The following is a 71745-nucleotide window of genomic DNA, read 5'->3' as shown; positions in this document are numbered from 1 at the left end:
TTTGATTTTACTAACTCATAGCCGTTGCTTATGTTTACTTGCTTAAACCTGTTGTAGACAAGAAACTACTAAGGGGAAGGGCGACTACATGGGCATGCATTAGCGGCAGAAGATTTCGTGAATTATTGAATAAACCGGAAGCTTTATGAACTCCTTTAAGTTTTTTTCCTGTAATGTATGTTTTTAGACTTGGCATACAAGTTTGTTCTTAAACACATTCCGCAAACAAAGTTTCCTGTGCTATGCACGCCTTAAATTTTGTGTGGCTGGCTTATGGTACAAGCTCTTATGACGTTTTGTATGGCTTCTCTTACATTGTCTTTTGGCTAATCACCTTTTATCCATGCATAAACATTTTTCCCGAACGCACCACAAAATGAAGGACACTAACTGTTGGTCATGCCGTGCATCGCACGGGCCTACCCTCTAGTTAATTAAATAAATAAATGAATAATGAACTAATTTTAAATTTCATCCTACTTTAAATTTTGAATACCATTTTTCTATTTTTCTAATGAAAATATAATTCTAAAATCTAAATTGTTAATTTAAGATATTTTTAAATAAAACAAATTAATTACCACGAAAACCAAACTTTGTATTAATATATGAAATATTTTTATTTTCATTACTAAAAAAATTATTATATCAATTTTATTACATAATTTATAAATCGACTTTTCAGAATTGGTAACAACATTTTATCACTAAAATAGATATTGATTTGCTTCTTGAATAATGTATCTTCTTTTCAAGAACCATCTTCACAATCACCATATCCATCGCGTATCGAGTATTATCCATTAATATATTGAAAGATATGACTTTTTTATTATTGGTATATAAAATTAGATTTATTAAACCTGTGTAATACACGTGGTTTTTTATAGATATACCTTTTTTATTATTTACTATACAAAATTACATCTATTCGACCCGTGTAATAGATGAGGTTTTTTAATATATAACTTTTTATTATTAGATATATAAAATTAGATTTATTCAATTCGTACAATACACGAGGTTTTTTAAAGAAATATATTTTTTATTATTTAGTAACGGAAATTAAATTTATTCAACCCGTGTAATACCCATATTTTTAAAGATGTAATTTTTTATTATTTGGTATATAAAATTACATTTATTTAACCCGTGTAATAATAAATGAGGTTTCGTAAAGATCTATTATTTTATTATTTGGTAAACAATATTACATTTATTAAACTCGTGTAAAACAAACGGTTTTAAAGATATAACTTTTTTATTTGTTATATAAAATTATATGTATTCAACCCGTGCAATAAAAGAGGTTTTTAAAGATATATTGTTTTATTATTTAGTATATAAAATTCATTTATTTAACCCGTGTAATACACGGGGTTATAACCTAGTAAGCTAGTAAAACATATGGTGTAAAACTCGTTAATACATCTCATATAAAATATAATCAAGAAAAAGAAAATATCAAAAACAAAAAACTAAACTTTTTAGTGGTGGCGTCCACCAACATTTGCATTTACCCACGTGCGCCAAGAAGATATTTCTTTCTCTCCAGCAAAGCGTGAGACCTACAATGTCAGAGCTCATCAAATGCACACCATTAATATTTGATCTTATAGTATTCCTACCACAATAATTCACAATATTCAACTCTTTAACCGACAAGTTTGCCCTTTTTCAAGCCTGCAAAATCTAATTGAAATATGAAAAAATATTGTTATGGAATATGTCTCTTGATTTCTATAACAATCAATATATTACTTAGTATATATATCTATGCAGGTGGAGAGAATAATCAGGAGATTAGTCACCAGTTGTCGTTGACTTGGAGTGAGAAAGCAGCGGCGGAGGCGGAGGCTGTTGCGGCGATCTCTTGCTCAGGCCATGGTAGAGCTTTCCTAGAAGGTTTGATATATGACGGTCAACCTGTGTGTGAGTGCTATGATTGTTATGGAGGCCCTGATTGCTCTGAATTATCTCCTGAATGTGTTGCAGATGCTGACAGGTGATTTCTTTCTTTCTCTTGACTTTGTTGTTAAGAGTTAGGGTGCAATGGTCCAGAAAGAGTTAAGGGTTGTTTCGCAACTTCTGAAAGGGGCCGGTAACTGTTGAACCAGTAATGTTAACCATTCAGAAGCAAATGTCTTAACCATTCACACATCTGCTTGCGAAACAAACAGTCCGAACCATTAAGTACTGAACCAACAAGAGGTCTAGAGCTGAAACAAACTTCCCCTTAGTAGGTTTAGGGTCTTGACAGTTCATGTTAGTTTGTTCGAAAGGCTAAGTTGGATCGATTTGTTTGGTCCTATTTGTTATGACAAATGAATTATTCTAGAACTGTTCAAACCTATGAGTCATGATGCTTGGTTCAAGAGTCATGATGGTTCAAATGGTGGTTACTTGCGACATGTTGTGATTATCATGAACCATCACCTAATCCCTAGTATATATAAGCGACCATGGCAACAAATAACATACAATCGCAGTTAGTGACAAGTGGCCGGTGATTGAGTCGATCTGCATCAACAATTTAGTTACTTGTTGTAACGTCACGAAAACGAAACCATTTGTTCAAAACTTCCTTTCTCGTATATATCAGAATTCTAAACAATCATATATATTAGAATCCGAACATGAATTTTAGGGTGTAAATACGCAATATACATATAACATTATTTTTATTCTTAAAAATGTGACTTATATGCATTTTGCAGTGGGGATCCTCTATTCCTTGAGCCATTTTGGATGCAAAATGTAGCCGATAGTTCAATCCTCATACCAGGGTGGCATCGTATGAGTTATCGATACGATGACTACACTATGATGTCAACAGAGCTCGAATATTACATTCGCAAACTACATTCTATTGTCGGGAATGCAATCACTGAAGGACGATACATGGTCTTTGGTGTCGGGTCATCCCAACTTCTAACCGCAGCACTTTATGCTCTTTCCTCTGAAAACTCTTCTTCACCATCCAACGTCCTCGCTACCATACCGTATTATCCGGTAACAAGTCTTAAAATCTACAGAAATATTTACTCTCATTTGATTTTTTTTTTTAACTAGATTTGTTGTTTTTGTTGGGGATCTATAGATGTATAAAGGCCAAACCGTGTTATTTAACTCCGAGAATTTTGAGTTTGGAGGAGACACAAACTCATGGCGATCAAATAATTCAACAAATAACATGGATGTGGTTGAATTTGTAACCTCACCAAACAATCCAGATGGGGAGTTGAAGAAATCGGTTCTCGGAGGGAAGACGATACATGATCATGCCTACTTTTGGCCACATTTTACACCGATCCCGGGCCCTTCAGACCATGATCTCATGATCTTCACTCTTTCGAAGCTCAGTGGTCACGCCGGTGTACGTTTTGGGTATGTATTCAAGTGTTTACAAAGTTCTTGCATATTTTTACTTAAAAATAAGTGAACATATTTATATGTTAATTATAGGTGGGCGATTATAAAAGATAAAGATGTATATGAGAAGGTTCTAAATTATATCTCAGTGGCTGATATGGGGATCTCAAAGGACACTCAACTAAGAGTTTTAAAGCTTCTAAAAGTAGTAACTGAAAAAGATGGAAAACCGTTATTTGAATTTGCTTACAACAAAATGAAGGATCGTTGGGATAGGTTGACTTCTATCTTTTCAAAGTCAACAAGATTTTCAATCCAGAAAAGGCATCCACTACATTGCAATTTCTATAATGAAACTAGACTACCATCTCCAGGTAAAATATAATTTCATGTTTCAAAATTGTTAGATAGTTATTTTTAAACATCAAACACTCCCTTTTTATACTAGTGCTATACGCCATAGTTTACTATACAATAATTGCAGCTTATGCATGGGTAAAATGTGAAAGAGAAGAAGACGATGATTGTGGTGCAGTGCTAGAAGCATCAAAAATCGTAGGTCGTAGTGGAAGCTCGTTTAGCGCCAAAAATCGTTATACGCGACTTAGTCTCATAAAGAGCCAAGATGACTTTGAAATGCTTATGCAACGACTCACCGAGCTAGTGTCTCTTGAAAATGGTAGCGTTGAAACAATGTGAAAAGCCCAAATGAATCCTTGTTTCAAAAATAAATAAATAAATAAATGGTTATATCTATTATCCTATTATATAAGCTTGTTGGAATTGTTTAGGTAATCATGATCTAGTTGCCTACTTGTGTGTAAATGTAATTGAAAAAGAAATAGATTTTGATTCATTCGGATGTGCAAAGCTTAACATTTGTGTAAAATATTTGTTTTTATAGTTTCGATCAATATAAAACACGTGAAGATATCCTTTTGGGTGTATCTCTTTTGGTTGCTATAAGAACCGAGCCGATACGGTGTTGATTCTTTAACGAATCGAGTTGATGCCAACCGTAAGCCCGCCGCAAAACACGGGAATCCTACTATTTACATATAAAACATCAAGAATATACAATGCACACAAAACACACATCATATGTAAAAATCAAAAATCTAACTTGAATCATACAATCCCATGATTTCACATACTGAAGCACACAACCCCACTATTTATATTTATGAACAAGTTCTTTCACTGCGATTATGATGATCAAGAGTAAAATGTGTGAGTTTATGATATTTTTGTCACTTTAGTAAAAAAATGAATTTTTTTTATATTTGGGTATCTGAGTTTTTATTTTTGTTGGCATTTTCATTCAATTGACAAGCTGAGTTAGAATTTTCTGTTAACTTCACTCATTTTTATCATTTTTCTCATTTAATTAAAATATATTATGGCATAAAATGACTATCATACCCTTCGTTTAAACAAGGAAAACGTCAAAAAGGGGATAAGTTAACAGAAAATTCTAACCCAACTTGCCAATTGGATGAAAATGACAACAAAAATAAAACCTCAGGTACCCCAGATACAAAAATTTTCATTTTTAGACTGAAGCGAGAAAAGTAGCATAAACTCAGGGACCATTTTATCATTTTACTCCATAATCAATTTTAAACTTCCTTATATGTCATTAACCTATCTTTAAAATACTCATAATAGAGAAGAAACACATTACCACCCAACCAACCATTGGGTGCCAGCCCAATGGCCACCAGCCCGCATTCTAACCCGGAGGTGGCGGGTTCGAGTCTTGCTCGTTCTCAATGCCCCTACGGTAGCGGATTTACTCCCAGACTCAGGCTTGCTGGGTGGCGGTCTGCGAGGTAGGATCACCTCGGCGGTTGGGAGGACCGTGGAATATCCCCCCCCCCCCATTACCACCCAACCATGTTCTTCAGAATACAACACATCTATATCGGCATTTAAACATCCCTTTAGATATTTTAGAAAAAAAAAGTTAGATTGCTATATTCTGAACCCACCCCCATAAACCTAAACACCCCTCCTCCCCCCCCCCCCCCCCACACACACACACTCAAAAATCTAATCCTAATCCTAAACCTCTAAAAAAAACTAACCCTAAAAACTAAACTAAACTCAAAAAGCTAATTTTAAGCATGTAATGCACATGTGTAGTACACATATAATGCACATGTGTAGTACAAGTTTTTTTTTTTTTAAATTTATATGTAAAAAATAGCGATTTTTAATAAAAAATTGTAAAAAAATTGGTATGTTTTTTTAGCTTTTTTTAGGCTTTTTAGTTAGTTTTCTAGTTTTCTTATCTAGTTGTAGTTTTCCCATGATTGAATAAGAGAATGAAATGAACAGTAAACTATAATAATAAAATATTATATACAGTTTTTTTTTATAGTTTTACTATCTTAATATTATAATAATTGTTATCTCCTGTACTTTTTAACTCTGATAAGCTTGGTGTTAACCGGTACTTGTATCGAAAATACCGGTTCGTCATCGGTACATGAAGGTAAAAACCAGCATCAGCCTGGTACATATAACGCCAAAAGTCGGTACCGGATTGAGTTTGATAATCTTTTAGTTCGAGAAATTTGGTACTGCTACCCAGTACCATTTGCTCATCCCTGTTCACGGGTTCCGTACGAACACCAACGGTATCGTACAACTTTTTTTTAGTTTCAGAGGTAGGGATGAGCTCGGTGCGAACTGATACCGAATCGGTTTTGGTACCGAAAATATCGGTTACGATATCGGTATATGAAGGTAAAAACTTATAGCGAACCGGTACCAGGAACGCCAAATGTCAGTACCAAACTGGTACTTAGGATCTTTCAGTTCAGGAAATTCGGTACTGGTACCCATTACTATTTGCACATCTCTGACTACGGGCTTCTACCGAACAACATCATTACCATACAACTTTTTTAGTTGATTTTTTTTCAGTTATTTTTTAGTGTTTTTTTCTACATTTTCTTTTTATTCTTGTTAGCGATTCCGTGTAAAACCCGCTCGTAGTGATTTCAAGCATATATAAACACAGAGTAAATAACAAAAGAAGTTGACGGTTTTTACAACCCTATCAGAGGAACGGAGTAGCTCGACCAGCGAGAGAGGAACGGAGTAGCTCGACCAGCGAGAGAGGAACAAAGTAGCTTGTCTAGAGGGAGAGGGTAACTTATTCTGGCCTATCAACGCGTTTACAACAACGTATCCACCTATTTAACCTTTTTAGATAGGCAGATTATACATGAGTTAAACTTATCCAAATTAAGATTAATTTTTTTTGAAACGATTACTTGAATTATGGACTAAACATGAAAAAACATATTTACAAAAATGTGACACTCTGAAAGTGCGACTATGTGACCAACCTTTGCTTTCGTTTTGGGCCACCACAAGACCTAATTAGTGTCAAGCTCAAAACAAGAGCCATCCATCCAGAAAGCCCAAGTTAAATATTTTATCAAAAGGCTGAAGCCCGAAAGGGCGTGACAACCCGAATTTCCGAGGACCCAAGATCCTTCGACTGGAGATCTTTCGACTGGAGTGCCAGTCTTTCGAATATCCTTCGACCTTAGGATATATGACCTTTCGAGATAAGACCTTTCGACCGAGTTCTAGTCTTTCGACCTGAGGCTTAATCCTTCGGCCCACTTGTTGTAAACTGAATCCTGGCCCAACTATTACACTTAAACATGATCACCGGCCCACTAATTGTTTGTTCGGCATTATAACTGGAAAGTGACATCCCTATATCACACAATATACTACATAGCAAACCCTACTTCTCATCTTCTACGTACGGCTGCAGACCCCCCCCCCCCATCTGCAATATCATCTTAATCGATCAAGACATCCAGTTAGTAAGTTCAATTCATGTTTGTTTAATGCTCAAACTGCTTGATTGTGATATGATGCATATGTAAATAATTATTAATCTTGTGAGATAAATTGTTATGCTAGTAATTCTTTGTTGATGTTTATGACTAGTGATGCATGATCGATGATGGATATACTTTGTTATGATCTGATTGGAACATGAACATGTGAGTTAATTCTAGGAAAGATAAGGTTGATCTCTAGGTAGTGATTAGGGTTATATGTGTACATGATAAACCGGTGATGCGAAACTAGACAGTTGCTCACGGTATCAAATTGATAATGTAGGATTCATGCTGAAGTGGTAATTATCATGTGCTGATTGACTGTTATTGTTGATTGATGGAACGATTATACGAAGTATTGAATGATTACGTATTACTGTTTTGGTAAACACATCGATGATTTGATGCAAGAGTCTTTGTGATGCTTGATCATGTAACTGTAAGCGATGATTAGGGCTGTGATAGGGTGTAACTGTTGATCGAATGATAATTGCTGAATCGTATGTTTAGGGTTCTTGGAACCGAAAGATAACTGTGTTTGTCGAAAACTAACTGTGTTTGTCGAGAGATGACTGTTGTTGTCGAAAGATAACTTGTGGTCGAAAGATAAGTGTAACTGAAAGATAAGGATTGTATCGAAAGATAACTGTGGTGAACCGAAAGATAACACTTTGCCGAAAGATACCTGTTGACCGAAAGATACTAAGGAGTTATGAACATACTTTGAATAATGGAATTTGTGCTTGGTTAATTGGTATGCCATGCTTAGTGATGGATGTTAACACTTGTATTCGTGTACACTAGCTGATGACTAAATGTGAAATGATACGTGTTGTGCTTGTATGCAACTGATTGTTATGTGTAACTGTCATAGGGCTTGGTAAATCACTGTTGTGAAACGAGTAAATAATTCTACCGAGCAAACCAAGGTGAGTTCACTACATTCGAGCATGCGTCCCAGTGGTTGGGGACAGTCAGTGGGTATCCCATGGGGGGGACGAGTCTTTGGGTAAAAACGAGTATATTGGTTAATATTCTCACCTATCATCTTTTGTAAGTCCCTCATCGGGTATTAGTTAGTAGCGCTACTTAGGTTTGGCACCCTCACACCGCTCCTGTAGAGGACGGATGTGAACTAATGACCCAGTCTGGCCCAGTACTAGATAGGAGTACGTGGGAAGGGTAGTCGTGTATTTCAGGAGCCGTCATTGTTCGGAATCGAGATATTAACAATATTACTTGCATTGGTTATTGAACTGTTTTACATACAACGGGTAACAAACGTTTTCTAAAACTGTGAACTCGCCAGCTTTGTCTGATACACGTGTTACATGCTCGCAGGACGTTAGGCATCTTGGTATTGGGAAGCTTGCTATCTGGGAGTGCTGGAGTGGTCACGGATCGAGGCTCTTGGATTAAATTACATTTGATACATTGGTTTTAAGCGTTACTATGAAACAATTGCTAAACAACTTATTACATGCTTCCGCTACCCAACTTTTGAGAATTAATATTATGTTGATAACTTATTCTGGTAAAATAATGTCATGACTTATTTAAATATTTATCATTGGTTCAATGTGATTGGTGGCTCGAACTCTGATGCGTAACACGTCTCGCGGGGTTTCCGCAGGTGAAATTTTTGGGGGTGTTACAGTTGGTATCAGAGCCACTGGTTATAGTGAACTAGGTTTTAAAACGTTTTATAAAACCAGACTATAACCGAACAACTTCGAAAATCGATCATGACACTCAGCTCCAGATTGCAAGGTTCGTTTCTCTCTCACTTTATACATTACTTGTTTAACAGCCACACACTCACAACGTATATGAACTGAAACAATTAGCACCATAGTGACTTGATAGCGTGACCCCACACATCGACTCATGCGAGCCATAGACCTGTGATATCATCTGTTGTGTTGTTTGAACGGGGGAAACTTTGAGCGCGAGCTAAGAAGCACTGAGATAAGCGTGCAAATTGCCTTATTATTATGGGTGCACACTTAATAATAACGCGGGGTGCATGCAAGTCCCAGTGAGACTTATCGAGCGTGAGGAGGGTTCTGCCCTACTATGTGTGAACTTGGTAGTACGTAAATATCAGTATAATACTTGACTCTCATCTCGTTTCGACCTCTAAATCGGTTTATTCCCAACTATAGAAACATGAGTGGACGAGGACACGGACGTGGCAACATCACCATGACTCAGGCTGAGTTGACGGACCTAATCAACACCCGCGTGTCTGAGGCTTTAGCAGCCTATCAAGCTGGTACGGAATGTACCAAGCATCCTTACCCCCATATTGTGTACACGGCTTTTCACTTCCATAATGCGAGTCCCAGCGAGGCTATTCACTTATAATGTGTACACGGCTTTTCACTTCTGTTATTTGATTAATGTGACACACAACAGCCTATAGGAGGCATAGCAGTGAGTGACTCTTACATGAACACAAACTTTTTGAAACACGAACTTTTCACTTCTCATCAAACATTTACGAACCTCGATGTTAACAAACATTGCCTGAACACCCATCAGAACGCCTAGCAAACTGTGTAGAATGCTAGGTGCTTGTGCGAACGTCCCTGAGTTGGATGTGGTAGCGTCGAATGAATGGTTATTACCTTCCTCACTTATCTTCATTTGTTTGGACCCAACACACTAACGCTCTAAACCTCGAAGTGCGATCACTTTTGCAACACTCTTGAAACACACTGGGAATAATTCGAATCACTTGCTGGAATGATGGACAAAAGGATGAGTGTAGTATCCTACCGACTTCAGTATTTGGACGACCCCGATTACCAGCAACGAACACCAGCGAACTGACTTCAATCTAAGTTTTTAACACTGGACAGCGACTCGTGGGGGTCAACTGTTACAAACCAATCTGGACTTTAGCAATGACAACAGATCTTAGTGTGGGATGTGTAAATTCCAACACAACGAGTAGTACCTTGGAACTCGGCACGAAGTGTGAAGAGAGGGACATTGTGGTGAAAGAACGTGGCGTTCGGCTTCAAGCACCAACATTAGAGCAACAGTATTCGTGACACCCAGGTACTTGTAATAGTAGCCTACTGTAAGGGAAATGAAGGTGCCTTCGGCATGCATTGGACGTTGGTAATTCAAAACGACCACAACCAAGGGAGCGATGACGGTACGGGAGGAATCCGCGTGATTGTAACAATTACACCGGTAGTGGTGCTCACGGAAGGGAAGTTAGGATTGATGTGAGCAACGATAGGACAATAACAACATGGTGGTTTGGATGGGTAGAAAATCGTTTCGCCCTAATTCTGTTTAACCCTGATGATTCGCAAAACCAAACATGTTATGGAACCGGCTGATGGCAAGTCACTGCGACCTCACATGTTAGTTGGGACACAAACTCGACCCTACGGGAGACAGGCACGCGACACCGGTCTCACTCCTACTATCCTGGGTGGTTACGAGATAGTAGTCAGTAATGGTTCATTAACTAGACAAATCACTCGGACGCACCCTGTGTGAAGAAATTTAGCGTCACTTTATACATTGAAGTACCAGAGTGGTGAGAAGATTTGCATCGTGTCGGTAATGACAGCCCAGAAATCGTCTATGAAGGGATGACCTCACTGTAGTAGCAACTAACTCTAATAATCAGACAAAGGGCGATAAAAACGAGGATCTATCAATTGTCGTGACTAATCTCAATGTACAACTCGAAGAACTTTTAGACATATCACCACAATTATTTGTAACACCCCAAAACGGGTTTGGTAATCAAACCACGTTAATGGTAAAGACGGGTAAAATACTGTTAGTAGTCAAAATTAACCCGGTAAATATTAGGATTTAAATAAATAAACTTGATGTTAATAAAAAAGAGGATAAATACTTTGAGAAAACAAAGTATATAGAACGCTCGAGTTAACGGGACTTAAAAATAAAACGGGTTATGACATCCCGAACCCACTAAGTGACTAGGAATATTAACCTAGTTAATTATGTGTAGTTAGAACAATAAAGGAAACTAGAAATAGTTAAACCTTTTATAAAAACAAAACATGAGGGGCTAATAGTGCCAAATGGAGGAAACTTATTTACTAAAACTAAAAATAAAACACAACACACACTTGGTAAGTGTGTGTGTGTGCGCAGGAACGATCAGAAGAACAGGGGGTTCTTTCAAAACCCTAAAGCACATGAAATCCAGCAAAATCAAGGAGAAATCGAGCAAAGAAATTAGGGCTTTAACTAAAATCGTGATCACCAAGCTAAGGGGATCGGAAGGTATGTCGAATTTTTGATATTTATGAAGTTGAGAATTCTTGATGTGCATAAGAAATTCGAAATTTATGTTGCATGATTGTGGTACGGATGATATTGAAGTGAAATAGTGTTTAGGAGTAAACCCTAGACAAGAATTTATTGAAATCATGCCTAGATCAAGTAAATTTAGATTTTTGTTGATTCTAAATTCATGTATGAGATGTTTTTAGGGTTTTGATTCCTAAAAATTAGTGTTATGATATCAAGAACATGCTTAATATGAAAGCTGAATTCAAACGGTTCTTGATCAGAATTTACAGCCAACTTGTATTGGCTGTAACCTGGATAAAACGTGGTAAAAACATGTGTTTCTTGAGCCTAAAATGTAATTCCAGGAAATATCTTTAAAACCCCACTGGAATCGCATTTTTTCGACAAAAATTGAGCGTTTTATGAATTTTTCCGTATCAAAGGTTCAAGCTGCGTTTTCTGGCAGAATCTGCAGCCCATTACGAATGTCATAACTCAATTTAGGAATTGAGTTATGATCTCAAATTCTTACTGTAGAAAGTATTAAGTGATTAGAAGAATTGCCAATTGGAATTTCGTCAATCGGATAAACGAGGAATTTTTAATGAATTTTTCCGTAAGCTGCAGTCAGAAGTGACGAATCTGATTGCAGCTTAGTAAATGAATTTTTACGAATTCTTGGTAAAGAGTTAGATCTTTAAATTTTAACACAAGTTCGTACCCTCCGAGGGGTACGCCACACAAAAAAATCATAATTTTTGAAGACTTGTAAACATGTTAAACAGGTCACCAAAAACAGCCTATTTTCAGTGATATGAAACTTGATTTTTTGATGTTATAAATTATGCCCACAAAGTTCATGTGTTGAAACTATGGGTGAAACACGTAATTTCCTAATTTATTTAATTAGGGGTGATACGTGATAATACGGAATCTAATCATAATGTAGATTTTAGTTAATTACACGTATCATATGATTGGAGGTAGTTAACTAGTAGAAAGTTAAAATTTACTAATGACGAAGTCGAATAATGATTTCGACATAGAAAATACGTAAGGTGGAATAGTCGTATTTGTTAATGACTAATCTAACCACCTTGTGAATGATGATAGTTTGACGCCTAACAAGCTAGGTGGAAGCTTGTGGATGAAGCGGGTCAAACGGAGCGCGTACGGAAAGAAAGGCGTGGCATGGATGCAAGGTAAGTATAGCTTACACTAGTCTTATATGTTAGGATATTCTCTTATCGTATTAGTTATGAATGAGATAAATACTTAATTGAGGTATGATGTTCCGGCGTGTAAACGTACGGAACAAAGTAGTCAATCATGACAAGAAACCATGTGGATGGTTAAAAGGAGTTAAATCGGTAAATTGGTCATGCGTTGACCATAACTATTGGTTTTGAAAGACACAGTAAAACATAAACTATGATAGGCTAAAAAGTGTTAAGAAATGATTAATAAGTGAAATGACCGCACGATGTAAACCGGAGCGAGTCATGTAGATGAGATGGTAATAAATATCATCTCGTCAACATATTCGGTCACTTAGACCAAATGGGTTAAAAGGTGAAGATATCACCCTTTGACAATAACGACTAATGATTTTTGTCGAGTTATATTATTTCAGGTGTAAATGTCAAATGGGTATTAGCAACGCTATGAATTAGCGGTTATAAAAGCAAGGTATTAAAAACGGGTCAATATATTGATCTGCGCCAGGTATGTGAAAAAGGGTAACCCTCATTTAGAACATGTGGTTCAAAGAGTGTTAAAAGTAGTCAAGGTGAACATTTGGTTACTTGATAAGTAAACCAAATGTTTTAGGTAAGGAACATTGTATTTGGAAAGCTTAATGACTTTTCAAATAAAATCATAGGTTAAAAGAGGGATTACGGGTCAAAATAAGCATACGAGTGAAAACGGGTTTTAAATTGTGTAATAAACCTGTGATTATAACCTAATATGGTAAATAACCTTAATTTGAAGTAGTGTACGTGATATAAAGGTTAAACAAGTATGTTTGTTTGATAAACGTATAAACGGGTCAAAATTTTGATAAAAGAATAATAAGCCGAAGACTTAAAAGTCTTAAATTTTATTAATTCGGATGTTGGATTTTAACTCCATATGATGGAAGATTAAATTACAATCATGTAGGAAGAAACGGTAGATCAAACGGATAAGCGGTTTGAAAGATACGAAAGTTTTCGTGTCGAATAACGGCAAAAATAGAGAAGCTGGATGCAGAGTCCACCGTAATTTACGGTCCCACCGTAAATTACGGTGGAGATGAATTGGTTACGGTGCTAGTTGTCTGTTGTACGGTAGAAGAATAGAAACCCAGGGGCCACCGTAATTTACGGTCCCACCGTAAATTACGGTGGAGATTATTTTTTTATATATTTTGTTTACATTTGAAAAATCAATTGTTTCCCGGACATCGTTCGGACATGATTTAAACCTCGTATGACTAAAGCATTTCATGTTTATGAAATGTAGGTACACCTTGGGCGCCGGAAGACGATCAAGCTCAGCAAAGAACCGAACACGATAATGATACACGCTTCCGCACTTTGCTACGTTGTAATTTTTAAACAACGAATTCGATCACGTTATGTAGAATAACTTATGATTTATAAAAGTTTTAACAAACCCGTATTTCCAAATGTTTATGTAATCTTAATTACATGATTTTTTTTACGTAAAATTTACGTTAAACCTTGAATAATAAGACCAGGTGTTACAAGTTGGTATCAGAGCCTTGGTTTAAGAGATTCGAGTATGGTGGGGAGGAACCATGCTTGGACTTAAACCTTATGCTCTTGACAAAGAATAGTGTTCGGTTCGAGGCTTGATCGCAAATCCGGTAAGTACATGTATGCTAAAGTTTTGTAAACAACACATAGGGTTATCGTGTGATACACGTTACCCCGATTAAAATGATTGATATAGTTGACGAAAATACGTGCGTTGACGCGTATAGTAGAAAAAGCCTTGTATTATAATGCGGGCGATTATTAAAGTTGACGTTACTAACTTTTGTGAATGTTTTAATTGAAGGACACTCGCGTTTGAAGACGACGAGAGTCAAACGAATTGTGGATATAATGATGGAACGGTCCGAGATATGGCAAGGAGAGCATAATCATCAAGGACCTAAATCGCGTAACGATTGCAAATAAGTAACGGCAAGAAAGCCCTTTAAGGCAAGCAATATCAGGTGCACGCTTTTAAATATAATCACACAAATAGTAGAATGCAATAAACAAAGTAGAGAATGATTGTTGCATAGGTAAATTAGAAACTTGGAAAAACCTGAATAGAAATACATATCCAGGATATCATTTTCAAGAAAACTAAATAGAGTACTTACATAGGGCGTGATGTGAAAACTATAGGAAGGTCGTGTATGTCATGTGTTAATCGCTTACTCTGGCCAAGTAAGTAGTGGCATATGATACCACGAGTTTCTAATAGCGGACACATTTACATCCGATGTAGTAAGGGCGGGGTATATGGGACTAGTTTAAAAGTACCCAAATGAATCAAATGAGTAAGATATTTGATAATAATGTAAACACACAACCGAGTGACGGAAGCGTATTACATTAGGATAATGAGCCCGAGGGAAGGGACAAACAAGCATGTAAAATGATTCAGACAAGTATTGGGAGGGAGTGTACTTACACTCGAACCCAGAAAACATCAAGTATTGGGAGGGAGTGTACTTACACTCGAACCCAGAAAACATCAAGTATTGGGAGGGAGTGTACTCACACTCGAACCCAGAAAACATCAAGTATTGGGAGGGAGTGTACTCACACTCGAACCCAGAAAACATCAAGTATTGGGAGGGAGTGTACTCACACTCGAACCCAGAAAACATCAAGCATGTAAAACGATTTAGACAAACATTGGGAGGGAGTGATACTTACACTCGAACCCGGAAAATGCAAATATGTTTCTTAACGGGTCAATAGAATGAAACAAGGAAACTGGTTAACTCCCCGCGTAAAATAATAACGAGAGACAAAGTTAGTATAAAAGCGATATGTTTCGCTAAGTTAATTAAATGGGTTAAAAGCGAAGAGATTGTAAAGGGTCTGGCTGACAAAAGTGAAAAATTTCACTAAAACATTTAAACGGGCAAAAAAAAAATGACAAAAGAGTTCACAATTATTTAAATTGTGCTATGTCATAAAAGTGTGTGAAGTCATTACCGAAATGACAACGGAAGGGGATAAATCCTTGGACGTAAATTCCTTGGAATTGACATGAGCTAAAAAAAGAAAACGTTAAACTAAAAATTCAATTTTTGGTAAGAAACAACATTTTAACACGTATGAATACTATGAGACGAATTCGGAAAGGAATAAATCAAAGAATGTGGGTCTTAACACCGATGGGTGCGAGATGATACATTCAAAAAGAAGAAGCATGACAAAGAAAAGTCGAATTAGACTTAAAAGTGACATGACACGCCCACAGACAAGAAAAGAAATATAGAAAATGATATAGAATACAATCAAGTCGAAACGTAAGTTACGAGATATGAAAAATCAGAAAAACATGTGAAAGGCCGGATCGGCAATAGATGTACCCGAAAGACGGGAATAAGGTGACGGCGACTAATCTGGCTAGCCGGTAAAACCTTTCTAAAGTCGGAATAGTGTTACGACTTATACAAGCGCCTGTTGAAATAAGATTAGATTGAAGCAAACGTGTTGAAAATAAATACAACCGAGTGATTAGATGACAACTCGGTCATATAGGTGACTAAAATAAGAAATACACACTGAAAGTAACGGCCTATGAGGCATTACACGTGAAAGGCACATATGTCATATGCCTTAAAACCAAAAGCACACTGCCTTACTTTTCTGGTAAGGTTGTTAATTACGAGCAATGCTCAAGTAGTTGTCGAAACTAAGTCAGTAGAGTCAAACCTAAAAGAACTACGTAAGAAAGGTTTCGGGGACGAAACCTGTTGATGCATATTTTGTCTATCGCCTTCGTCAATCCGAGTCGTAGTGAAAAGCCGGAAGGAATCAAGTGCATATTGTAATATTTAGTTAGAAATGGCAAGGTGGCAAACTTGTAATTAGTGTGAACTTTCACTAAGTTGCCTTGACCATATAAATAGGAGATATGTCATGATTTTAGTTAGACTTTGGAAGATGCTTGGAAGACTTTGAGGTAGAGATTTAGAGAGAAGACTTTCTAGAGAGAGAAAGTAGAGAGAGAAAGCTGTAAATCCGTGATTCGTGTATCGATCTTGTCAAGTTATCAATGGAATCACGTTAAATGTACGCTATCGTGTGTTCGGTCACGTTCGTTCACGGATTCCGCACGTGAAACGAACGTTACGCAATCGAACGGTCGCCAAACCGATCCTACAAGTGGTATCAGAGCTAGGAGCTCGATTGCTTGATCAAACACGTTGTTTTCGTACTGATTTCAGCCGATTCAAAGCAGATTCAGATCCAATTTCGTCGATTTTTCATATTCTACTCGTTCTTTTCTGAAAAACGTTAAATTGAACAGGTAAATACGGTCCGTTTCGTCTGATTTTTGGATATGTTGTGCGTTTAGACCCGATCTACAACCCTACCAAGTTTCAGCTCGAAATTCCGAGCCGTTTAGGAGTTATTGCGATTTTTCTGTTCGAATTTGCGTCACATTTCAGGTCTGGTTCGCTTTTACGAACATTTGTCGTGGATCGCTCATGAGAAATGTCTGAACCGCTCGAAATTGTAGTCTGGATCGCTCGAAAGTGTAGTCTGGATCGCTCGTAAATTGATTGGTGTGAACCGCTTGTATGTCACCTTCTGAATCGCTTTTGTGTCATAAACATTCTGAATCGCTCTAACGTCAAGTTCTGAATCGCTCAAAGTGTCACAACTTTCTGGTCCGCTCATAACCAACATTCTGAACCGTTTTTAGGGAATTCTCTGAACCGCTCCAAGTGTCAGTCTGAATCGCTTTTAGAAATTCTCTGAATCGCTTATGTGACAGAGTGTGGTTCGCTCTTAGGACGTCTTCTTCACGTGAACTGTGTCTGAACATTACAGGTTGTCGGCCATTTAAAAAATACTCATCATATCACCGCCCCATTATCGGAGAACAGGTCACCAACAAATTGTTTGATTATTTGTGTTGACCGACCAAATCAAATGGCAGCTCATTGAGTTCACTGCACAACCGTTAAATTACCCAATCATCTTTTGATTGTTGTTAGTCAAATAAATGTTGTAAAAAAGGTTGTCGGCTGCATTATATCAATTTAACCCACCGCCCAACCACCCAATCCAAGCCCATTAGAACCGCCCAAATTGTCAAATACTTGCCGCCAACTTCAGCCAATAAGCTCACACCGGCCCATGTGCTCATTCTAGCCACTGTTGCACCGCCCATATTAATTTGAAGACCAAATCTCATTGGTTAAGCCCACCACCCATCACCGACATTTATCATTGATCACAAGTGCCATTTTTAGCCAAGGTATCGCCCAAGTGACCCAATCAAGATTAAAGGAGGTTATTTTTTTTAACATCGAATATCCGAAAAAGAAACATCACAATGGTGTTTAATGAACAGGAGAACTATTATTTCGAAAGATTTAATGATTGGCACAACGGATATCAAGATGAGGGTTATAGAAAAGTGAGCAAAGATGGATGGGCAAAAAGGTTCAAATATTTCGTATGTCTGAAAGATGAAACGTTGGAAGATCTTGAAAAACGATATGGAGTCTTACTTGAATATCTAAAAGAACATGAGATATTTCTATCAAATAGTGAAAAGATAGAAAAGTTTGCAGATGCATTACCTGTCGAGTGGAGTGAATGTTTGGAAAATTTGAGAAAAGATTCAAAGTTTTCAAAATTACATCTAAACAAATTCATCAGCAAACTTAAAGCTCATGAACTTGAAACCAGAAAGAAAAAGGACGAAATGATCAAGGTTTTGGAGGTTAACATGCTAGATCTGGATTCTGATGTGATTGAGGAAATACACAAAAAAGTTGCTAAATGTGTCAGGGCAAAACATGTGCTGAAATATGATTTCAAACGAGGTTGTTATATTGATAATAATGGAAACCCTTTTGATTTCGTTAAATTGTTTTGTGCAGGTACATTGATAGCAAAGGAAGAAGAAGCTTCAAATGCTAAAGAATCGGTGAAGAATGAAACAATGTGCTTAACATGCGATAACTTTAAGACTGACAATGACAAACTTGTGAGAGACATAGAAAGTTTGGCATTTGAAGTCAAAGAGTTGAAAGACGAGAAGCACGTTGCTGAAAACCAGATTCTTTCTCTGGAAAAAGATTGTGAGAAGTTGAAAGCAGAAAATGATAAACTGTTGATTGATTTTAACAGTCTGACTTTGAAATATCAAGAATTTGAGGGGCAAGTGAAAATTCTTGAAGATGGGATAAATGTGTTTAGTAAAAACAACATTGAAAAACAAAAGATGATAAATTCCCATCTTCAGAAAATTGTCGAACTTGAAAAAGAAGGTGAAAGCGCTCAAAAGAGAATCAAAGAGTTAGAAAAAGAGCTTGAAAGCAAAAAGAAATCGTCAGAAGATGAGGATTTCTGGATAAAGCTTGAAAACAAGAATCTAAAAGCAAATGAATCAAAATTTCAGGAACAGATCAAAATTTTGATAAATGAAAAGTCTGTTCTTGAAAGTTTGAGGGTTGAGAATGACAATTCCATCAAGTCTCATCTTGAGAGAATATCTCAGCTTGAGGAAGAAGCTAAGAATTCCAGGACCAAGATAGATAAACTTGAGAAGAAATTGATCAGTTTTGCGACTAAATCTGACAAGTTGAATATTCCTTGTCCAAAACCGATCAATTCTGTTCCGATGAGTAAAAAGGCTACGAACTTTGACAAAGTCAAAGTCAAAGATTGTGATGATAAAACTGATGAGGAAAATGAGAAATTTTATTCAGCAGATGAGTCTGTGACAGAGTCTGATGATGAAAATGTTAAGAAAGAAAAACAAAAATTGTTTTTAAAGTTGAAAGAAAAATTTCAGAAAACTGTTCTGCAATCAACTGAAAAAGGTGAATGCTCTAAGCAAAACCCTGTGAAGAAGATTGTAAAACAGAATCAAAACTTTAAAAATGAAGGGAAAAACTCATCAGTGCGATCATCCAATCAAAAGAAAAAATTACAAAAAATAGAAAATGAAAATTCAAAATTTGTTGTGTGCAGGACGAACTACATTGCTAAAGCGTCAAAACCAGCACATTTGAGGAAAGAATATCACCAAGCCAGACAATGCTATGATCTGAGCGTTTGGTGTGAAAATGGTAACTGGTATGATAACAGGGTGTGCTACAGCTGCGGATATCAGGGGCATATTGCTGTTAACTGCCAATACTGGAGTTATGAGACCAGGAGGTGCTATAATTGCAATATCAGAGGTCACATTGCCAGAGATTGTCCAAGGAGATCGCATGAAAGATTGAGGGCCAATTCTCAGAAAATGGCAAAGAAAATACCAGTCGTTGTCAAGCCCAGAGAATTGAAAGCTTCGGGCCAAAATGTCAAAGAACAAAATGTCAAAGAACCTAAAGTTCAAGAAACAAAAGTGAAGCTGTCTCAGGGGCAGAAAGACCGACTGAGAAAGAAGAGAAAGAAAGCGAGAGAATATCTCGAAAAGATTTTGTCCTCGGGTTCACCTGACAGATCGAAGAAGAGTGCTGATGAATCAACTTCCTCAACTTCAAAGTCAAGCAAGTCGAATTCATCAGATGCAAATCTGAGGACAAAAGAGGAGAAAAAGAAGAAAGTGAAGTTTTCACTTCCTGGCGATGAATTTGTTTCTTCGAAAACAAAGGAGCCACATGTCGGCAATGAATCTGACTCATTAAAGTCAGACAAGCCACATTCAGGCAATGATTCTGGTATGGTAAAACCAGAGGAGCCATGTGTTGAGGTAAAGATCGAGAATTCTAGTTTAACAATGGATGAGAAAAATTTTCCACCATTGTTGAATAAGAATTCAAAATCACCCAAGGCTGGTCAGGCTTGGGTGAAACTTTTCAAATAGAAAAACCTGACTTGCCGGAGCTCCCAGGTTTGTAAGAGTGGAGCATGAATCGGCATCTTTTTAAATCTGTGTTTGAAGATTTTGCAGGAATTGCCGGAGATCCCAAGATGGTATCGTGGATCATGAATCGGCATCTTTCTTGAATTTTATTCGGTAACGTCAATCATGCAAACGGTAAAGAGGTTTGGTTGTGTTTGTGAATGTTTTACAAGTAGTACAGAGGATTCTGGATTGCATATGGTAAATCAAGGACATTAACTTGTACTTGGATTTTCCTACTTTTGTGTAGAAAACAAGATAATGAAGTAACCCCGTACCTAAACTGTTTGGTAAACAAACTAAGTTTTCTGGAAAAGCCATTTTGATTAAAACAAACTTAAGTGTTTTGAAATCACAATGGGAAAATAGTTTGTTGTGAGGGGGAGTTCTGATTGTTTATGCCAGGTGGATAGAGAATTGAAGTGATTCTCATCAGGTTGTCAAGTTTGTACAGTTTGTTTCAAATTTTCCCAGAAAATCAAAATTGAAACATATTTTGATTTTAGGGGGAGAAAAATTTAAAAAAAAATAGAAAATTTGAAAATGTCAAAAACATTGAAAAAAGTCAAAAATGAGTTTTGTTGTGAAAAAGAGGAAATGATAGTAAATCAGTGGACTATCACAGCATGCTAAAGAAATGTAATGCCAAATGTGATAAACGGTCTCACTGATGATGTGACGATAGGTTTTTGTACATTTAGTAGATTTATTCGGGATATAAACCTAAAATTTCAAACTTGTGAAATTTGTGGGGAACACTACTTGGATATATAGGTAACCCCTGAATGAAATCTCGTTTGAAAGGTCTCGTATTCTGATATACTAGGTGTTTATACTCTATGATGTCTGGGGTATTATTCCGGGACTTCTGCTGAACGGTAGTTCTGACCTAGTCCTTGGCTAATACTTTCCACAAAATGCTTGAAATATAGCATAAAGCCCTCAGTTGATTAGACAATAAAATTGATAATCATCTGTTGTAGCTGAAAAGATCCTCTAAAGGGGACACACTGCTAAGTCGAAGCTGATATCTCTCTGCTGAACGGAAGTTCTGACCTGAGATCCCTCAGTTCTCGCATCTTTCCCCTAATTTATGTACAGACATCATTGTAGTGTTCATACCTGTAAGACTGAATATTGGGATTCTGGATACGGGAGTATATTCAAGAGGTGGGACACATGAATTGAACTAAGTTCATAAAACACTTAAATAGTATCCTGAATAGATTGAAAATTGTATGAAAATTTAAGAGGACAATTATATCGTCAATCTACGTGAATCGTTTAGAACTTAAAACGATTAAAAGCTTAACGGTGCTTGTGTTATGTCTCAAAAACTGATATGATCCTCTTGCACAAACTCACAAAAATATGTTTGTTTTGCATTTAAATTTTTGTTTTTGCATTTATGTTTCATATTTTCAAAAATCCAAAAAGATTTTCGACAACTGATGGTGAAGAGCTGATTTTCAAAATCTCAAAGGCTAAACTTGATGAACAGACAGGTTGGTTAAATCGTTTGAAATGTTTAAAATGATTCATTAGGTTGAATCAGTAATTGAAATGTTTCAAATTTATAATCAGTGTTTAATTTGTAAAAATTCTCAAATGATTTGTTGATTCATTAAGTTGAATCACAACTTTATTTGTTTGTGATAGAGTGTTTGAGATGATGCAGATGATGAGCTGAACAGAGAGAAGCCAGGAGATAATTTCGATGGTGGTAACAAAATCCCAGACAACTATCCTAGCAGAGTGATAGGGGAAGTCTGATGAAAGTTATAGCCAAAGAAAGATAGATCCAGGCAGAATTCTTGAAGAAGACCGAACTATATCCGAGAATGTCTTGTTGAAGACTCTCACTGAAGATTCCGTCAACATTCAAGGGGGAGTTTGTTAGTGCAGTTGTCTGTCGACTACATCTTTGTTCGAGTCTTAGAGAGAGAGAAAGACAAGTCATTACGAGTTTCACTACGAGATTGACTACGGCAATATCCAAGGGGGAGATTGTTGATGCATATTTTGTCTATCGCCTTCGTCAATCCGAGTCGTAGTGAAAAGCCGGAAGGAATCAAGTGCATATTGTAATATTTAGTTAGAAATGGCAAGGTGGCAAACTTGTAATTAGTGTGAACTTTCACTAAGTTGCCTTGACCATATAAATAGGAGATATGTCATGATTTTAGTTAGACTTTGGAAGATGCTTGGAAGACTTTGAGGTAGAGATTTAGAGAGAAGACTTTCTAGAGAGAGAAAGTAGAGAGAGAAAGCTGTAAATCCGTGATTCGTGTATCGATCTTGTCAAGTTATCAATGGAATCACGTTAAATGTACGCTATCGTGTGTTCGGTCACGTTCGTTCACGGATTCCGCACGTGAAACGAACGTTACGCAATCGAACGGTCGCCAAACCGATCCTACAAAACCTCTTTAAGGGGGGTAGACTTGTAACACCCCAAAACGGGTTTGGTAATCAAACCACGTTAATGGTAAAGACGGGTAAAATACTGTTAGTAGTCAAAATTAACCCGGTAAATATTAGGATTTAAATAAATAAACTTGATGTTAATAAAAAAGAGGATAAATACTTTGAGAAAACAAAGTATATAGAACGCTCGAGTTAACGGGACTTAAAAATAAAACGGGTTATGACATCCCGAACCCACTAAGTGACTAGGAATATTAACCTAGTTAATTATGTGTAGTTAGAACAATAAAGGAAACTAGAAATAGTTAAACCTTTTATAAAAACAAAACATGAGGGGCTAATAGTGCCAAATGGAGGAAACTTATTTACTAAAACTAAAAATAAAACACAACACACACTTGGTAAGTGTGTGTGTGTGCGCAGGAACGATCAGAAGAACAGGGGGTTCTTTCAAAACCCTAAAGCACATGAAATCCAGCAAAATCAAGGAGAAATCGAGCAAAGAAATTAGGGCTTTAACTAAAATCGTGATCACCAAGCTAAGGGGATCGGAAGGTATGTCGAATTTTTGATATTTATGAAGTTGAGAATTCTTGATGTGCATAAGAAATTCGAAATTTATGTTGCATGATTGTGGTACGGATGATATTGAAGTGAAATAGTGTTTAGGAGTAAACCCTAGACAAGAATTTATTGAAATCATGCCTAGATCAAGTAAATTTAGATTTTTGTTGATTCTAAATTCATGTATGAGATGTTTTTAGGGTTTTGATTCCTAAAAATTAGTGTTATGATATCAAGAACATGCTTAATATGAAAGCTGAATTCAAACGGTTCTTGATCAGAATTTACAGCCAACTTGTATTGGCTGTAACCTGGATAAAACGTGGTAAAAACATGTGTTTCTTGAGCCTAAAATGTAATTCCAGGAAATATCTTTAAAACCCCACTGGAATCGCATTTTTTCGACAAAAATTGAGCGTTTTATGAATTTTTCCGTATCAAAGGTTCAAGCTGCGTTTTCTGGCAGAATCTGCAGCCCATTACGAATGTCATAACTCAATTTAGGAATTGAGTTATGATCTCAAATTCTTACTGTAGAAAGTATTAAGTGATTAGAAGAATTGCCAATTGGAATTTCGTCAATCGGATAAACGAGGAATTTTTAATGAATTTTTCCGTAAGCTGCAGTCAGAAGTGACGAATCTGATTGCAGCTTAGTAAATGAATTTTTACGAATTCTTGGTAAAGAGTTAGATCTTTAAATTTTAACACAAGTTCGTACCCTCCGAGGGGTACGCCACACAAAAAAATCATAATTTTTGAAGACTTGTAAACATGTTAAACAGGTCACCAAAAACAGCCTATTTTCAGTGATATGAAACTTGATTTTTTGATGTTATAAATTATGCCCACAAAGTTCATGTGTTGAAACTATGGGTGAAACACGTAATTTCCTAATTTATTTAATTAGGGGTGATACGTGATAATACGGAATCTAATCATAATGTAGATTTTAGTTAATTACACGTATCATATGATTGGAGGTAGTTAACTAGTAGAAAGTTAAAATTTACTAATGACGAAGTCGAATAATGATTTCGACATAGAAAATACGTAAGGTGGAATAGTCGTATTTGTTAATGACTAATCTAACCACCTTGTGAATGATGATAGTTTGACGCCTAACAAGCTAGGTGGAAGCTTGTGGATGAAGCGGGTCAAACGGAGCGCGTACGGAAAGAAAGGCGTGGCATGGATGCAAGGTAAGTATAGCTTACACTAGTCTTATATGTTAGGATATTCTCTTATCGTATTAGTTATGAATGAGATAAATACTTAATTGAGGTATGATGTTCCGGCGTGTAAACGTACGGAACAAAGTAGTCAATCATGACAAGAAACCATGTGGATGGTTAAAAGGAGTTAAATCGGTAAATTGGTCATGCGTTGACCATAACTATTGGTTTTGAAAGACACAGTAAAACATAAACTATGATAGGCTAAAAAGTGTTAAGAAATGATTAATAAGTGAAATGACCGCACGATGTAAACCGGAGCGAGTCATGTAGATGAGATGGTAATAAATATCATCTCGTCAACATATTCGGTCACTTAGACCAAATGGGTTAAAAGGTGAAGATATCACCCTTTGACAATAACGACTAATGATTTTTGTCGAGTTATATTATTTCAGGTGTAAATGTCAAATGGGTATTAGCAACGCTATGAATTAGCGGTTATAAAAGCAAGGTATTAAAAACGGGTCAATATATTGATCTGCGCCAGGTATGTGAAAAAGGGTAACCCTCATTTAGAACATGTGGTTCAAAGAGTGTTAAAAGTAGTCAAGGTGAACATTTGGTTACTTGATAAGTAAACCAAATGTTTTAGGTAAGGAACATTGTATTTGGAAAGCTTAATGACTTTTCAAATAAAATCATAGGTTAAAAGAGGGATTACGGGTCAAAATAAGCATACGAGTGAAAACGGGTTTTAAATTGTGTAATAAACCTGTGATTATAACCTAATATGGTAAATAACCTTAATTTGAAGTAGTGTACGTGATATAAAGGTTAAACAAGTATGTTTGTTTGATAAACGTATAAACGGGTCAAAATTTTGATAAAAGAATAATAAGCCGAAGACTTAAAAGTCTTAAATTTTATTAATTCGGATGTTGGATTTTAACTCCATATGATGGAAGATTAAATTACAATCATGTAGGAAGAAACGGTAGATCAAACGGATAAGCGGTTTGAAAGATACGAAAGTTTTCGTGTCGAATAACGGCAAAAATAGAGAAGCTGGATGCAGAGTCCACCGTAATTTACGGTCCCACCGTAAATTACGGTGGAGATGAATTGGTTACGGTGCTAGTTGTCTGTTGTACGGTAGAAGAATAGAAACCCAGGGGCCACCGTAATTTACGGTCCCACCGTAAATTACGGTGGAGATTATTTTTTTATATATTTTGTTTACATTTGAAAAATCAATTGTTTCCCGGACATCGTTCGGACATGATTTAAACCCCGTATGACTAAAGCATTTCATGTTTATGAAATGTAGGTACACCTTGGGCGCCGGAAGACGATCAAGCTCAGCAAAGAACCGAACACGATAATGATACACGCTTCCGCACTTTGCTACGTTGTAATTTTTAAACAACGAATTCGATCACGTTATGTAGAATAAATTATGATTTATAAAAGTTTTAATAAACCCGTATTTCCAAATGTTTATGTAATCTTAATTACATGATTTTTTTTACGTAAAATTTACGTTAAACCTTGAATAATAAGACCGGGTGTTACATTATTAGTCAGAAACTCGTTGATCTCACGATCAGAGGAAGCTCCGAATACTCGTACTCTTACCGTCTTGCACCAGGATGGGTGCAAGAGCAGTATAAGCCACTATGAGAACTGTTCGGCAAGAAGGTCGTCAGACCTAGTCTTCGCGTTGGAAAGCCCCAGATATGTCCGGGAAGATGAGCCTTTTGGTGCGTGTACTGATTATCGGGAACTCATCAAGGTGACAGTCAAGGAACCGTTTTCTATGACCGTGTATTGACGACCCATCGACTAGTTGCAAGGAACGAGCTTTATCAGATGAAAGTCCAGGGGGAAAAGATTATTAAAGCGACACATCCGACGCAATTCAGCCATGCGACTTTGTACCCCATGACCGTTGGGGTGGTCATCACACCCGCAGCTTTACGTATCATGTGAACCAACCATGTTATTCGATGACGTTCCGAATCTTTCCCCAAGAGAAAAAGAACATCACAGGCATTCTTGCATTTTATTAGGAGAGCCCCTGAGGGAGGAGCCATACCGCACGAAGTCTCGATGAATGTAACTTCTGGGTTCGAGAGGCGTCTTGGGTGGGCCATATAATCAATGAAGCAGAGATGCACGTGGATCTCGCTAAGACCCGTTTTGATTGGAAACTGATCGACACTGAAGAATTCCCCGAGGCTACAACGATTACCTGGTTCCGCTTGATGTTACCGCAGATTAATCGTAAGGATCCCGGAAACCACCAAAACTTAGACCTCTCTAGTACAGCCGAGTGATGTGATTACGAAGGACAGAACAGGAGGACGCCTTTCCAACTTTCGAATCTTAACTCTGCAAGACGCTGAGCATCGTTTCACCCGAGGGTGTGGGTAATACAGTGGTATATCATCATGTTTGAATCGGAGTCCCAGTTACACGCCGACGCAACACAAGAAAGTGACGACTTACGTAATGGAGTTACGAAGAAGAACAGCACGACACACAACCGGTGGTAGAAATCGTGGCCTTGGGATTCACTTGGAGGCATTACTTAGGCGGTACCGAACACGTTACTTAGACCGATCACAAGGGCCTCCCGTGTACCCTGACCACGAAAGAAGCTTTATCAGTTGATGAGAACACTGGATGGAACTTTTGGATGATTACGACCGTGAGACCTGAACGTGCACGACCTTGCAGTTCGCTATCCACTCTGACACACCTGACCAGACTCACCTTGTTCGAAGTGCAGACCTGTTGGAAGAGAATTCACAAGATGGGTTCATGCAAGGCATGGAGAAGCAACTATTGGCAGGGCGGACGACATTCGCTATCTCATGGAACAAATGTGGATCCCACTATACAGCAACCGTATGGAACTCATACTGAGCGAAGCACACCGACTCCGATGTTCCGGTAGTCTGGACTTGATAGGGGACATTAGGATTTTAAGTCTCGTATGAATAACCGGGCATGAAGGCCCCATAACACTACATATGAACGATGTTGGACATGTGCGAAAGTCAAGGTGGAACACCGGAAACCTACTTGTTTGACAGTAACCAGAAACACCCATATGGAAACGAGAACGAACACCATAAAATTGTCATCGGTTTACTTAAAACTCAGAACGGAACCGATATCACCTGGTGATCGTATATTGCCTCACGAAACCAGCACACTCTCTTACAATCAAGAAAACTAGCGAGTCTTCACAAGCTGTGGATGTTCTTCTGAGAGAGGCGGCCTCATGCACGAGGTGCCAACTTCTGTTACTTCTGATATTGGAGCTATACCTGATTTATGGCAGGCAATACACGATACCCTCGGCTTACGTCTAGGCATGGACGTTTCGCATCACCGTGGGGCAAACGATCAGAGTAAACGAACCATCCTTGCACACGAGGACATGCTGTGAGTAGTACTGGAAGGACGCTCATCTTTGGGTGGGTGATAACCTAATCACAGGTCCAGGACTTGAGCTCAAAACTCTTGAAGATTGATTAGATCGGAAATTGTTTGATGGCAACGCGTAGCTGCTAGGAAGACTGATAAGCTTAAGAAACTCTGGGAGTTTGTTGTGGACGAACATGTCATAATCGAAAGTATCACCTAGGAGGGTGCTGTACGTTATAGTAAACATGGTAATCTTAGCTTTCGACGCGTGGGAACATTCGAACTACTAGAATGCAACGGTGGCATGGCTCACAAACCCGGACTAATTGATGGAGTGGGATAACTGTTGTAATGGTATGTACGCCATGGATGTAAGACCGTGTTGTCTGATGAAACCCTTATGATACCCTTGTCGGAATCTGAAGTCATCAGAACAGTTGTATTTATCAGGGAACCTATCGAAAACACGGACTAAGGAGTCAAGGTTCGCTAGCATAAGTTGTAGGACAATTGTGTGGATTTGTTAAACTTCAATACGTGGACTGGAGTTTACATAGGAATGTAAGAATCTGTTGAAACTTTAATATCCTCAATGGTTCAAGAGGTTGAACCAACCATGGTTATCACTGGTGAATTTCGGGACGAAATTCCTCTTCAAGTTAGGGATGATGTAACACCTGAGGAAAATCCGCAGCAATCCTGAATTGCCACTTCACTCTCTCGTACTTACTTGTCAAATTTCGGGACGAAATTTCCTTCAAGTTGGGGATGATGTGACAACCCGAATTTCCGAGGACCCAAGATCCTTCGACTGGAGATCTTTCGACTGGAGTGCCAGTCTTTCGAATATCCTTCGACCTTAGGATATATGACCTTTCGAGATAAGACCTTTCGACCGAGTTCTAGTCTTTCGACCTGAGGCTTAATCCTTCGGCCCACTTGTTGTAAACTGAATCCTGGCCCAACTATTACACTTAAACATGATCACCGGCCCACTAATTGTTTGTTCGGCATTATAACTGGAAAGTGACATCCCTATATCACACAATATACTACATAGCAAACCCTACTTCTCATCTTCTACGTACGGCTGCAGACCCCCCCCCCATCTGCAATATCATCTTAATCGATCAAGACATCCAGTTAGTAAGTTCAATTCATGTTTGTTTAATGCTCAAACTGCTTGATTGTGATATGATGCATATGTAAATAATTATTAATCTTGTGAGATAAACTGTTATGCTAGTAATTCTTTGTTGATGTTTATGACTAGTGATGCATGATCGATGATGGATATACTTTGTTATGATCTGATTGGAACATGAACATGTGAGTTAATTCTAGGAAAGATAAGGTTGATCTCTAGGTAGTGATTAGGGTTATATGTGTACATGATAAACCGGTGATGCGAAACTAGACAGTTGCTCACGGTATCAAATTGATAATGTAGGATTCATGCTGAAGTGGTAATTATCATGTGCTGATTGACTGTTATTGTTGATTGATGGAACGATTATACGAAGTATTGAATGATTACGTATTACTGTTTTGGTAAACACATCGATGATTTGATGCAAGAGTCTTTGTGATGCTTGATCATGTAACTGTAAGCGATGATTAGGGCTGTGATAGGGTGTAACTGTTGATCGAATGATAATTGCTGAATCGTATGTTTAGGGTTCTTGGAACCGAAAGATAACTGTGTTTGTCGAAAACTAACTGTGTTTGTCGAGAGATGACTGTTGTTGTCGAAAGATAACTTGTGGTCGAAAGATAAGTGTAACTGAAAGATAAGGATTGTATCGAAAGATAACTGTGGTGAACCGAAAGATAACACTTTGCCGAAAGATACCTGTTGACCGAAAGATACTAAGGAGTTATGAACATACTTTGAATAATGGAATTTGTGCTTGGTTAATTGGTATGCCATGCTTAGTGATGGATGTTAACACTTGTATTCGTGTACACTAGCTGATGACTAAATGTGAAATGATACGTGTTGTGCTTGTATGCAACTGATTGTTATGTGTAACTGTCATAGGGCTTGGTAAATCACTGTTGTGAAACGAGTAAATAATTCTACCGAGCAAACCAAGGTGAGTTCACTACATTCGAGCATGCGTCCCAGTGGTTGGGGACAGTCAGTGGGTATCCCATGGGGGGGGGGACGAGTCTTTGGGTAAAAACGAGTATATTGGTTAATATTCTCACCTATCATCTTTTGTAAGTCCCTCATCGGGTATTAGTTAGTAGCGCTACTTAGGTTTGGCACCCTCACACCGCTCCTGTAGAGGACGGATGTGAACTAATGACCCAGTCTGGCCCAGTACTAGATAGGAGTACGTGGGAAGGGCAGTCGTGTATTTCAGGAGCCGTCATTGTTCGGAATCGAGATATTAACAATATTACTTGCATTGGTTATTGAACTGTTTTACATACAACGGGTAACAAACGTTTTCTAAAACTGTGAACTCGCCAGCTTTGTCTGATACACGTGTTACATGCTCGCAGGACGTTAGGCATCTTGGTATTGGGAAGCTTGCTATCTGGGAGTGCTGGAGTGGTCACGGATCGAGGCTCTTGGATTAAATTACATTTGATACATTGGTTTTAAGCGTTACTATGAAACAATTGCTAAACAACTTATTACATGCTTCCGCTACCCAACTTTTGAGAATTAATATTATCTTGATAACTTATTCTGGTAAAATAATGTCATGACTTATTTAAATAATTATCATTGGTTCAATGTGATTGGTGGCTCGAACTCTGATGCGTAACACGTCTCGCGGGGTTTCCGCAGGTGAAATTTTTGGGGGTGTTACATTATTGTTAATGCACTTTGGGTGATAAGTGCATGCCTTCGAGTTGTTAGGGTCTTTATTGTACATGTCTTGAAACTTAGTCCAAGGTTTATCCTTGGACAATTTGTCCAAGTTTTTTCTTGAAACTTATTCCAAGGTTTATCCTTGGACAATTTGTCCAAGTTTTTGTCTAGACTCTTGTCAGGGGTTTGTGCTTAGGCAAAAGTCCGAGTTTTTGTGTAGATTGTTTTGTCAGGGCTTCTAGTATGTCTTGGAGTCCGTGGTTTATCTTGTATGGTCTTTGGGCCCTTGTCTCCGAACAATGTGTTGTCCGGAGTTTGTCTTGTATATATACCTTTATGTGGAATAGACAAGACGTCGATTCTTTGTGAAATTCTGTGCACCTTTCTAATCCTAATTATTGTGTGTGTGTTTTGTCTGGCGGCTACTGTGTGTGACGTCATTCATCTTCCTCATCAAGAATACTCTGTGTATTCTTGATTTCTCTCACAAATCTTTGCATTCTAGTTTTTCATCTACAGTGGTTGATCATCAGGTGGATTCCGCACACCTGTTGGTTGCATTAGCTGAGTGAGATCTTGGATTAGGAGGCCTTACAAGTGGTATCAGAGCCGTGTGCTCATACTACTGTAGGTGTTTCTTAGTTTGAAGGTTTTTGTGAGAAAAGTTCAAAATTTGATAGGGTTTAGTGAGTGTTTATTGAGTTTTTGTGATTTATTCTTGATTCCTCATTCATTTCTAGTGATTTGGTGATGGATTTTGAGTAGTTTAGTGATTTTTAGTGTTGATCTTCATCTGGGTTTTACAGAGGTTTTGGTTTTTCTTCATACAGTGTGTTGAAGGTTGGAAAAGATTCCTAGTTTGATCTTTGGAAGGATTGTCGGCATTTTAAGTTTTGTGTTTGTGTTTCCGGGGTATTGAAGTCACACTGGGGAGATAGTCTGGAGACTGGTTACTGAAGCTTGTCCGAGTTTTACACTTCATTAATAGGTCCGAGTTTTGGAATCCCATTAGTTTAGGTGGTCCGAGTTTAAGCAAGTTCTAGCTAGTCCGAGGTTTAGAACTTGTTAAGTATTGAGTCCAAGGTATAACCTCCAAGGATTGAGTCCAAGGTTTAAGCTCCAAGGATTGAGTCCAAGGTTTAACCTCCAAGGATTGAGTCCAAGGTTTAAGCTCCAAGGATTGAGTCCAAGGTTTAAGCTCCAAGGATTGAGTCCAAGGTTTAACTTCCAAGGATTGAGTCCAAGGTTTAACTTCCAAGATTTAAGTTCCATGGTTTAAGTCCAAGTTTTACCTATAGTCTGAGTTTTATACCTTCAATACCTTGTCCGAGTTTAGCAGTCTAAAGTTCTTTGTCCGAGTTTTGTTTTTCTTTAGAAAGAGTCCGAGCTTAATTCCTAACAGTGTAGTGTCCAAGTTTTTTGTTTGTGTTCCTTTTCAGGTGGTGGTCTGGGTTCAACACTCTGATAATTTCTCTGACATTGCACTCCGTGTTTTCTCTCCGGGTTTGGACTTAGAAAACCTTCCCAGTGTCAGTTCTTGCTTGGAAACCTACTGTTAATTTCTGTTTAAACTCACTGTTTCTTTCATAGCTATCTCGAAATGGCAAACAACAATCTGACTGCAATGGTGCAAAACCTCAAGCACAATGCTGAGATAGGGAGTAACGACAAACCTCCTTTGTTGATAAACGAGCTTGATTTTCCTGAGCGGAAGGAGCGTTTCGAAAGGTATGTAAGAGCGAAAGACATCAAGATCTAGTTGTGCATCGTTAAAGGATGTGGAGCTACTCCAGTAAGAACGTTAACGATTGATACTTACCTGGCACTCACCGACGAGCAAAGAAAGTTTTATGATTGTGAAGAGAAAGCTATGTCAATGATTACGATGGCTATAACGCAATCTATACTTCATACTTTCCGTAAGAGAAGTAACTCGAAGGAGTTGTGGGATAGCATGATCGAGCGCTATGAGGGAAATGCAATGTACAAGAAACGACGTCTCGAACGATTGAAGACTCAATTCGTTGTGTCTAAAGCTTTAAGAAATGAATCATTCAATGATACGGTGAACCGATTTTATCATCTGTTGAGCGAACTTGATCGTAGTCAAGAGGGTATTTACACTGAATTTGAGAAAGTTGAGAAGTTTCTAAATTGCCTTCCCAGAGAATGGAATATGTACACTGCACTGATTAGAGAAGGTGTTCTCTACGAGGAGCTCTCATTGGAAGAAGCTGTACAAAAACTAAAGGGTTATGCTTGGAATATGGAAGATCAAGCATCAGATTTCGAGAAGATCCAACATCCTCAGTTATATAAAGCTTCAAAACCGACGGATAAGGGTAGTAATGGAGTAACCGGTGTTGCCCTATATTCAGAGAATGAAGTTCCTGCAAGTGAACACGCCTTTATAAACAACAATGTCAGTTCAAGTGGAACAACAAATTCCAACCAAGGAATGTACTCTTCTAATGGAGCTCAGAAATCTCAAGCAACAAAGTTGAACATTCCAAAGTTAGATGCAAGCTGCTTAAAGTTGATTGAAGAAAACATGAGCCTTTTGGCGTCCTTCATGACTGCCTACGAGAACTTCTGTCTTGGAAAGCTCGTTGAACCGTCAAGAATCTGTTCAAGGCTGCTAGACGTCCGGCGAGTCTTTGCATTTCTTTTATTGTTGCAGGTGATGGCATTAACTGGATGGCCTGCACTTTTTCCAGGTTTACTTTAAAACCATCCCTTGTTACTATGAAACCCAGAAATTTCCCTTCTTCCATTCCGAAGGAACATTTCGTTGGGTTGAGCTTTAAGTTTACGCTGCGCAAAGAATCGAACGTGCGTTGGATATTTGCGAGCATTGTATCTTCCTCGTGGCTCATGATGACGAGGTCATCCATGTATACCTCGACTGTCTTACCGATATCGCCTCTGAAGACCATGTCCATTAGGCGTTGGTACGTTGCGCCTGCGTTGCGCAAGCCAAAGGGCATTTTTGTGTAACAGAAGATGCCCTTGTCTGTGCGGAATGCGGTCTTGTCTTCGTCTTCTTTTTTCATTTGGACCTGATGATAACCTTTATAACAGTCAAGAAAGCACTTCCATCGAAATGATGCTAGATAGGCAACTTTTTTTGTCTATCTCAGGAAGCGCGTAGCAATCTTTTGGGCATGCTTTATTCAGGTCTTTGAAGTCGACGCACATTCTCCATCCGCCACTGTGTTTTTGGACCATTACTGGGTTGGCGACCCATGTATGGTATTGAACCTCACACAAGATTCCGGCATTAAGTAGCTTTGTCACTTGCTCGTCCATGGCTTTTGCTTTCTCATCACTGAAGCTGCGCCTCCCCTGTGCAACAGGTTCTGCTGAGGGTCGGATGTTCAGACAATGTTGTGCTATATCACGCGGAACCCCAGTCATGTCTGCTGGGCACCAGGCGAATATGTCTTTATTATTGGACAACAATTCTTTTAATTGAACTCGTGTTGCTGGGGAAATGGCGTGTCCTAATAGGATGGTCTGTTCTGGGTATTCACCGTTCAGAACCCATTTCTCCGGCTCATTTGATGCTGAGGGTTTGGCCAGTTTTGCTGGTGGCTCATCGTCCACGTACATGACCTCCTTACTTGAGTATAGAATTGCAACTCCAGTTTCTGTTGGAAATCCGCATGCAGCATGTGGAATAGAAGTGATCATGTTGAATTCTCTTTGTGACCTTCTTCCGAGCAATACATCATGGCGTGATGTTGCCGGCATGACCATGAAATTTACTGTCACTGTGCGCGAATGCTCGCCATCAGATAGAGTCACTGGGAATGCTATTTGCCCTAACGGGAATATGGCTTCATTACAAAATCCGGCGAGAGGGAAATCGACCGGCTCCAGACGTGCTTTGTCTTCCGGATCGAGTTGTTTGAAGCACTGCTCATATATGATATCCATCGAGCTTCCTGGATCTATAAACATATAGTTCGTTCGATAATGGCCGAAGATGCCAGTAATGATTACTGGTCGCTCTTCCTGAGGGCCTCCAGGAACAACATAGAAATGAGGGAACTGAATCGAAACGAGATAAAACTAAGAAGAACAGAGAAATCGGTGGGCGCCAATGAAGAAACACTAGATAATTGACCGGAATCCAATTATCTAGGGGGTTTAGATCTGCAAAAAAGGGGTTGTTCTCTCTCGTTTGATCCGATTGAGACTGATCTTCTTCTCCGGTAAACTCTGCACAACAAAACACCGTTAGCCTCGTCAAGGGGAGAAGAGGGGTTCTCTCCTTGACCCGACTCCGGCGTGAGAATAAGTATGTGTTTATGAAGAAGAAGAAGAAGTATTGACGAAGTGTGTGTAACTTGAATTTCATACATGAATTGTTCTCATATTTATAGCCGAGAGTTTTGGGTGGGAAAACTCGTTGGTGAAATACAGACGGAAGATGCTAACTCCGTAAGCGGTTATATTTCCTTCCGTTAAGCTTCTCGATCTGACGTAAGTGCACACGGATCGCGGTTTAGATCTATGGCTGGGGGTTTGCCACGTGGAAAGTGATCAAGTGGAGGTTTCTCTCCAATTTCATGCCATCATCGTGATTTCAGGGGTGCCTGAGGTGATGACACGTGTCCAGACGGTTGTAACCGTTTAGTGGTGCACGATTGGGTCCTTCTAGAAGGTTATTGCCATAATCCTGTGTAACTCTTTATCGTGTGGCACCAGTTGGGTAAATAATATCCAAGTCTAGACATCATTAGGCGGAAGTGTTTAACTTAGGACTTTCATCCTTTGTTTATGGAAGAAAATGCAAGGATTTATTATTTCCTTTTGGCGCGCAAGTGTTGTCTGTTGTCTGTTTCTTAAGCCTTTTTTGTAGGACCAGTGCGCAGCCGCGCAAGGTCAAAAGGGGCTGAAAGAAAAGGTTATGGTATGGTCCTAAGTACTTGTTACAAGGTTTTTGGGACCTCACCCCTTCACATCCGATGCTTACTTTTTTGCAGATCTTGAGAAAACTGAAACATGAAAATATTATTCAGATGCTAGATTCGTTTGAGAGTCCACAAGTGTTCTGTGTTGTTACTGAATTTGCTCAAGTGACTAGCTTTGTTCTCTTGAATCCCCTTTATACATATATTACAGTGTTGTAAGATTTTACTTCCTATTGATTGAATGCATTTTGATACAGGGTGAATTGTTTGAAATTCTTGAAGATGACCAATGCCTTCCTGAAGATGAAGTGCAGAAAATCGCAAAGCAATTGGTACTTTACTAACATAACTATTAATTTCATCCAAGTGTCACTGTTTTATAAATCGAGCATAACTTATGTGCACACAACTGGCTCTAAAAGCTCGAATTGTGTCCATTCATAATAGGACTTACACTTTTAATATTCTGCTTCGTATTTTTTTAGCTACGTTAAGTCTTCTACAGTTCATATGTTGCTGATATTTCTTTAACAAAACTGTATGATACCAACATTTTCTGATATTTTTTTGTGCTTTCTGAAAATATTCAGGTGAGTGCATTGCACTATTTGCATTCCAACCGTATAATTCATCGTGACATGAAGCCACAGAATATCCTGATTTGTGTAAGGGGTGTCGTTAAGGTTGGTTGGTTGGAAACTATGAACTACTTTGTTTGATATCACAAACTATACGAGTCATTATAATTAGTTATATATGTATCGAGATATTCATGTTTTCCTCTTTTTCTTATGAAACAGCTATGTGATTTTGGTTTTGCACGTGCTGTGTCACATAATACAGTTGTTTTACGGACTCATAAAGGTACAGTTATCGTCGTTACCATTATTTTATCAAAAACTTTTAAATACTGATTACATAATTATTCATTCTTTCTTTTTTAGACACTCCATTGTACATGGCCCCAGAACTTGTACGAGAGAAATCCTACGACCATAATGTTGATCTGTGGGCTCTTGGGGTTATTCTGTAAGTTATTTCATCTTGGAAAACTGTATAAGTTTTTTTTCCTAAAATGAAACCTTAGATGTAATGAACTTTGGTGTCTACTTTCTTTTCGTGTAAGTTATCCATGTAATATAATTGTGTTGAATTGAAACTATTTAATTTGAATGAATTTGATATATTTTCAAGTATGAATTATATGTTGGCCAACCTCCTTTTTTAGCTAAAACATTCATTACACTTATGAAACATATCACCAATGTATGAGCCCCTAAACTAAATTCAGTTGTTAAAACTCAATCTATTCTATTATTATATATAATAAATGAAAGAGGTTTGGGCCACGTGTCAGTAGATTAGGGCATCACTTTTTGCCTTTTCCCGCCCAACAATACCATCCCCTTTACTTCTCTCCTAAAAAACCCTAAATGTTCTCATTCTTCTCCTGTACTCCTCTTCTTTCTGGTTCTCTCTCACAAGATTCTTCATCCACAAACCCTAAATCTTCTAATCGGTATCCCAATCATTATTTTGTGTTTTTTTTTTGGGTTTAAATTGTTGAAACTTCGCTTCCTCTAACATCGAAGTCTCTCTTATCGAAGTCATCCCTTTGATTCGTTCCATCACCCAGCAGTTCTTACAGGAAGATGTTGAAGATGAACTTGATGAAGGCGACTCAAGGGTATTGGTTAAACCAGATCAATAACTAAAGACAATCAAATCAACAGGTTAGATGCGTTGAGTTTTCAAATTTTGGTAGATAATTGTAGGACCGGTTTTGACACCGTTCGATTGCGTAACGAACGTTCGACGTGCGGAATCCGTGAACGTGTGTGACCGAACACACAATAACGTACTAGAACCGTGAATCTATTGAAAGATATGACGTGTACGATACAAGAATCATGTAGAGAGAACTTTCTCTCTCTAGACTTTCTCTCCCTAATCTCTAAGCTCCTAGATCACAAATGAGAAAAAGTCTTAAACTTTAAACCTAAAGCTCCTATTTATAGGCCTTGGAATTAATGAGATTTCTCATTAATTACCAAAATGCCACCTTGCTACATCTATCTAAATATTACAATAAAAGCTTGATTTCTTCGGTTTCTCGCTACGGCTCGGATTGACGAAGGCGATAGACATTAATGCACTAACAATAATTCGTTTGTTTTAGAATTGTTTTAGCCTTTTAGGTTTTATTTTAACTTACGCTTTCTGATTTCGTTGTGGTTAAATATCAGGATTTATAGTTTGATTTCTCTGCATCAAGTTTACAGATCAGTTCATGTTTGTGATTCTCTTACTCGTGTAGTGATTTTGAAGTTCGAATTTGTAGATTTGTTCCTATCGTTTGATTTCTACATACACATTACTTCGTAATTTGTATTATAAGGTTTGAATTGTTTTATTTTGGTTCTGATGAATTTTGCTCGGTTTATGATGTGAGATGTTAGTGTTTCTGTAGTTTATTTGTGTGTGTGTGTGTGTGAAATGTTGGTGAATTTTGCTCGTGTCGGGAAATCACCAGCAACTTCTATTAAGGCGCATGAAACGGACGTCAATGTTATTTCTTGGAACAGGTTTGTAGCATCATCTATCTTTTATTTAATACTTTCATGAACATGTTAAGAGGGTTAATAATGTACTTATTTGTGTTGTTGGTTTGAATTAGGCTTGCAAGCTGTATGTTGGCATCTGGTGGCGATGACGGGGCGCTTTCTATTCGTGATGTTTGTGTCGGAAAGGCGGATTCGGCTCTGGATGCTTCTGTTGTTACTCTAGTTGCTCACTTAATGTTCATGAATCAAAAGTCAGGGCAAGTTCTTAGTGAAGTCAAATTGTTGCATGATATCTTTCAAAGAAGAAAAGCAACTTGCTGATCCTTTTGGCTGATAATTTTATTCTTTATGATGTAGATATGACAAATTGTTGAGCCTATAATCCTAATTATCTTTCAAAGAAGAAAAGCAACTTGTTGATCCTTTTTTAGTGCGTAAATTTTACACGCAAATATTCTCATTTGTTAACGTTCAGCTATTTAACAGGTATTCCTCTATGCCAATATGCACATACAGTCATACAACATCTTATTTATTTATTTATCAACTATACTTCACGATGCAGCTTACTTTTGAGGTGTGAATGTTGTTCGATTAGTAATAGTGAGTATGTGAAAGCTGGATTGGCTGAAATAGAACATTGATGTTACAATGCAACTGATGAGGTATTTTCGAGTGATCTTACATTTTTTTTCTTTATAATTTTTCTAAATAGAAGAACTGCAGTATGCAGGTTCAGCTTGGGATGAACTGGAGCATATAAGACAGGCTATTGGATTTCTGGTAATGTATCTTTATTCATCACATTCATTAAAGACTTAAATATATAAAAAGTTCTTTTTAAAAGAATCTGTAATCCCATTCAGGTTATGCATCAAAAACCCAAGAAAATATTGGATGAAATAAGTCATGATCTCTGTCCAGTGAGTGACATCTTTTGTTAGTATACAAGACAATGTAGTTTCTTCTATCGTCACATAATGCGGTGTTGTTCTACAGGTTCTTAGTCTGCACCAGTTGTATCGGATCAGTACAATGTATTGGGATGATAAGTATGGTACACAAAGTGTCTCCGCGGACGTAAGATTTTTTTTCCCAATATAGTTTCACAGTCTATTGATGGATCATTTTCTTAAAAAAGGTTATATTGGTTTCTTTGAAATAATAAGGTTATTATATGTGCCTTAAATGTCATCACAATCAGGTTATATCCGGCATGAAGGTGTTGATGACCGAAGAAAAAAAATGTCATGAGCAATTCCTTCCTATTGGATGAAGATTCTAGGTTAGTTGCGTTCTGCTATGTATTAGCCGTTAGTAATTATGCTCAATTTTTTACAAGATCTATCTTAATGGGAGTTAAGTTGTATGATGTTTTGTTCAACTTTTTATTATGAAGTATTCCATTTTCGGTTGATGATATATCAAAATCAATGGATCAAATAGAAATCTCAGACATCGAGCCGCCACCTTTAATTTGTGAAAACTTAGGATTTAGCTTTCTGCTTCCACGTATCGAGTTTGCCTGGCACTTACAAAGAACCTGGTGTGGGCTGGATGATGGGCTACTCGTTTTTGGTCTGCTTTATCGGTCTTGTCGTATTGATTCCACTTAGAAAGGTGTAACATCTGTCACACCCCCAAAATCCACCCGCGGAGTATTACCGCTTGGAGGCGTGACTGACCAGGATCAAGCCACCAATCATATAGAACAATGTAAATAGTAAAAGTAAATGTAATTTAACCAAACCAATCCATATGAAAGGTGTTCAAATCATAAGTATAAATTCAACGTTTAGCGGAAGCATATCAGTAAAAGCCTAACATGATTAAAGTATGTAATGTCATAATGTTTAATCAAAGCATTCACGATCCTTGTCCACAACGACCGCGCCTCCCAGTGCAAGCTCCATGTATACCTAACGACCTGCAAGGCATGTAACAGAGAGTCAACAACTAGTTGAGCGAGTTCATAGTAAGTAAGTTCGTAATAGCAAGTTTGTTTCGTGACATGTGGCTCTACTGGGCCGATAGTATGTTCTATTGGTGGGGGCTTCCCATAGTTGCATATACACTAGACTATTTGTAACCATAAGTGTTCTTCTTAACCCGAGAACAGTAGTACGTACAAGGTTTACGTAGGTTTTACGTAAGTGTCCTTCACAAACCGAGGACAGTGGTACGCGGGGGTTTACGTAGGTTTTACGTAAGTGCCTGTCACAACCCGAGGCAGTAGCGAGTATAAGTTTACGTAGGTTTTACGTAAGTGTCCTTCGCAACCTGAGGACAGTGATGAGTACAAGTATATGTAGGTTTTACGTATGTATCCTTCGCATCCGAGGACGATGGTAGATAGTTTAGTAATAGTGTAAGTACAATCCCATTCTTTCAATCCCATTCCCTACCCACCGGGAATCCCATGCCTTGGTAAGAGTGTGAACTCACCTTGGTTTGCTCGGTTTGTTAGTGCTTCTAGTGTAAATAAATGATTAGGTCCGTTACACACGACCTAGGGTACATTGCACATAAACTCGATGTAAGTGTTTATATTCAATTAGGGTTTACAAGTCCTTTGTATCCAAACAACTGTGTTCCGTGTGCTAATTGTTTACCGATTGACATGCCAAAGATTGCACGGTAACGTACCGTAACATACAGCACATACAGTAAGTAGCATACAGTAACATACATACAATGGTGGCAGGATAAGTAACATACAGTAACATACATACAGTGGTGGCAGGATAAGTGTTTTTAGTTCAACATTTACTTGATTCTGTTAACAACTCAACAAACTCTGACTATATAAACATTAACAAAGCTCAGACTACACATCACTTATAAAGTTCGAACCATGTATAACTTATGAAGTTTGGACCTTGTATATCTTATAAAGTTCGGACAACCCTCCCCTTATAAAAACTCGGACCCCCTTAATACACTTACAAAATTCGGACCCCTTTCAAGCCTTGCCAAAAATTCAGACCTTTATATCAAGCATAAGGTCGGACATGTATTACCTATAAAATTCGGACCAACCTCCCCCTCTTAAAACTCGGACCTTGTTATTACTTTACAAAAAATTCGGACAAGCATCAACCATAAACTCGGACAAGAAATCATGTTAAAACTCGGACCTAATATCCTTCCTTAATCTAAAATTCGGACCATTCATGATAACAAAATAATTCAGACCATATAACAAACAAAAGTCGGACCTCATGAGAAATCATCAAAACTCGGGCCAAACATCAATCATGCGAACATTCAAATGCAATGTAACAGTTACGTTTTACGATCAAGAAACCCTAATTTCATACATTGTCCAGTGCTGTAATCCAATTAACAATCAACAGTCCTAACATATCATGCATCTCATTGTCAGGCAAGTGATTACACAACTAATCATAATCATTTCACGATAATCAGAATTGACCAATAAATACAGAATCATTATATGTAGAACTAGGGTTTTGCATGAATCACATAATCAAGGATTAACAACATGAAATCATTAAACGTTTACCTTAGATTGATTCTAGATGAGGAGAGATCAAAAGTGATGCAAGAGAACTTGTGTAGCCAAGAATGATAACCAAGAATGATGAGAAGAATGGTTGTAGAGAGGATGAATTGAAACGCCGTATGATTGAAATTGGTGAGAATGATTAGGGTTAAGGGGTTTTGTTTTATTTTTACTATTAACACTAAACACCCTTAAGTATTATCTATTACATACTACAAGCACAAGACATACAATTTACAGTTTAATCACCAAGTTCATGTATTTGTCAAATCATTCGTGAAATAACACATAACCATGCAACAATCACAATACACTTTATCAAATCAAAACGTATACAGTTACAAAGCAAACAAATTGTGTAAGTAAGCAACTAGACAAACAGTCAATGTGCAATAAATGCGAAAGTGGAATCTCGGAAACTCGAGCTGTCACATTATCCCCAACTTGAAAGAAATTTCGTCCCGAAATTTAGCATGCGGTTACTGAGGAAGCTAGTTAAGTTGTATCGTTTACTGGTTTTTCTGGGGTGTCACATCATCCCCCCGTTGATTTGGAATTTCGTCCCGAAATTCTGTAGTAGCTTCGGCCTCAGTAGTAGTTTCATTGTTCTGAAATAACTGGGGATATTTGAGTTCCATTTGGTCTTCTCGTTCCCAGGTATACTCTGGGCCACGACGGGAGTTCCAACGAACTCGTACAAGGGGTATTCTGGTGTTCTTGAGGACCTTAACATCCCGGTCCGTGATTTCAACAGGTTCCTCGACGAAATGCAACTGTTCGTCGATAGTGAGCTCCTTCAAAGGAACTATGAGGGTCTCATCTGACAAACACTTCTTCAGATTCGACACGTGGAAAACGTTATGAACTGCACCGAGTTCTGCTGGTAGGTTCAGTTTGTAGGCCACTTTGCCTATTCTTTCGATGATTTCGAACGGTCCAACATACCGCGGATTGAGCTTGCCCTATTTACCAAAACGAACTACACCCTTCCAGGGTGAGACTTTGAGTAGCACTCGATCCCCAACTTGGAACTTGAGTGGTTTCCTGCGCTTATCAGCGTAACTTTTCTGACGGTCGCGAGCTGCCGCCATGCATTGTCGTATCTGTGCAATCCGTTCAGTAGCATCAACTACCATTTCTGGACCTGTGATTTGACTATCCCCCACCTCTGCCCAACAGAGAGGTGATCGGCATTTACGTCCGTACAATGCCTCGAATGGAGTGGCTTGTATGCTGGTGTGGTAACTGTTATTGTACGAAAACTCCACTAAAGGGAGGTGTTTTCCCAGCTGTTGCCGAAATCGATAACACACGCCCGAAGCATATCTTCTAAAGTCTGGATAGTGTGTTCAGACTGTCCATCTGTCTGAGGGTGGTAAGCTGTGCTCATGTCTTATCGAGAGCCAAAATATTTGTGCATTGCTTGCCATAGTTCTGAAGTGAACCGTGCATCACGATCTGAGATAATAGAGATTGGCACTCCATGCCTCGAAACAACTTCTTTCAAGTAGACGTCTGCTAAGGTAGAGAACTTATCCGTTTCTTTGATTGCCAAGAAATGAGCAGACTTTGTGAGTCGATCTACGATCACCCAAATAGTATCATTCCCACGCTGGGATCTAGGCAGGCCAGTAACAAAATCCATGGAAATTTCTTCCCATTTCCACTGTGGTATCTTGGGTTGCTGAAGTAGGCCTGAGGGTTTCTGGTACTCCGTCTTGACCCTCGCACAGGTCAAACACTTGCCAACGTAAGTTGCTATGTGGGCCTTCATGCTAGGCCACCATTACGTAGTTCTAAGATCGTGGTACATTTTGTCCGAAGCTGGATGTACCGAGTAGCGAGACTTGTGAGCTTCATCCATTACCAGCTCGCGTAAGTTGCCATAATGTGGAACCCAAATGCGTCCTGTTACATAGTAGGCGCCGTCTTCCCTTTGTTCTAAGCGTTGCCTTGAGCCGCGTAGGGCTTCAGCCCTGACGTTTTCTGGTTTCAATGCTTCTACCTGAGCATCTCGTATCTGTGCAGGAAGACTAGACTGAATAGTAAGCTGTAGTGCTCGCACGCGCCTAGGTAAAGTATCTTTTCCACTGAGAGCGTCAGCCACAACATTGGCTTTGCCTGGATGGTACTTGATGGCACATTCGTAATCGTTCAGTAGTTCAACCCATCGACGTTGCCGCATGTTCAATTCCTTCTACTTAAAAATATGCTCGAGACTCCTGTGATCGGTGTAGATAGTGCACTTGGTACCGTACAGGTAGTGTCGCCATATCTTAAGCGCGAAAACAACAGCTCCCAGCTCTAAATCGTGCGTAGTATAGTTCTGTTCGTGAACTTTAAGTTGCCGCGAAGCGTAGGCAATGACTTTATCCCTTTGCATCAATACACAACCAAGACCTTGAATCGACGCGTCGCAATAGACCACAAAATCATCTGTGCCCTCTGGCAATAAGAGAATAGGTGCGCTGCATAGCCTATCCTTTAGGTACTGAAAAGCCGTTTCTTGTGTATTACCCCAACGATAGGTAACACCTTTCTGTGTCAGTAGAGTAAGCGGCTGCGCGATCTTTGATAAGTCTTTGATGAATCGTCTGTAATAGCCCGCCAAACCCAAGAATTGGCGTATTTCCATTGGTGTACGCTGTGCAGGCCAGTTCCTGATCGAATCTACCTTGGATGGATCAACATGAATCCCATCCTTGTTTACCACATGGCCCAAAAAGTGAACTTCACGAAGCGAGAAGTCGCATTTTGAAAACTTAGCGTACAGTTGTTCCTTTTGAAGAAGTTCCAAGATAAGACGTAGATGCTGCTCGTGCTCCTCCTGACTCTTGGAGTAGATCAAGATGTAGTCGATGAAAACAATCACAAACTTGTCTAGGTAAGGCTTGCACCCTCTGTTCATAAGATCCATGAAGACTGCCGGTGCATTTGTTAACCCGAATGGCATGACTAGAAACTCGTAGTGGCCGTAGCGAGTTCTGAATGCTGTCTTAGAGACGTCCTCATCCCGGACTCTCAGCTGATGGTAACCTGACCTCAAGTCTATCTTGGAGTAGTAGCTCGACCCTTGCAACTGGTCGAACAAGTCATCAATACGCGGCAGAGGGTAGCGGTTCTTCACTGTCACCTTGTTCAGTTCGCGGTAGTCTATGCACATCCTGAAAGTTCCATCTTTCTTCTTCACAAGCAGTACTGGAGCTCCCCAAGGCGAAGAACTAGGACGAATAAAGCCCTTATCCAAGAGCTCTTGGAGTTGCTTTGACAGTTCTTCCAGTTCAGTTGGAGCTAAACGATATGGTGCACGAGCTATAGGTGCTGCTCCTGGAGCTAGCTCGACTTGAAACTCGACCTGGCGATGAGGCGGTAGCCCAGGTAAATCTTCAGGAAACACTTGAGGAAAATCGCGTACAACTGGGATATCCTCTTTTCTTTTCTCTTTCGTTGATGCATCAGTAACTAGTGCTAAAATGGCAGTGTGACCCTTTCGTAAACATTTCTGAGCCTTCAGGAAGGAGATGATGCCAACCACAGCACCACTCTTGTCGCCTTGAACTTCGAGAGGTTCCTTACCAGAACGAGGAATACGAATGATCTTCTCCTTACATAGGATCTCTGCTTGCTGCTTAGATAACCAATCCATACCAATGACGATGTCAAAACTACCCAGAACTATAGGAATGAGGTCGATAGAGAAAGTCTGACCAGCGAGGATAAGTTTACAACCCTGAACTATGTGTGTGGCCTCTAGACTTTTACCATTAGCTAACTCTACGACATGTTTGGTGTTTAGGAGAGTTGGTGCACGTTTTAACATTTGGCTAACTTTCAAAGACACATAACTTGTATCCGCACCCGAATCAAACAATACAGTAACATAAAAGTCGTCAAGTAGAAACTTACCCATAACTACGTTGGGATTAATCCTGGCATCACCCTGCCCCAGCACAAATGCACGTCCCCTAGCTTCATTTCCGTTGTTGTTCCCACCGTTGTTGTTTCCGTTGCCTTGGTTATTATTGTTGTTGTTGTTCTGGTTTCGGTTTAACTGAGGGCAGTGTCTTTTGAAATGACCTTCAGCGCCACAATGAAAACATCCCTTGTTGCCCTGTTGCTGATTCTGTGGTGTTTGCTGCTGTTGCTGATTCTGATTCACAGGCCGCGGGCTCCTACAATCCTTGGCCTCATGACCCATCTTGAGACACATCTGGCAACGACCCTTGTTGCACTGGCCACTGTGGTGTCTGTTACAATTGTTACACCTTGGGAAGTTCCCTCGATAACCACCCTGCCTGTGACTGCCTGAAGATTGCTGACTAGGGCTCTGATAGTTGTCAGTCTTTCGCTGCTGCACCTAAGACTGAACTGAAGCTGAACCATTGCTGGAATCCCCCTCCCATTTTCTATTGTTGTCACTGGGGGTAGTAGGAGTAGCAGAAGTGGTAACGGTAGCAGTAGCGCTAATGCGCTTAGGCAGCCAGTCTTGTTCCACTGCCTGATCCGTGAGGCGATGAGCAAGGCGCTGAATATCCTAGATGTTAGCAAGGTTGGCCGATGTCACGTGGCTTTGAATTTCTGGTGCCAACCCCTTGAGATACAACTCAATGCGTCTGATAGGAGGGTCCACCATAGTTGGACACAGAACGGCCAGCTCGTTTGACCTTTTAGTGTATGCCTCAATTTCCGACCCAGTCATCTTCAAATGAAAGAACTCCACTTCTAACTTGTGGATGTCGTCACATGTGCAGTATTCCCGTTTAATCAGCTCCTTGAAATCATTCCAAGGATTGGCGTTAGCAGCTGCCAATCCTAACAGTTGGACTTGCGCGTTCCACCAAGTCAGCGCGATTCCTTCCAGTGTGCCAGTGGCGTACTTCACCCTGCGAGCCTCAGGCCATTCACACATTTCAAACACAGACTCGAGCTTTTCAAAACAGTGGAGGAGTCCCACTGCTCCCTCCGTGCCACTGAACGTGCTTGGACGACATTCCATGAAATTCTTAAAAGTGCAAACAGGTGGCGGAGCGTGTTGACCTGTTGTGTATATAAGAACAGGACAAGGTTAAACACAAGAGTTGGTTTAGGAATGTAGGATCTAAAGATCCTAGTGTGAGTTACGACTGCAGGGTATACCTCCTGCTTGTGCAGCTGCAAGTGCAGCAGCAACTTGTTCGTTGATAAGAGCCGTCAACTGGGCTTGTGTCAAGTTAATACGTCCGGCCATGATCTTCATAGCAAATATAACATATGTGAGAGAGGTTCGCGAATAGTGCGATGACAGAAGAGAGTAAGCACACAAGTGTTCTCAAGCAATAACGAATAGTAGGCAATGTAATCTAAGCATACCACGAGCAAAGTTCTATGAAATTCTAGCATGTAGGCAATAAACATAAACCTTATTACCTAGGATGTTGAGTCTTGTACGTGGAGCGAGGCGTCGTTGTGGATCGTTGAGCACTGTACTGGTTATAGTCTGGTTTTAATAAAAACGTTTTTGACTTATTAAAACCAAGTTCTCTATAACCAATGGCTCTGATACCAATCTGTCACACCCCCAAAATCCACCCGCGGAGTATTACCGCTTGGAGGCGTGACTGACCAGGATCAAGCCACCAATCATATAGAACAATGTAAATAGTAAAAGTAAATGTAATTTAACCAAACCAATCCATATGAAAGGTGTTCAAATCATAAGTATAAATACAACGTTTAGCTGAAGCATATGAGTAAAAGCCCAACATGAATAAAGTATGTAATGTAATAATGTTTAATCAAAGCATTCACGATCCTTGTCCACAACGACCGCGCCTCCCAGTGCAAGCTCCATGTATACCTAACGACCTGCAAGGCATGAAACAGAGAGTCAACAACTAGTTGAGCGAGTTCACAGTAAGTAAGTTCGTAATAGCAAGTTTGTTTCGTGACGTGTGGCTCTACTGGGCCGATAGTATGTTCTATTGGTGGGGGCTTCCCATAGTTGCATATACACTAGACTATTTGTAACCATAAGTGTTCTTCTTAACCCGAGAACAGTAGTACGTACAAGGTTTATGTAGGTTTTACGTAAGTGTCCTTCACAAACCGAGGACAGTGGTACACGGGGGTTTACGTAGGTTTTACGTAAGTGCCTGTCACAACCCGAGGCAGTAGCGAGTATAAGTTTACGTAGGTTTTACGTAAGTGTCCTTCGCAACCTGAGGACAGTGATGAGTACAAGTATACGTAGGTTTTACGTATGTATCCTTCGCATCCAAGGACGATGGTAGATAGTTTAGTAATAGTGTAAGTACAATCCCATTCCCTACCCACCGGGAATCCCATGCCTTGGTAAGAGTGTGAACTCACCTTGGTTTGCTCGGTTTGTTAGTGCTTCTAGTGTAAATAAATGATTAGGTCCGTTACACACGACCTAGGGTACATTGCACATAAACTTGATGTAAGTGTTTATATTCAATTAGGGTTTACAAGTCCTTGGTATCCAAACAACTGTGTTCCGTGTGCTAATTGTTTACCGATTGACATGCCAAAGATTGCACGGTAACATACCGTAACATACAGCAACATACAGTAAGTAGCATACAGTAACATACATACAATGGTGGCAGGATAAGTAACATACAGTAACATACATACAGTGGTGGCAGGATAAGTGTTTTTAGTTCAACATTTACTTGATTCTGTTAACAACTCAACAAACTCGGACTATATAAACATTAACAAAGCTCAGACTACACATCACTTGTAAAGTTTGAACCGTGTATAACTTATGAAGTTTGGACCTTGTATATCTTATAAAGTTCGGACAACCTTCCCCTTATAAAAACTCGGACCCCCTTAATACACTTACAAAATTCGGACCCCTTTCAAGCCTTGCCTAAAATTCGGACCTTTATATCAAGCATAAGGTCGGACATGTATTACCTATAAAATTCGGACCAACCTCCCCCTCTTAAAACTCGGACCTTGTTATTACTTTACAAAAAATTCAGACAAGCATCAAGCATAAACTCGGACAAGGCATCATGTTAAAACTCGGACCTAATATCCTTCCTTAATCAAAAATTCGGACCATTCATGATAACAAAATAATTCGGACCATATAACAAACAAAAGTCGGACCTCATGAGAAATCATCAAAACTCGGGCCAAACATCAATCATGCGAACATTCAAATGCAATGTAACAGTTACGTTTTACCATCAAGAAACCCTAATTTCATACATTGGCCAGTGCTGTAATCCAATTAACAATCAACAGTCCTAACATATCTTGCATCTCATTGTCAGGCAAGTGATTACACAACTAATCATAATCATTTCACGATAATCAGAATTGACCAATAAACACAGAATCATTATATGTAGAACTAGGGTTTTGCATGAATCACATAATCAAGGATTAACAACACGAAATCATTAAACGTTTACCTTAGATTGATTCTAGATGAAGAGAGATCAAAAGTGATGCAAGAGAACTTGTGTAGCCAAGAATGATAACCAAGAGTGATGAGAAGAATGGTTGTAGAGAGGATGAATTGAAATGCCGTATGATTGAAATTGGTGAGAATGATTAGGGTTAAGGGGTTTTGTTTTATTTTTACTATTAACACTAAACACCCTTAAGTATTATCTATTACATAATACAAGCACAAGACATACAATTTACAGTTTCATCACCAAGTTCATGTATTTGTCAAATCATTCGTGAAATAACACATAACCATGCAACAATCACAATACACTTTATCAAATCAAAACGTATACAGTTACAAAGCAAACAAATTGTGTAAGTAAGCAACTAGACAAACAGTTAACGTGCAATAAATGCGAAAGTGGAATCTCGGAAACTCGAGTTGTCACATTTTAAACTTATGTTATATTATGTTTTAGTTATAAATATCAGATGTGTTTAAGAATTTGAATATACTATACTAATGAAGCTTCATTTGGTTATCTGTAGGTTTTGATTGTTGACTATAAGTTAATATTTCCAAGTGGGATGGCGACCGGAGTTCTTATTAACAGGTTTCATAGTCAGGGAGATGACATGGAAAAGTACTTAAAAGTTCGAAAACTTTGTATTGCGCCCGTTGTAATGATATCATAATGTTTTAACTGTTTTTTCAACTGTTTTTAGGAAGCAAGTGAAGGGATTTTTAAAGTACTTTTCAGCAAGTTTTCTATGGGGATTTTTTCAAACAGGTGTTTGAAACCACTGTTTTAACCCGAAAGTGGTTTTAAAACACTGTTTTAACCTAACAGTGATTTCAAAACACTATTTTAACCCAAAACAGTGGTTTTAAAACACTGTTTTAACCTAAAACAGTGGATTGGTATAATTTTTCTTTTGTTTAATAGGGTAGCATCTCAAAGGAAACAACTGTTTTAACCCAAAAGTGGTTTCAAAACACTGTTTTAACCCAACAGTGGTTTCAAAACACTGTTTTAACCCAAAAGTGGTTTCAAAACAATGTTTTAACCCAAAACAGTGGTTTTAAAACACTATTTTAACCCAAAACAGTGGATTGGTATAATTTTTCTTTTGTTTAATAGGGTACCATCTCAAAGGAAACGGGAACAACTCAGAATCTTATACAAAAAGATCGTCATCTGCTGAAATACATAATTTTATAAATAATGCTACAAAGCGGCAAGATGAGATTGAGAAAATGAAAGATAAAGTTCTTCGAACGTATGCAAATATGGAAAACATCATGGACAGGACCAAAAGAGAGACAGATAACTCTAAAAAGTTTGCAATTCAGGTTCGATATTATCGACTATATTTTTTTTTTTTGTTAAAAACTTAGAAGTATTTTTCGTGCTCTTATTTTGATGTTTTATGCTTTTCATGGTGCAGAATTTTGCAAAGAGTTTACTGGATGTTGCAGATAATCTGGATAGAGCTTCTTCGGTTGTAAAAGAGAGTTTTGCTAAGATCGATGCATCTAAGGACACTACTGGAGCCGTTCCGCTTTTAAAAACGCTTCTTGAAGGCGTCGAGATGACCGAAAAACAGCTAGCAGAGGTAACATATTTTTTATAAATTATAATTGTGTACCCTCAAAACGAGTCTACCGAACACCTTTTGTAATTTTTATAAATGATCAGGTTTTTCTTAATTTAGAAGGTTTGTTGGTTTTCAGGTTTTCAAGAAATTTGGAGTGGAGAAATATGATCCAACAAACAAGGAGTTCGATCCACACAGGCATAATGCAGTGTTTCAAGTGCCAGATAATACCAAGGCTCCCAATACTGTTGCGGTTGTTCTCAAGGTAAAAAAAAAAACCAAAATTTTTCCTATGGTTTTAGTTGTGACCTGATGCATAGTCGTACTCGATCATGTTTTTCTTTTGGTTTTGCAGGCAGGATACACGCTCCATGATCGAATAATACGACCTGCTGAAGTTGGTGTGATCATAAAGGCGGAATAAAGTAACAGATGCTTGATCGATAGTGTTGCCTCATAGTGATACTGTTCGAGGATTTTTTTTATAACGTTTTGTCATGTTAGGACCAGGATAAACTCCGAGGGAAAAAGTACTTTAAGATTTTTTATTTACTTCATTTTTGTATCAACTGTAATAAAACATAATTACGTCAAGTCTCCCGAAACATTAGTTCGTTGTATAGAGTATAGATATCTTTTCCAACTTAGAATGTGATGCCGCGGGTTTGGTTTAAAGTTTTAATATGTCATACTTCTTTTTGTGTGATCTAATTTATATATTAATCAGATATAGTTTTTAATATAAAAAACTTTCTCAAGCCCGGAATGCAATCTCGGGTAATAACCTAGTTAGTAGAATATATAAAGAAAAATAAACATTTTATGCAAAAGGATATTATAAAACCCTTTTTTAAACATAACTTTTGTTTTAACTTTTTATCATATAAAGCATTACATACCTTTTTAATTTATCTAATTATAATTTTTGAAATAAATAATAAATATCATAAGCTAGTAAAACATATGGTGTAAAACTCGTTAATACATCTCATATAAAATATAATCAAGAAAAAGAAAATATCAAAAACAAAAAACTAAACTTTTTAGTGGTGGCGTCCACCAACATTTGCATTTACCCACGTGCGCCAAGAAGATATTTCTTTCTCTCCAGCAAAGCGTGAGACCTACAATGTCAGAGCTCATCAAATGCACACCATTAATATTTGATCTTATAGTATTCCTACCACAATAATTCACAATATTCAACTCTTTAACCGACAAGTTTGCCCTTTTTCAAGCCTGCAAAATCTAATTGAAATATGAAAAAATATTGTTATGGAATATGTCTCTTGATTTCTATAACAATCAATATATTACTTAGTATATATATCTATGCAGGTGGAGAGAATAATCAGGAGATTAGTCACCAGTTGTCGTTGACTTGGAGTGAGAAAGCAGCGGCGGAGGCGGAGGCTGTTGCGGCGATCTCTTGCTCAGGCCATGGTAGAGCTTTCCTAGAAGGTTTGATATATGACGGTCAACCTGTGTGTGAGTGCTATGATTGTTATGGAGGCCCTGATTGCTCTGAATTATCTCCTGAATGTGTTGCAGATGCTGACAGGTGATTTCTTTCTTTCTCTTGACTTTGTTGTTAAGAGTTAGGGTGCAATGGTCCAGAAAGAGTTAAGGGTTGTTTCGCAACTTCTGAAAGGGGCCGGTAACTGTTGAACCAGTAATGTTAACCATTCAGAAGCAAATGTCTTAACCATTCACACATCTGCTTGCGAAACAAACAGTCCGAACCATTAAGTACTGAACCAACAAGAGGTCTAGAGCTGAAACAAACTTCCCCTTAGTAGGTTTAGGGTCTTGACAGTTCATGTTAGTTTGTTCGAAAGGCTAAGTTGGATCGATTTGTTTGGTCCTATTTGTTATGACAAATGAATTATTCTAGAACTGTTCAAACCTATGAGTCATGATGCTTGGTTCAAGAGTCATGATGGTTCAAATGGTGGTTACTTGCGACATGTTGTGATTATCATGAACCATCACCTAATCCCTAGTATATATAAGCGACCATGGCAACAAATAACATACAATCGCAGTTAGTGACAAGTGGCCGGTGATTGAGTCGATCTGCATCAACAATTTAGTTACTTGTTGTAACGTCACGAAAACGAAACCATTTGTTCAAAACTTCCTTTCTCGTATATATCAGAATTCTAAACAATCATATATATTAGAATCCGAACATGAATTTTAGGGTGTAAATACGCAATATACATATAACATTATTTTTATTCTTAAAAATGTGACTTATATGCATTTTGCAGTGGGGATCCTCTATTCCTTGAGCCATTTTGGATGCAAAATGTAGCCGATAGTTCAATCCTCATACCAGGGTGGCATCGTATGAGTTATCGATACGATGACTACACTATGATGTCAACAGAGCTCGAATATTACATTCGCAAACTACATTCTATTGTCGGGAATGCAATCACTGAAGGACGATACATGGTCTTTGGTGTCGGGTCATCCCAACTTCTAACCGCAGCACTTTATGCTCTTTCCTCTGAAAACTCTTCTTCACCATCCAACGTCCTCGCTACCATACCGTATTATCCGGTAACAAGTCTTAAAATCTACAGAAATATTTACTCTCATTTGATTTTTTTTTTTAACTAGATTTGTTGTTTTTGTTGGGGATCTATAGATGTATAAAGGCCAAACCGTGTTATTTAACTCCGAGAATTTTGAGTTTGGAGGAGACACAAACTCATGGCGATCAAATAATTCAACAAATAACATGGATGTGGTTGAATTTGTAACCTCACCAAACAATCCAGATGGGGAGTTGAAGAAATCGGTTCTCGGAGGGAAGACGATACATGATCATGCCTACTTTTGGCCACATTTTACACCGATCCCGGGCCCTTCAGACCATGATCTCATGATCTTCACTCTTTCGAAGCTCAGTGGTCACGCCGGTGTACGTTTTGGGTATGTATTCAAGTGTTTACAAAGTTCTTGCATATTTTTACTTAAAAATAAGTGAACATATTTATATGTTAATTATAGGTGGGCGATTATAAAAGATAAAGATGTATATGAGAAGGTTCTAAATTATATCTCAGTGGCTGATATGGGGATCTCAAAGGACACTCAACTAAGAGTTTTAAAGCTTCTAAAAGTAGTAACTGAAAAAGATGGAAAACCGTTATTTGAATTTGCTTACAACAAAATGAAGGATCGTTGGGATAGGTTGACTTCTATCTTTTCAAAGTCAACAAGATTTTCAATCCAGAAAAGGCATCCACTACATTGCAATTTCTATAATGAAACTAGACTACCATCTCCAGGTAAAATATAATTTCATGTTTCAAAATTGTTAGATAGTTATTTTTAAACATCAAACACTCCCTTTTTATACTAGTGCTATACGCCATAGTTTACTATACAATAATTGCAGCTTATGCATGGGTAAAATGTGAAAGAGAAGAAGACGATGATTGTGGTGCAGTGCTAGAAGCATCAAAAATCGTAGGTCGTAGTGGAAGCTCGTTTAGCGCCAAAAATCGTTATACGCGACTTAGTCTCATAAAGAGCCAAGATGACTTTGAAATGCTTATGCAACGACTCACCGAGCTAGTGTCTCTTGAAAATGGTAGCGTTGAAACAATGTGAAAAGCCCAAATGAATCCTTGTTTCAAAAATAAATAAATAAATAAATGGTTATATCTATTATCCTATTATATAAGCTTGTTGGAATTGTTTAGGTAATCATGATCTAGTTGCCTACTTGTGTGTAAATGTAATTGAAAAAGAAATAGATTTTGATTCATTCGGATGTGCAAAGCTTAACATTTGTGTAAAATATTTGTTTTTATAGTTTCGATCAATATAAAACACGTGAAGATATCCTTTTGGGTGTATCTCTTTTGGTTGCTATAAGAACCGAGCCGATACGGTGTTGATACTTTAACGAATCGAGTTGATGCGAACCGTAAGCCCGCCGCAAAACACGGGAATCCTACTATTTACATATAAAACATCAAGAATATACAATGCACACAAAACACACATCATATGTAAAAATCAAAAATCTAACTTGAATCATACAATACCATGATTTCACATACTGAAGCACACAACCCCACTATTTATATTTATGAACAAGTTCTTTCACTGAGGGTATGATGATCAAGAGTAAAATGTGTGAGTTTATGATATTTTTGCCACTTTAGTAAAAAAAATGAATTTTTTTATATTTGGGTATCTGAGTTTTTATTTTTGTTGGCATTTTCATCCAATTGATAAGCTGAGTTACAATTTTCTGTTAACTTCACTCATTTTTATCATTTTTCTCATTTAATTAAAATATATTATGGCATAAAATGACTATCATACCCTTCGTTTAAACAAGGAAAACGTCAAAAAGGGGATAAGTTAACAGAAAATTCTAACCCAACTTGCCAATTGGATGAAAATGACAACAAAAATAAAACCTCAGGTACCCCAGATACAAAAAGTTTCATTTTTAGACTGAAGCGAGAAAAGTAGCATAAACTCAGGGACCATTTTATCATTTTACTCCATAATCAATTTTAAACTTCCTTATATGTCATTAACCTATCTTTAAGATATTCATAATAGAGAAGAAACACATTACCACCCAACCATGTTCTTCAGAATACAACACATCTATATCGGCATTTAAACATCCCTTTAGATATTTTAGAAAAAAAAAAGTTAGATTGCTATAATCTGAACCCACCCCCAAAAACCTAAACCCCCCTCCTCCCCCCCCCCCCCTCACACACACACACTCAAAAATCTAATCCTAATCCTAAACCTCCAAAAAAAACTAACCCTAAAAACTAAACTAAACTCAAAAAGCTAATTTTAAGCATGTAATGCACATGTGTAGTACACATATAATGCACATGTGCAGTACAAGTTTTTTTTTTAATTTATATATAAAAAATAGCGATTTTTAATAAAAAATTGTAAAAAAAATTGGTATGTTTTTTTAGCTTTTTTTAGGCTTTTTAGTTAGTTTTCTAGTTTTCTTATCTAGATGTAGTTTTCTCATGATTGAATAAGAGAATGAAATGAACAGTAAACTATAATAATAAAATATTATATACCGTTTTTTTTATAGTTTTACTATCTTAATATTATAATAATTGTTATCTCCTGTACTTTTTAACTCTGATAAGCTTGGTGTTAACCGGTACTTGTATCGAAAATACCGGTTCGTCATCGGCACATTTGCTCATCCCTGGTACAAAAAACGCCAAAAGTCGGTACCGGATTGAGTTTGATAATCTTTTAGTTCGAGAAATTTGGTACTGCTACCCAGTACCATTTGCTCATCCCTGTTCACGGGTTCCGTACGAACACCAACGGTATCGTACAACTTTTTTTTAGTTTCAGAGGTAGGGATGAGCTCGGTGCGAACTGATACCGAATCGGTATTGGTACCGAAAATATCGGTTACGATATCGGTATATGAAGGTAAAAACTTATAGCGAACCGGTACCAGGAACGCCAAATGTCAGTACCAAACTGGTACTTAGGATCTTTCAGTTCAGGAAATTCGGTAATGGTACCCATTACTATTTGCACATCTCTGACTACGGGCTTCTACCGAACAACATCATTACCACACAACTTTTTTAGTTGATTTTCTTTCAGTTATTTTTTAGTGTTTTTTTCTACATTTTCTTTTTATTCTTGTTAGCGATTCCGTGTGAAACCCGCTCGTAGTGATTTCAAGCATATATAAACACAGAGTAAATAACAAAAGAAGTTGACGGTTTTTACAACCCTATCAGAGGAACGAAGTAGCTTGTCTAGAGGGAGAGGGTAGCTTATTCTGGCCTATCAACGTGTTTACAACAACGTATCCACCTATTTAACCTTTTTAGATAGGCAGATTATACATGAGTTATACTTATCGAAATTAAGATTAATTTTTTTTGAAACGATTACTTGAATTATGGACTAAACATGAAAAAACATATTTACAAAAATGTGACACTCTGAAAGTGCGACTATGTGACCAAACTTTGCTTTCGTTTTGGGCCACCACAAGACCTAATTAGTGTCAAGCTCAAAACAAGAGCCATCCATCCAGAAAGCCCAAGTTAAAGATTTTATCAAAAGGCTGAAGCCCGAAAGGGCGTTATTGTTAATGCACTTTGGGTGATAAGTGCATGCCTTCGAGTTGTTAGGGTCTTTATTGTACATGTCTTGAAACTTAGTCCAAGGTTTATCCTTGGACAATTTGTCCAAGTTTTTTCTTGAAACTTATTCCAAGGTTTATCCTTGGACAATTTGTCCAAGTTTTTGTCTAGACTCTTGTCAGGGGTTTGTGCTTAGGCAAAAGTCCGAGTTTTTGTGTAGATTGTTTTGTCAGGGCTTCTAGTATGTCTTGGAGTCCGTGGTTTATCTTGTATGGTCTTTGGGCCCTTATCTCCGAACAATGTGTTGTCCGGAGTTTGTCTTGTATATATACCTTTATGTGGAATAGACAAGACGGCGATTCTTTATGAAATTCTGTGCACCTTTCTAATCCTAATTATTGTGTGTGTGTTTTGTCTGGCGGCTACTGTGTGTGACGTCATTCATCTTCCTCATCAAGAATACTCCGTGTATTCTTGATTTCTCTCACAAATCTTTGCATTCTAGTTTTTCATCTACAGTGGTTGATCATCAGGTGGATTCCGCACACCTGTTGGTTGCATTAGATGAGTGAGATCTTGGATTAGGAGGCCTTACAAGTGGTATCAGAGCCGTGTGCTCATACTACTGTAGGTGTTTCTTAGTTTGAAGGTTTTTGTGAGAAAAGTTCAAACTTTGATAGGGTTTAGTGAGTGTTTATTGAGTTTTTGTGATTTATTCTTGATTCCTCATTCATTTCTAGTGATTTGGTGATGGATTTTGAGTAGTTTAGTGATTTTTAGTGTTGATCTTCATCTGGGTTTTACAGAGGTTTTGGTTTTTCTTCATACAGTGTGTTGAAGGTTGGAAAAGATTCCTAGTTTGATCTTTGGAAGCATTATCGGCATTTTAAGTTTTGTGTTTGCGTTTCCGGGGTATTGAAGTCACACTGGGGAGATAGTCTGACGACTGTTGACCGGATATTCGACACTGTGGATTACTCGGACAATCTGATCTCTCCTAATGAGGGTGATGGATTGGACTTGAGGTTTTCAGATACTGGTAAGCAGAAGTCTGATGCTAAGGTGCGGCAGCAGGATGCTGAGCCGCCGAAGTCTCCTGCTGGTGAGAAGGGTAGCGGCTCGTCTGCTGGTGGTGCGGGTTATGATGGGCCTCCAATTCAGCCTGGGGAGTCTGAATTGGAGTATTACTACCGCACTTACACGCAGGGTCGCAGTACCGTGTATCAACGACCCCCCTGGACTGTTATGCAGGGGGATGATATTTCTAATGACCCTTCTGCCTGCAAAGAGATTTTGGGTGGTCTGGGCACCCCTTTTGAAGTGGAACGTGCCCGTGTTGCACCCCTGGAGCTGCGCATAAACCAGCTTTCAACAATGTTGATAGGATCTTCCATTGTGGCGAATGTCATTTTGGAAGATTACAAGGTGTTGGGCCGCCGCGAGGAAGAGGCTGCTCGCATGTGGGCTGAAGCGGAGAAGTTGGTCCAGGCTGCCCGTGCGGGTGCGGAGCAGCTTGAGAAGGACAAGGCTGCTTTTGAGAAGCAGAAGCAGACTTCTAAATGGGCTGCCACTGCCCAGCTGAAACAGGTGCGTACCCTTGCTAAGCTTCTTGCTGATGAGCGCAAGAGTTGGAATGAAAAAATGTCCAGTGAGCGCAAGAAGTGGAATGAATCTTGGGCTAAGCAGAATGACATTCTGTTTCATGCTCGGCAGGAGTTAACGAACGCCAAGGCAGCGAACGTTGCCTTGGGTAAAGAGAAAGCTGCAGCGGAGGCCATTGCTGTGAAAGCGCAGCAGGCGAAGGCCGAGGCCCTAAAGGCGCTTGAGGAGGCTAGGGAAGCCGGGGCGCGTGCTGCAAAGGCCCTTGAAGAGGCCGCAGAGAAGGAGAGCCGTTCTTCTAGGGCTCTTAAAGAGGCGCATGCGGAGCGCATTCGTTTGGATAAGGTTGTTCCCAGCCTTCAGGTATGTTTCGTTACCTCTGTTGTATATTTCCTTTATTGTTTTGAAAATATTTATCGAGTGAACTGTTTGCTGTTTTTGTAACAGGCTGAGGTTCAGGCCCGGGAGGTCGCGGTTACAGACCTTACTGCCCGCGTCTCTGTTGCGGAGGAGCGGGCTGATGCCGCTGTTGAGGCCAAGGATGACTTGGTGTCCTCTTTTAACCAGCTGGAGGCTGACCGTGAGTGGTTGCGGGCTCACGGTATCGCGCGTGTAAGTATCCCTTTTCTTTAGATTTGCTTGGACTAATATCCGAGACTTATGATCCTTGTGTTGCAGATTGTTGAGGCTATTATGAATGCCCCTGAGACCGCGGCTGGTTTGAATCTGGTCAGGGATCGCGCGCGTGATGCTGGCTTTAAAGCTGGGTATAACCGCTGCATTGGGCATATCAATGTATTATCCGCAGGCGGTTATACTGATAAGCGATCCGGGTTCCAAGGTGTGGACACCGAATCGCTTCTTAAGGCGGCCGAAGCCTCCTTTTATAATACGTCCCTTGCCTGTGTAGAGGAACTGGACGATTGTTTGGATGCTGCGGACTATGTTAACCGCTTGCGGATGCTTTATCCGGATGCGGAAGAGGAAGAACCCGCTGGTGGTGCCGGAGGAGATGCGGGAACCAGCGGTACAAAATAGGGTTTAGGTTGGCTAGTGTGCCTCCTTTTTGTGTTCCTCTTGTATAGAATAGGAACTTTATGTAAATTCATTAAGCATCATGTGGGTGCTTGAATTTTTTGAATACAAAGTTTCTTTGTTCAGTTTGTACAAGTGTTTTTAATTCTTGCATGTCTGAACGTATGTATGCGTAACTTTACCCATTTATGAACGGGGTCAAGTATACTCCATACTTTTGTTGTATGAGTACGCGTCAATTCTGGTATTTACCGCGTTAGGGTTTTTAGAATTGTGTAAGCTTTGTAAAAGCTTATATATCCGGAACTCTACCCATTTGTGAATGGGGTCAAGTGTACTCCATACCTTTGTCGTATGAGTCCGCGTCAATTCCATTGTTTGCCTTTTTGGGCTCAGTAATTGTGTTAAGTATTATCAAAAACTTGTTTATCCGGCCGGATAAATGTGCAAGTCTTTTTGCCTTCTGCTGGCCTATTACAATATTTATGTGTGGGTACCACTTTGCATAGGTATCGCGAATGAAGATTTTGCCAATCTGTTTTTGGGATACCGCAAAGTGGAACACGCATTTGTAATAGTAGATAATGTACAAAATTGCTTATTTATTTATTTGCAAATAGCCTGCGGCCCGATAGGTTACATAGAGAAATGTAAGAACATGGCTTACATACAACAGCGTCGAAGCTGTTGAGCATTCCATGTTCGTGCGATAGGTTCGCCTTCTAGCGTTTGTAATCTGTACGCGCCTTTCCCTAAGACATCTTTGATGAGGTAGGGTCCTTCCCACTTGGGGGCAAGTTTGCCTGGGCGCTCGGCATTAGATGCCTCATTGTCGCGTAGGACGTAGTCTCCTGGGTTGAAAGTACAAACGTGAACGCGCGCGTTGTAGTACTTTTCAAGTTTGGATTTATATTTGGCCTCATTGATGGCAGCGTTTTCGCGCCTTTCTTTCAAGAGGTCCAAATCGATCCTGCGTTCCATGTTGTCTAGTTTTTCAATAGCCAACATTCTAGGAGAGGGGAGACCCACTTCTGCGGGGATCACCGCTTCTGAACCGTAGACTAGGCTGAAGGGCGTTTCCCCATTGCTTGTTTTTGGGCTTGTACGGTGAGCCCATAAGATGCTTGGGAGTTCATCGACCCAGCCACGCCTGGCCGTTCCCAACCGCGCCTTGATCCCTTCGACTAGGCTTTTATTGATACTCTCAACTTGGCCGTTCCCTTGCGGGTGTGCGACTGATGAGAATATGTGATCAATATGTAGTTCTTTTAGCCATTTTTGGAATTCGTCGGCAGCGAAGTTGGTGCCGTTATCGGTGACAATGCACATTGGTAAACCGAAACGGGAGATGATGTGTTCCCAAATGAACTTCCTCGTTATCATAGCAGTGGTTGAGGCGAGTGGTTTCGCTTCTACCCATTTTGTGAAGTAATCAACCGCTACTATGATAAATTTAACCGCACCCGGAGCGTCGGGGAATGGTCCCACCACGTCAATTGCCCATTTCTGAAAGGGCCATGTGGTTGTGACGGGGACTAAGTTGTTCTTTGGCCGCAAGGTTTTTGGAGCATGACGTTGACAGTCGATGCACTTGCGCAACTCTTTGACGGCGTCCAGGTGCATGCCGGGCCAGTAATACCCGGCATTCATGATTTTGGCCACTACCATGCGTGGTCCAGCATGTATGCCACATATGCCCTCGTGTATCTCTCGGATGAGGTATGTGGCATCCTGGGGGTTGACGCATCGTAGTAATGGCCCTAGGTATGATTTGCGGTACAAGATACCGTCTCCCATTTGATAATGGCACGCTTTGTATTGGAGCTTGCGTGCCTCTGATTTGCTTTCGGGAGTCACACCGGATTGTAGATATGCGATAATAGGTGTCATCCATGATGTTGAACCGTATTGAATGACGTTGACTTGGCGCAGGGGTACCGAAGGATTTTGCAGGATTTCGATGCGTATCTCCTTTGCCAAGTGTTGGAAGCTGGTAGATGCAAGTTTTGATAGTGCATCTGCGGACTTGTTTTCGCTTCGATTAATATGGCGAATATTGAACGAAGCGAATTTGGATTTTAGTTGCAGGGCTTGCTCGAGGTAGAGGATCATGATATCCCCTTTTGCGGCATAGTCGCCGCGTACTTGGCCTGCAACTAACAAAGAGTCGACGTGTGCTTCCAGATGTTGCACGCCGATTTTGATTGCTAAACGTAGCCCCGCTAACAGGGCCTCATATTCTGCCTCGTTGTTTGTGCTTTTGAATTCGAGGCGGATTGCATATGTAAGCTCTTGGCCGTCGGGGCTGACGAGTCGCAGACCTGCACCCGCACCTTCGTCGTTGGAGGCACCATCTGTGAATAGTGCCCATGTCTCGGAGGAGGATGGCGTTGGTGCAGGAGTTTGTGCTTCTTCGCATTCTTGGATGCGATTCACCGGTACTTCGGCGGCGAAATCAGCTAAGATCTGGCCTTTAATAGCGGGGCGCGGTTTATAGTGTATCGTGTGTGCGCCCAGCTCGATTGCCCATTTTGCTAATCTCCCAGAGATGTCGGGTTTGGATAGGATCGGGCCGATCCTGTAATTGGTTAGCACTGTGATGACGTGGTTTACGAAGTAGCGTCGCAACCGTCTTGAAGCGTGCACTAATGCTAGCACCAATTTTTCCATTATTGAGTATCTCGTCTCTGGGTCGTTTAGCATCTTGCTGATGTAATAGATGGGTGTTTGAACCCCCTTTCGCTCCACTATTAATACCGCACCCACCGCGTTATCCGCGGCGGATAGGTATAATATGAGTGGCTCATATTTGCGTGGTGCGGTTAGAGTTGGGAGTTGTATCAAACACTCCTTCATTTCCCGAAAAGCCTGTTCAGCCTCTGCGGTCCACTGGAATTGTTCTTTCTTTGAACAGCTCCGCAGGGTCTTGATGAACGGATAAGACTTAGCTGCGTGGTTGGCTAAGAATCTGTTAAGTGCCGCTAGCCTGCCGGCTAGCCGTTGCATATCCTTCATCGATGAAGGCGATGGCATGCGCTCGATCGCCTGGACTTTCTCCGGGTTTACCTTGAATCCATCTTTAGTGACGATGAACTCAAGGAATTTGCCTTCTTCCATTCCAAACAAGCATTTTCCTGGATTGAGCTTTATGTTAACGCTGCGCAGAGTTTGGAATGTTCTTTCAATATCTGTGAGCATGGTATCCTCTTCCATGCTCATGACGACCAGGTCGTCCATGTAGATTTCGACACTTTTGCTTATTTGGCCGCGGAAAGTGTCGTTCATCAACTTTTGGTAGGTTGAGCCCGCGTTGCGCAACCCAAACGGCATTTTTGTGTAGCAGTAATTTCCGGTGGGAGTCCGGAATGCCGTTTTGTCTTCATCCTCGATTGCCATTTGTACTTGATGGTACCCTTTGTAGCAATCGAGGAAACACTTCCACCTGAATGGTGCGAGATTATCGACTTTTTCGTCGATTTCTGGAAGCGCGTAACAATCCTTGGGGCAGGTTTTGTTAAGGTCTTTGTAATCGACGCACATGCGCCAGCCCCCGAACGGTTTTTCTACCATGACTGGGTTGGATAACCACGTCTGGTATTTGACTTCCCGCAGGATGCCTGCGGAGAGCAGTTCTTCGATCTGATCTTGCATCGCCTGATTTTTAGCTGACCCAAGGTGGCGTTGGCCTTGGATCACTGGCTTAATACCTGGCAAGGTATTCAAGTGATGTTACGCAATATCACGTGGGACCCCGGTCATGTCCGCGGGTGTCCACGCGAAGATGTCCTGGTTCCTGAAGAGAAGTTGCTTCAGTTGCGCTTTTGTGGTCGGGGATAAGGCGTGACCCAATGTGACCTTTTGTTCTGGGTATCTCGCGTTGAGAACCCATTTTTCTGGTTGGTCGTTGGGAGTGGGCCTTGCGACCTTGGTCGGACGTACTTCGTCCGACATCATGACGTCCCTGCGGGCATAGATTATCGCGACCCCCGATTCGGTTGGGAAACCAACCGCAGAGTGGGGGACGGACGTAATCATATTGAAATCTCCTTGGGATTCTCTCCCGAGGAGTACGTCATATCTGGAGGTGTGAGGTAAAACCATGAAGTTTACCTCTTCTGTCCTTGTGCGGTTTCCGCTGGAAAGACGCACAGGGAAAGTAATCTGGCCTAGGGGAAAGACAGTTTCCCCTGCGAACCCGGTTAACGGGTAATCTAGCGCTTGCAACCGATCTTTGTCCTCCTGGTCGAACTGGTTGAAGCATTGTTCGTAGATTATATCAGATGTACTGCCCGGGTCGATGAATAGACGCTCGGTGCAGTAGTGTGCCAGTTGGCCTGAAATGACGACGGCGCGCCTATCGCGCGGTCCGCCTCGGACTTTTGGAAAGACGACTTGCTCGTCTTTCCAGTCACATTCCGGCCTTCTCGCCGCTTTGCGCGGCCTGCCCTTGCCTCCGTGGATCATGTGGGTGGAAGCCACGTGCATGGTTCTCTTCCCGGAGGAGGTACCTTCGCCATGAGGGGTAATGCGCTTGGTGGGTTTTTGCCCACCTGGCAAAAGGTGTTGCAGTTTCCCCTCCTTTAAGGCGTGCTCAATCTCCAGTCGGAGACTGATGCAGTTGTTGGTGGTGTGGCCCGAGTCCTTGTCGTACTCACAGTAGAGTGTGAGGTCCTGATTTTTCTTGGACTTCATTGGTTGGGCCGGTCGCAAGAACTGTGGGTCCGCAAGGAGGACCTCACTTGGCGACATGGTGATCTCGGTCCAGTTGCGGTCCCGAGAATCTTTTTTTGACGCCCGACTGTCTCGGGCGGGGTTGTAGTTCTTTGGGTCAAATGTGTTGGTTCGCGGGAAATACGGTTTGGAAATATCGCGATTTCCAACGTCCCGGTTGCGTTTATTGTTACGCTTGGACCCTTGGTGGGATGTTTCGGCTTGGGGCTTTGCCTTCGTCACATGCGGTTCAAGTGACCGCTGTGTCTGGGCGTATGTCTTGACCGCGGTCATGACATCTTCCCATTTTTTGGGCAAGCCCTCCTTGCCAGAGATGGTCATGATCATCTCTCTGTCTTTGACGGCCCGGATGAAGTGGTTTCGTGCCATCTGGTCTGGCACGTCACCTATCTCCAGGCACTCTTTATTATATCGGATGACGAATGCTTCGAGCGATTCGTCGTCCCTTCGCCAGATGTTCATGACGTCCAACGAATCTCGTTCGTGGCGTCGCTGCTGGCTAAAATGGGCGAGGAACTTGCTACGCAAGTCCTCGAATGAATCCAGTGATTCCACTGGCAAAGAATCGAACCATGCCCTGGCCAGGCCCGTAAGGGTCTGGGGGGAAAAATTACACCAAGTGGGTTCATCCCACTGGCCGTTGATGCCCGCGCCCATGAAGATGTTCATGTGGTCGTCCGGGTCGGTCGAACCACTTTATTTCCCAACGTTGAATGGGAACTTTGTCGTGGTGACATGGGCGTTGGCAATCCGCGTGCCGAACTTGTAATTTTCGGCCGCTGCCTTTGGCCTGTATGGATCGTTCGCAGGGCGCTTTGCCGCCCTAAGGTATGTGTTGCGGGGGTGACTGGGAGGAACATAGTTGCGTCCTCCCGGTCTGCTGCTGGTGTCATGCGAATCACCGCGGTAGCTATGGTCGTCAGGGTCGGTATGACCGTACCCTTCGGTGCATGGTTGTGGGCCCAATCGGCTCTGAATGCCTGGGCCGCGTCGGGAGGTTGATCGCCTCCTGTCCTCGCCATGGGGGCCAAGGCGGGTATGCACCGGTCCTCTGGTATGGGACCCGTATGAGGAATCATCCTCGTTGAGGGTGTGGACCGAGCAGTAAGACGATCCCCGTTCTTCACGTCGGCTTCTTGAAGCCGGGCGTGAATGTATCCTGCCGTCGTATTGTAAAATACGCTCAACAGGGGTGTGCGGTGCTGGGGGAAGCCCAGCTCGTATATTCGCTTCAGTACAAGCGCGGTTGTATGCTGCGGTCAGCATGGCTGCCTGCTGCTCGTACCAGGTATGAACGGTCATGCCTGGTGGGATCACAGATGGGAACTGTGATAAGTCATGTCCAAACATAAAGGAGGGGCTCCTTTGTGTGGACGTGCCGATGTGTCCGGTTGGGAGGTCGAGGCATTGACCCCTACCGGGGGTGGGATTGGAGGATTTTGGTTATCCGCAGTGTTGTTTTGGTGATCAGTCATGATCGTGAGAAAGGAAAAATGATGGTTTAGAAAATGCTAAGAGTAGCGGTGGGCGCCAATGATGAAACAATGGTTAACCGGGCAGGGTTAACACACTGGTCTCGTCAAGAAGGGTTAATCCCTTCCTCTCGAGGATCGCTGGCTGGATCACCGGTGGTTGATCTCCTGCACAAGGAAACAAGCCGTGACTCGTAACAAGGAGGATGGGTGGGGGGTGCTCCTTGTTACCACTCTCCGGCGTGAGAATCAGTAGTTTGCTTGGGAAGCAAAGTAAGATAGTAGTAGTAGTGAGAGAGTTGTGAAGAGATACCTCAAACCTGGTTTGGGGTTGGTATTTATAGCCGAGGAGTGAAGGAGGATGATGATGGATGGACTGACGACGTGCTGCACCTTTGCAGGTGTGTCAGGCTTGTCGGTTGTGGAGGTTACGCCATGTCAGTCCATTGCTTACGTAGCTCTGACAGGTAACTGCCATTGGTGCCACTTGCACTGTGGTGTCAGTCCCACTTGTTTGAGTACATAGGATGCGGTGCAAGCCGCATCGCTACGTGCGGTAACATCTGAAGTTACCGCGTCTCCTACTTGTGATCAAGGAATACGCGAGATGCGGTGCTAGCCGCATCGTCGTCCGCGGAGACTATTTGCCTGCATCCCTTGTCGTGACGAAAATGCCCATATGGTGCGGTGTCAGCCGCACCGTTACGTTCATCTTCTTTTATGCCTAAGGTAAGGCTTTCTTGTATTGATAGAAGTGTTCACTGGATGCGGTGCGGTGCCGCATCGCTGTGAATACTTCCGTTTTCGTACACCAGATGTGATGCTCTGTCGCATCACTCTACCGTTCTCATATTCCATGTAAGTCCTCCTTCGTTACTAGATAGATTGGATTCAACCCTTGTGCCGACGCGTTCCCGCATGGGCACCAGTAGGTTGTTAGCTAGTGGGGGTTTTGATAAGGGTAATGGTCACTCGCGGTCGATGCTGACGCGAGATCTGGGACCATACCCCTTCAATATCCTTTTGGGTGTATCTCTTTTGGTTGCTATAAGAACCGAGCAGATACAGTGTTGATACTTTAACGAATCGAGTTGATGCCGACCGTAAGCCCGCCGCGAAACGCGGGAATCCTACTATTTACATATAAAACATCAAGAATATACAATGCACACAAAACACACATCATATGTAAAAATCTAACTTGAATCATACAATACCATGATTTCACATACTGAAGCACACAACCCCACTATTTATATTTATGAACAAGTTCTTTCACTGAGGGTATGATGATCAAGAGTAAAATGTGTGAGTTTATGATATTTTTGCCACTTTAGTAAAAAAAATGAAAATTTTTTATATTTTGGTATCTGAGTTTTTATTTTTGTTGGCATTTTCATTCAATTGACAAGCTGAGTTAGAATTTTCTGTTAACTTCTCTCATTTTTATCATTTTTCTCATTTAATTAAAATATATTATGGCATAAAATGACTATCATACCCTTCGTTTAAATAAGGAAAACGTCAAAAAGGGGATAAGTTAACAGAAAATTCTAACCCAATTTGCCAATTGGATGAAAATGACAACAAAAATAAAACCTCAGGTACCCAGATACAAAAAGTTTCATTTTTAGACTAAAACGAGAAAAGTAGCATAAACTCAGGGACCATTTTATCATTTTACTCCATAATCAATTTTAAACTTCCTTAAAATATGTCATTAACCTATCTTTAAAATACTCATAATATAGAAGAAACACATTACCACCCACCATGTCCTTCAAAATACAACACATCTATATCGGCATTTAAACATCCCTTTAGATATTTTAGAAAAAAAAAATTAGATTGCTATAATTTGAACCCACCCCCAAAAACCTAAACCCCCCTCCCCCTCCCCCCCCCCCCACACACACACACACACTGAAAAATCTGATCCTAATCCTAAACCTCCAAAAAAACTAACCCTAAAAGCTAAACTAAACTCAAAAAGTTAATTTTAAGCATGTAATACACATGTGTAGTACACATATAATGCACATGTGTAGTACATGTTTTTTTTTTTCAAAATTTTTTTATATATATAAAATAGCGATTTTTTTTTATAAAAAATTGTAAAAAAAATTGGTATGTTTTTTTAGCTTTTTTTAGGCTTTTTTAGTTAGTTTTCTAGTTTTCTTATCTAGATGTAGTTTTCTCATGATTCAATAAGAGAATGAAATGAACACTAAACTATAATAATAAAATATTATATACAGTTTTTTTATAGTTTTTGTGACAACCCTCACAATTCCATGTATCCGTACGATTTATTAATGATAATTAAAGTGCTTGATAACTGTGCTGAATCACTTAACTGCTTTATGATTTCTGTGTTATACTTACACGTACTTGTTAACATACTAGTCTTGTGCTGAAAAGTTACTAAATAATCATGTGTGCCTTCCTAAGTGTTGAGAATTGAAAATGTTACAAAAATATACATATAGGACACCAAACGGAATAACTTAGCACGTTAACGAACCGGTATCAAATCGAACAACCGGACATTACCCGGAACACCAAAATAATGCTAGAAGCATTGTTTTTATTTTTCTAAGCTAGTTAGGGTCCCCGAACACCCTAACACACAATATATTGCATAGCACACATAAACCACTAACTATTCCACTTACCTTCTAACTAGATTAGTTAACCACCATTGCTACCCAACTAAACCAACCCCCCCCCCAAACCGGTTGAGAAGTGGGTCACACCCACTTGATTTCCTTGATTTATTTATGAGGTTTGTAGTGTACTTTAGGGGACACTAAGACCACTAGGTAATAACATGTTGGAAGACTTCTATTTAAACCACAAGTCCATCACCATTCATCATCCGCTAACTCAAACAACACACTCACTCTCTCCTCTCTTCTTGATCTCGGCCGCCCCCTAGTAGCACCACCACCACCATCACTTGATCATTTACAAGCATTCTAAGGCCATACATAGGTGATAGAAGGCATACAACGAAGCTCGGTGTGTTCGGAAGTTGAAGGACCTCTCTTATATTCTTTTATCCACCACTTTTCTTCACTTGAACTCTCCTAGCTTTGAGCTAGTGGTAAGTCTCTTAGATCTACTCATTTTACATTCTATGGAGGTGGTTAAACTATGAAACATAATGGTAAATGTGAAGAACATCAAGAACACTAAAGAACATAAAGTTAAAACTTAAACATAAGCTCTAAATATAAAGAAATAATGTTGTTTAAGTGTTGAAATAATTGTTGATTATTGTTGGTTTGTAGAAATGATGTTGGTCATCATGTAATCTTGCTAAATCATGATTAAAAACATGATCTAGCAAGATGAGAAAGTAAGAATGATGTAGGATGATGGAATCATCCACACATAAACTATGAACTTGGATGAATGGGTGATTTCTTGAAAAATAAAGAACAAAGTAGGTTATAATCATGTAGATCTAAAGATCCATGAGTGGTTTTTCAAAAGAACCAAGTTAAAAATATGAGTTTCACTAAAACTTGGATCTTACATAAACTAATCACATTCTTGGTAAATAAACAAGTGTAGAAACACTTGTGTAATAAGAAAGGTTCACAAAGAAATTTTTTTAGAAAATATGGTGGAAGTTGTAAACACTTAAAGTCTTTAAAAATAAAGTTTTTTAAAGAACTAATCACATTTTAAAAGGTAACAAGACTTACTAAGTATGCTAGTAAGTTACTACATATTTTTATAAATTTTCAAGTTCATAAGTTTATAGTTTGTGCTTGTTTTTGACAAGTTTGGTAAATAGAGATTGTATGTTGATGATTGAGAATTGTTTGAATGAATATTTGAAAAGAAAATGATATGCTAATAAGCATGGACCCCTCCATTTACAAAGGAAACTCTGGCGAAATTTTTCTAAAAATCCGACACTTAGAAAATATTCTTCTAACAAGTGTTTACGAATATATTTTTAAGTTTGTTTTCAAAATGAACTTCGCCAAAAGTTTTGTTACAAAATACAAAGTATCGGAGGTTGACTTTTACAAGTAAAATAGATAAATATATATTTAGAATATATATTTATATTAGAACACTTGTGTGGATACTTGTTTATTTTGTAAGATAGTTATATTATTTTAGGGAAAAATAATGTAACTTAACAGTGCAACTTGACATTCGAATTGTGTGGTATGTGATAAAAGTAATGAGTAGATAAACCATACGTGTTGTGCATGAGAAATTGTTATCTGTACTTTACTAGGACGTGCTTGAATTGTTGATTATTAGAGTAACTAATCTAACCGAGCAAACCGAGGTGAGTTCACACTTTCTACCAAGCATGGGATTCTCGGTGGTTTGGGAATGGGTTAAAGAACTAAAACGAAACCTACATATCCTCCTTGGGTAGGATATGTACCACCATCCTCCATAGGTAGGATGCCAATATTAATCATGCGTATTCTCCTTGGGTAGAATACGTACGTTCGTCCTCCTTGGGTAGGACAACAACCTTAAAACTTACTAGACAAAACTCTATCATGAAGTCCCTCATTTTATATCGACTTAATCGCCGAGGCCAATGGCGAGTGGGTCATTAGTTAATAGCGCAATTAGGTTTAACAACCTCACACCGTGCCAGTCGGACGGGCGTGTACTAATGGACTATGGCACGTCGGTGATGATAGACACCGACGCTAGGGCACAAGTAATTTTCATTAGTAGTCGATACGATAAACGAGTCTGGTAGTTTAAATAATGGGGTAGCCCCCACGGTCGGAGTGTCGGGCTGGATAGCCAGGGAAGGTGGACATGGGATGGTTAACTAATAAACGTTTTCGAACTATGGGGTAACCCCCACGGCTGGATAGCGGATTAAGATTAAACTACGTTTTTGGAAACAACTCTAAAATGGACAACCAACCGTGAACTCACTCAACTTTGTTGTTGACTCGTTGTTACATGCTTTGCAGGTCGCTAGATGCTATGGGGCTTGCATATGGAGGTGGTCGTTGTGGGATGTGAACTGTTATGTCCCGTACTCAATAAATAAACTTTATGAACTTATGAAACTTATGTTTTGGGTCTTTAAACTTATGAACTACGAACTTATGTTTTGGTTTAACGTCTTATGCTTCCGCTGTTTAGATTGAACTTGGTTAACTTCCTTTTGGTCACCAATTGTATTGTGGTTGGTTTTATTTACTTAAATACATTGTTCAATATGATTGGTGGCTTGATCCTGGTCATGTCACGCCTCCAAGCGGTGATACTCCGCATGGTGGATTTTGAAGGTGTGACAGATTGGTATCAGAGCCATTGGTTATAGTGAACTTGGTTTTAAAAAGGGAAAAGTTTTTGATAAAACTAGACTATAACCGGTACAGTGCTCAACGATCCACAACGACGCTTCGCTCCACGTGCAAGACTCGACACCAAAGGTGGTATGATTTATGTTATAATGTCGGTTAGATAGTTCACTATGTGCCTTAATTAACGTGATAATTGCTATTTGAACCTTATGTGCTTACTCTCTCCTGTTATCCCACACTTACGCACTTTCGCGAAACTTTTCTCACATACGTTGCTTCGTTGTGAAGATCATGAACGGACGAGGAGGACATATCAACCTAACTCAAGCCCAGTTGACGGCTTTGATCAATGAACGAGTTGCTGAGGC

At 39.5% G+C, this 71745-nt stretch overlaps 4 protein-coding genes, 1 long non-coding RNA gene and 1 pseudogene across 6 annotated transcripts; all 6 read left to right on the top strand.

Annotated features, from left to right (window-relative positions):
* Positions 1-1622: 1622 nt before the first annotated feature.
* LOC110897670 (tryptophan aminotransferase-related protein 3) lies at positions 1623-4234 on the top strand. Its single transcript, XM_022144408.2, has 5 exons — positions 1623-2005; positions 2718-3012; positions 3101-3387; positions 3466-3746; positions 3857-4234. The coding sequence occupies exons 1-5, from the start codon at positions 1704-1706 to the stop codon at positions 4069-4071; spliced, it is 1380 nt and encodes a 459-aa protein (XP_022000100.1). The 5' UTR covers positions 1623-1703; the 3' UTR covers positions 4072-4234.
* A 10230-nt stretch (positions 4235-14464) lies between these two features.
* On the top strand, positions 14465-26086 carry LOC118483761. 2 transcript variants are annotated; one of them, XR_004871409.1, is made up of 3 exons: positions 14465-14760; positions 23499-23630; positions 24753-26086. It is a non-coding gene; the product is annotated as an uncharacterized LOC118483761 (long non-coding RNA). The 2 variants fall into 2 exon arrangements; XR_004871408.1 differs by having other exon boundaries at positions 14468-14760; positions 23482-23630; positions 24753-26085.
* Positions 26087-35057: 8971 nt separating this feature from the next.
* LOC110900683 (serine/threonine-protein kinase TIO) lies at positions 35058-37031 on the top strand. Its single transcript, XM_022147556.1, has 7 exons — positions 35058-35174; positions 35947-35997; positions 36107-36163; positions 36256-36330; positions 36589-36681; positions 36799-36862; positions 36943-37031. The coding sequence occupies exons 1-7, from the start codon at positions 35058-35060 to the stop codon at positions 37029-37031; spliced, it is 546 nt and encodes a 181-aa protein (XP_022003248.1).
* Positions 37032-38802: 1771 nt separating this feature from the next.
* Positions 38803-40178, top strand: LOC110900684 (annotated as a pseudogene).
* Positions 40179-50089: 9911 nt separating this feature from the next.
* LOC110900685 (grpE protein homolog 2, mitochondrial) lies at positions 50090-51536 on the top strand. The gene is made up of 6 exons (XM_022147557.2): positions 50090-50145; positions 50228-50292; positions 50644-50855; positions 50951-51118; positions 51237-51365; positions 51456-51536. Exons 1-6 carry the CDS (start codon positions 50090-50092, stop codon positions 51522-51524), a joined length of 699 nt encoding a protein of 232 aa, XP_022003249.1. The 3' UTR covers positions 51525-51536.
* A 742-nt stretch (positions 51537-52278) lies between these two features.
* LOC110897672 (tryptophan aminotransferase-related protein 3) lies at positions 52279-54890 on the top strand. The gene is made up of 5 exons (XM_022144409.2): positions 52279-52661; positions 53374-53668; positions 53757-54043; positions 54122-54402; positions 54513-54890. The coding sequence occupies exons 1-5, from the start codon at positions 52360-52362 to the stop codon at positions 54725-54727; spliced, it is 1380 nt and encodes a 459-aa protein (XP_022000101.1). The 5' UTR covers positions 52279-52359; the 3' UTR covers positions 54728-54890.
* The last annotated feature ends 16855 nt before the right edge of the window (positions 54891-71745 follow it).

The sequence above is a fragment of the Helianthus annuus genome, chromosome 11 (genome assembly GCF_002127325.2).
Source record: "Helianthus annuus cultivar XRQ/B chromosome 11, HanXRQr2.0-SUNRISE, whole genome shotgun sequence".
NCBI classification, from domain to species: domain Eukaryota; kingdom Viridiplantae; phylum Streptophyta; class Magnoliopsida; order Asterales; family Asteraceae; genus Helianthus; species Helianthus annuus.
This window is presented reverse-complemented; position numbering and strand designations above follow the sequence as displayed.

What these genes read in the sequence shown, in the direction of transcription:
- LOC110897670 (XM_022144408.2), top strand. Translation starts at nt 1,704, where the DNA reads ATGAAAAAATATTGTTATGGAATATGTCTCTTGATTTCTATAACAATC. An exon ending in CACGCCGGTGTACGTTTTGG is followed by an intron (nt 3,388 to 3,465) that starts GTATGTATTCAA and finishes TGTTAATTATAG; the next exon opens with GTGGGCGATTATAAAAGATA. An exon ending in AACTAGACTACCATCTCCAG is followed by an intron (nt 3,747 to 3,856) that starts GTAAAATATAAT and finishes CAATAATTGCAG; the next exon opens with CTTATGCATGGGTAAAATGT.
- LOC110900683 (XM_022147556.1), top strand. Translation starts at nt 35,058, where the DNA reads ATGGCCGAAGATGCCAGTAATGATTACTGGTCGCTCTTCCTGAGGGCC. An exon ending in AGAAAATCGCAAAGCAATTG is followed by an intron (nt 36,331 to 36,588) that starts GTACTTTACTAA and finishes GAAAATATTCAG; the next exon opens with GTGAGTGCATTGCACTATTT. An exon ending in GTGTAAGGGGTGTCGTTAAG is followed by an intron (nt 36,682 to 36,798) that starts GTTGGTTGGTTG and finishes CTTATGAAACAG; the next exon opens with CTATGTGATTTTGGTTTTGC.
- LOC110900685 (XM_022147557.2), top strand. Translation starts at nt 50,090, where the DNA reads ATGGCGACCGGAGTTCTTATTAACAGGTTTCATAGTCAGGGAGATGAC. An exon ending in ATGGGGATTTTTTCAAACAG is followed by an intron (nt 50,293 to 50,643) that starts GTGTTTGAAACC and finishes TTTGTTTAATAG; the next exon opens with GGTACCATCTCAAAGGAAAC. An exon ending in CTAAAAAGTTTGCAATTCAG is followed by an intron (nt 50,856 to 50,950) that starts GTTCGATATTAT and finishes TTCATGGTGCAG; the next exon opens with AATTTTGCAAAGAGTTTACT.
- LOC110897672 (XM_022144409.2), top strand. Translation starts at nt 52,360, where the DNA reads ATGAAAAAATATTGTTATGGAATATGTCTCTTGATTTCTATAACAATC. An exon ending in CTACCATACCGTATTATCCG is followed by an intron (nt 53,669 to 53,756) that starts GTAACAAGTCTT and finishes GGGGATCTATAG; the next exon opens with ATGTATAAAGGCCAAACCGT. An exon ending in AACTAGACTACCATCTCCAG is followed by an intron (nt 54,403 to 54,512) that starts GTAAAATATAAT and finishes CAATAATTGCAG; the next exon opens with CTTATGCATGGGTAAAATGT.